The following is a 60,948-nucleotide window of genomic DNA, read 5'->3' on the forward strand; positions in this document are numbered from 1 at the left end:
AGAAGGGAAGGGAGAAATTGCCCACCTCTCAAATTTCTACTAAAGGAAGTAGTTATTAGCAGAACAGAAGCTCGTATTATATATCATCCTCTATAATAGAACTTCAGGTTTCTTCCTATCACTATCTGATAATTTGTTTTGTTACCACCAATCTGATATGGAACTGACCATTGACTAATTCAAATATTTCAAAAGGGGTCTCTTCCCTCCACCCGCCCGTGTAATATTGTTGTTAATATTATGAATAATGATGTTTTAAAAATCAAGCTGAGAAATCATCAACATGCCTTAATTTCTTTCTACCATATTGACTACTTTTAGGGAACAGCAAGGTTTTCTTTATTCAGGAATTTAGAATAAATATTTGATCTGGAATAATTAATGAATACATTGAATTGTTTGAATGTATTCTGTGTTTGTTTAACTAGGAGTAAATTGAACACATTGCAGCTATGATAGGACTTGCACTCCTTCAGGTATATCATTGCTCACTTGCAAGAAGCAGCAGAGGCCAACAGAGCTGTATCTCAAAATCCTGGACTGTACGTTAAAGGGAAAAGAAACAAGCCATTTCTAATTTATGGTAAAACATTTCTCTAAGTAAACAGCTTAAATACCAAACCGGACAAGTCTTACATACAAATGTATACAAAGACACGGCACTACGAAAAGTAGAAAGAGGAAGGATATGTGGGTCCATCGAGTGAAGAATATCATGGAGAAATGAAAATTGTGAAAAACAGAGTTCTTCCTAACGCTTTCCTACCATCGATGGAGAAATAGCTATGGACAGTTATTTTCTCTTCTGAGAAAATGTGTTGAAAGCTTATTACACTATAGACAAAAAAGGAGGTTAAGGCAAGGGATAAAAAAAACCTCCATATTTTTTTCTTGGCGTCTAACTCGTGGCTCTTTTGGAGTTCTAAGCCTTTAATCCGATAGTTAACTATCAGTTTTCTCTGGTAGCTTCCCAACTGGCATCTGTTGTGCCTCAGTTGGAGCGATCACACAAAAATCAATGTGCTGTTGAACATCTTGAGATGATGAATGTTTCCTGTAAAGTGGACAAGCAATCGTTGGTTCCAGATGACATGATTTAACAGCCAACTGCCACCAATACAGGTTCCATGCTTTTCCCTCAGTATAATTAGCATGTCCAAACTGTTATGGGAATCACTAGTTTCAGATTTTTCCTTCCTTCCTGCTATGAACACTAACCCTTTTCTGATTATGGACGAAACTCCAATTTCTGCAGAAGACAATTCACACTGGTAATTCTTATCAGTATGAACATCTGAATGAGGAAGGAGCTTGCTTTACATGGTTGTAACTTCAATTGGATTATCACTCAACTGCTATGCTCTTATTTTGCCCTCTTATCTACTTTTGTAATGGCAACATTCTCCTATTACAAAAGCCTTTCATTACAAGGGACAGCCCAATACTGGTTTATCTATTTTGCATTACAGCCATAATGCCCACCAATAACTCACAGCTGCAATAATAAATACCTATAAACATAACTATTAAATCATGTCTCCTTTGATAAGGTAACTCCAACTTGCATTCGGAGGGTAAGGAACTTTAATAAAAACCATTAATTATCCCATTCCGGTAAGCATATTCTCTCTCGGATAACGTGACCTGTGCTATTTCTGAATCACATGATCAGTTTATGCATTTGAAATACCATGTTGAGAACTTACATATTCAAGTAGCGTTTGACAGAAGAGCACACAGAGGCAATCATTTTGACCAAACATCTAGATATCCTTCCTAGCTTCCTTTATTGCTATTATGCTTATGGTCTCATTTCAATTTTTTTAAAAAAACAAAACAAAACAAAACAGAAACAAAATCATTTAACTACAGAAGAAAATAGAATGAGCATAAACATACACATATATTACATCTAGAAGGTTTTCAATACCTTAAAAAAATGTTCCCTTTCTATACCTGTGGGACAAATTTTTAAAACCATTTTCATGAATGTGCAATTTGAAAGATACAAAAAAGTCCTTCATGGCCTACATGATTACATTTAATAATTTTCCCTGCTGCTATTTAAAAATAAAGAGAGAATTATACATTTTTGCTATGTCTGGAGAACACTGGGTAGATTGACTGTCTTCATTCCAATGTTTAATTCTACTTGAACATACAGCATTTTCATTTGTAAATAACTACTCTGAAGAGAGAGAAAGAAAGGAACAGATCATGACCTGTACAGTAGAACCAGCTAAATAGACATATTTAATCTCATAACATGATGAAATCATTATAGATTACAGATCATTTGTTAAGTGAGTATGCATGCAGTCTTCTTTGATATCGTCACCAGCAGAGAAGCACTGAATATGCCTCACATTCTATCAACAGCTCTTGCTGTCCTACTTTTTTACAGCAGACTCTGGACTGTCAATCAGCTTGCCTGGCATCAATGATTCAGTCCATGTGACAGCATTTCACCTCCTGGCCTCCCATCACCATCAATACCACCCTCCCAAACCCCTAAAACTAGCTCACAACAGGAGCTGCTGCAGCCTTCTTTCAGCCGCAGGAGATCACAGTGAAACGTTTGGAGATGCATGACATGTTGTGGAGGACAATACCAAGAAGAAAAACTAGGACACAGGCCACCAGGATGACAGTGCAAACCCCTGACCAGGTGGAGCTTTTCACAATGCCTCTCTGGTCTTGCTCCTCATCTCCTGTAACCTGCGGCATCCCAGCCTGCAGTGGTTGTTGCTCGGCTGGGATTGTGACCACAGTGAGAGACTTCTGCTGGCTGCTAGGCAAGAGACGACAGCCAATGTCTCCAGGCAAGAGAGACCTCTCTTTGGAGATGGGCAAGGGCAACATGTAACACCCATTGCTAGGAAGTTTGATGAAGACTGGAGTGTGCTCTGAAGTGTGGGGTATTGCAATCACGGCAATGACCTCTGGATCATCTGGCAACTGGGAGACAGAAAACCCAGGTGGGAGTTTAGTGACACCTCGGCACCATGGACACCTCAGGTCCTTCTGGCTGGTCCTCATCTGCTGAAGGCAAACTGAGCAGCAAGTATGCTTACAGTCCAGTAACTTGGGTCTCCTCCTTGGGCTGTAGTAATTGAAACAAATCTGACACTCCAGCAGGATGTCCTGGGACAGAGTCTCCATGGTTGCCCAATTATTGAAAAGCAAAAGGTATCACGTTGACTTGCAGTCCAGTCCGAAACCCAGGGCCCAGAGCTGTTCTTGTCCTCCCACGATGGCTGCTTTGTATTCTGCTACCAAACAAATGAAGGTATGAAGTCTAGAAGGAAGCATCTGACTGGACGTCCATCAGTATCTGAGGGGGGGAAAAATAATGAGAATGAACATAAAGATCTATTGAAATACCAGAGGGAAGAAGAGATTTATGAATGCAGAAGAACAGAAACATGAGACTCCCCCTAAGCACTGTCACAACAACAGCAATCATAAAAAAGAGCAGGCTGCAGCCGAGTAAAGATCTTTAAAGAAAACCTTTCAAGCTAGTGCCTGAACCTCCATGTTTATTCAGCCAGTAAAAAAAAATACTACTTGCTTTCAGGAAAAAAGAGAGAAGAGTGATTAATTATTATGAGCTTTAAGAAGCAGCTCCATAATTTGTTAACAAAGTACTGAATGATACAAGGCAAGTAGAAGACGACACATTTAAGCAACTTCTCAATCAGTATGTTGCAAGTTATTACATGTCCTTCTCATATACTGTACGTATGCACTGTATGATCTTCTACTGCATTTTAATGGAAATCCCCAATGCACAGTACACCTTAGGTACAGTGCAAGAGCTCACTGAAATGGATTAGAACAGACTTCTCCAATCTCATTCTTTGGCATGGCTTTGCTTGCTGGATATACAAAGGTAGGCAACTTTGGCTCTTTTTATGTCTTGTGGACTTGAACTCCCAGAATTCCTGAGCCAGCCGGCTCAGGAATTCTGGGAGTTGAAGTCCACAAGACATAAAAAGAGCCAAAGTTGCCTACCCCTGTTCTTGGGATTGTATCCCAACTGGTTTAGCTAGATACTTGCTTGGATTTGGACAAGGCACCAAAACATATGTTTAATAAATACAGCAACATTTTGATTTATGCAATGTTTTAATTTATGCCGAAAGCAATCCTCGGGCAATGAAACCAGCAGTTCTATTTGTTATGATAATGGCATGAAGCTAGTCCTCTACATTATCTTCTAAAGGAGGACTTGAGTAGAACGATGCTCTGGACAGGATCGGTTTCATGATTTTTTTTCTTTCCTTTCTGATCATTGCATTCTTTTCTGTCTAGATAATGATCAAATAGAAAGAGCATCACAGTCTTGCTAATTTATTTAGCTTCTCTTTTTTAATGTTTGGGAAATGCTATGGAAGCGTATCTTGTGCACCATATAAGTCAAATAGGGAACCCCAGTGTTGGTGACAGTATGGGAAGTGGTTAAGTAATAGTAAGAGACCTAACAGCAACTTTTCCAGAACATCACAAGCTTCATGTCTGAACTGTACCACAAAAGCCCAAGCAGCTCAATTCTGTGTTTAGATTGTTGGTAAGAGTTTTTCAGCCTTATAATAATGGGAGATTTCAACCTCCTTTTTTGAGTGTGAAGAATGAAGCAGTGTGGGAGTTCATGGGCACCATGGGCCTGATCAGTGCTTTTTTTGTAAAAGAAAAAGGTGCCGGAACTCACACATGTCATACAACCCGCCTTGCCTACCCTACAAGTTTCCATCCAAAAAAGGTGCCGGAACTCCGTTCTGAGCGTTCTATGAGAAAAAAAGCCCTGGGCCTGATCCAGATTATTTATTTTTGTTAATCAAACTTATACGCTGCCCATCTCACTATTGAAGAGACTCTGGGAGATTCACAAAGAAATTATTGAAGGTCAAACAATGGTTATGAGATATACAGTGGATCTGTTTTTTGTCTTGCTGCTGTGGTGATGTGATCAGGATTTGAGGGGTGCTAACATGCGTCCCGAACTATTCTCTGATTACTGCAACCCTTGCTATGCCTTGTATTCTTTCCCTTTTCCTATTCAAATCTACGTGATGCTGTTGAGAGAGGGTTAGGGGTTGTAATGTAATGTAAACATATACGATGTATTTGTATGAATTATGTTGTATTTCTTATATTCTAATCCTTTATTAGTCTGCAGGAGTTACATTGCAAATGGATGGACATGCACATTTATATAAGAAACATATTTCTTCAAATGCAGTTACTGAAGAATAAAACATCAGTTAAAACAATAAAAACAAAAGGATGATCAAATTTGTTAGCTAACATTTTGGAAATAACTCTGAGATATTTAAGAAAAGAATTTTTCATGGAATGGGGTTGCAGGATTGCTTTGGGGCGCTACTACATTGGTAACATCCTAGAAAATAATGACATAAACGTCTGAATAGTCACTGTGAAAGCAGGAGGGATTACTAAGCTTTAATATATTATTTTTGATGTTGTTTGCATTGCCAAAGAAATATTTAGATTGCTTTGATCAGTCCACCACAATAGATCTACAATAAAACACAAAACCAAGAGATGGAGAAGGTGAGATAATTACGGTACTACTAAGCAAATGCCAAAGTGATTCCAGTTCTTTTGGTAAAGATGGTGTGAGTGTCTGCATGTATACACACACACACACACACACACACACACACACACACACAGTTGGGGAAAAAGTGATGTACAAAATAATTACAAACACTACAAAATGGAAATACAGGTTATATCTAAACAGGTAGCATAGTAAGCCAGTAGAATGGATTTCAGGCAATAAAGGTGTGTGTGTGGGGGGGAAACAGGAGAGGAGCATCTTCCTCCTAAAACAGCTTGTAGTATATTAAGTCAAAAGATTCTATAGTAATTTGGGTTTTGGTACTAGAGAAGTTTGGCGCATGGACTTGTGGGAAAAAGTAGCCATCCATCATTCGTTTATCTCTAATATATTTCTGTATAAGGCCTGTTTTAGCCTCTCCTTCTAATAGACTACTATTTTAATTTTGTTTGCTTGTCTTTCAATGGTTCGGGGAGGGCAAAACCCTGAGATATTTAAAGTAATTCAAGAATCTTAGAACAAAGATAAATAAAAACAGTTTCTGTCAAATCCCTGGTACGGTATTTTAGTGAGCTTAAATGGACTCCAGAAGATGGTAGAGGACAGGAAGGCCTGGAGGAACATTGTCCATGGGGTCGCGATGGGTCGGACACGACTTCGCAACTAACAACAACAGGATATTTTATGGTCCAGTGGCCATAAGGCATAGCAAATCTAAATTTAGCACAATTTCAGTGCCTCTACAGCCCAGCTCGCTACCCTTAGATTGCAGCAATATATACATGTAAATCCTAGGCAGCAAAAATAAATAAATATGCAAATTATCTCTGTATGTGTGTGCTTATGCACGAAAGTATGCACATTATGCGTGCATGCACACATATATAATGCTACCAAATACTATAAACCACTACCTTAATCCAGAGATACTTTAAAATGGATTGAAATTATTAATAATTTCAATAAAACACATACAGCAGAGGTTCCCACAAAGTCTTGATTCATGGTGCCCGGAGTGTCTCAGGAATGTTTTCCAGCACTCCTAGGCCAAAATTATATACTACCTCAAGCTAGTAGTTCACATGGGGTAAAATTTTAAATTCGCTGTGGCACCCACGTGAGTTTGCTGCAGCACCCTGGGGCACCACAACACACACTTTGGAAGCTGCAGGTTTAAAGTGGTTTTAAAATTCAACCTTCAATATCGTTTTGGTGCCTTTTGAAGCTTTTCTTTTGCAATGGATAAAGCAGTTTTTCTTCAGAGAAAAGAGCAGCAAGAGGACAGATTCCGAATGTCTTCAGGCTTTGCAGTATGGATTCAGAAATATAACCAGTTGTGGGGTCCTTGCTGCTCTCTTGAGCTTGGTTGTTTTCTTGCAGACATTTCTTGCCAACTAGGTAGCACCTTCAGTGCTCGTCAAGTTGTGTACTGTGGAAACCAGATAGCGAACCAAGTGACCTTTGATGATATAAAGCCTGAGTTAAAGTGATGACCTATAAAGCCCTAAATGGCTTGGGTCCGGGATATCTGAGGGAACACCTGCTGCCGGCATCAAGCTCCCTTCGTCCAGTGCGCTCCCACAGGGAGGGTCTTCTCAGGGTGCCACCGGTAAGAGATTGCCGGCGGACGACACCCAGGGGGAGGGCCTTCTCTGTGGGTGCGCCTGCCCTTTGGAACCAGCTGCCAGTGGAGCTTAGGACTGCCCCCGACCTCCGTTCATTCCGCCGGGACCTGAAGACCTGGCTCTTCGAGCTCTCTGGCCCAGGCTGAGAATTTTAATTTTAATGTTAATTTTAATTTTAACTGGGGTTTTATTTATTCAGGGACGGATATAATTTTTTTAATTTGTTTTTAACTTTTGTATTTTTGTTTTTAATCACCCTGTAAACCGCCCTGAGTCCTTCGGGAAAGGGCGGTATATAAATGTAATAAAATAAAAAATAAAAAAATAAATAAAAATAAAGTACAGATTGTACTTTTTATCTGAACCCTCCTCAGACTGAGAATACATACACACACACACGCACAAATACTCATACGTGCACTTCACAACCCCAATACTTTTCTGGTTAGTTTAGACCAGTGCTTTTTTTGTAAAAGAAAAAGGTGCCGGAACTCACACATGTCATACAACCCACCTTGTCTACCCTACAAGGTTCCATCCAAAAAAGGTGCCGGAACTCCGTTCTGAGCGTTCTGAGAAAAAAAGCCCTGGTTTAGACTGAGAAACAGCTGCTGTACAAGAGTTAAAATAGATTTGAACTGATATCCATTGCATCTTCAGTTATATACAGCGAGACGACAACTTGGTCTAGTTTTCCCAGACCTAGCACTCCCAGATGTGTTGGCATGGCAACTTCCAGAAAACCTACCACATCAGAGGTCTGAATACACCTAGAAGCACCCACTTCAGGGAGACTCGTGTAAGCCACATTCACACACAACCCAACACTCGGAAAAATCCGGGATACTCATCCCATCAATAGAGCGGTTTGTGCTTGCACAAATTTTCTCCGATCTTATATGAGGGTATAGCTGACTTCAGCAGCAGTCAAAAACACTGTTTTGTCATTAGTACTTTGGACTATCTGATGACAGCCAAGAAAATATTGCTGACTGAGACAACTGAGAAAGACAGTCAGGGATATCTTTAGAACTCTTAAAGGACGAAGAGTAGTAGGAAGAGAGAAGGGCTGGAAGGCAGTGACACTCAAGTGAGACCAAAAGACAGAGACAATCAGAATCATGATTAATATCCTTGGTTAGTGCAGATTTCATAGCAGCTGAAAGCTCTGCAGGCATGAGCTATATCTACTAGCGTTAATAAAAGCTAATGGTGTATGAAAAAACCACGGGCAAAAGTCTCCAAGGGAGAGAAAGAGGTGCATTAACAGCAGAAAGGAGTAAGGGGGGGGGGGCAAAAAAAATCACAAATTAGTTTAAGCTAATTTTCTGTAAGAAAAAAAAAAAGATTATTGAAAGTGACATTGTTCCTGAAATGTAAATGCAGTTCTTCACAGTATGCCTGCTGCTCTCGTGAAAGAGTTTGCTAGCAAAGTCCCCAATGACTCCTGAAGTTGCAAACTCTGGACAAGGGTATGCATTTACACACACAATGCTGTTCGGCAAGGTTAAGATCAAGCTTGTAACTAGGCAGCATATTACAAAGTTTCACCTTTACCAAGGAAGTTTCAGTATGCAAATTCCCCATATATATTAAGCTTCCTTAGAAACCATTACAGACTATGCATGATTTACAGTATGGCCATGTTTGCTGCCCTAAGGCCATTGTGGGCGGCGGGGGGGGGTGGTGTTTGAGGACAGAAGACAGGAAAGAGGAAAAGTTCGGGTTGCACCAGAGACATTTACTGCCAGAATGAAATGCATTAAAATATAAACAGGATTCATACGTTTTGAGTCTTCTTCACAAATCAATTTACAATTCCCACCCTTCTGCTATCAAAGTATCTTCAACACTTTCACAGACGCGTTCAGGGTTAAAATCTTGACTTCATTTATTCTGAAGCAAGGGAATTTTTGTGCTGTTTTCGGCTCTTAGAGGTTAACTGGCTGCTTTCTCAAAATATTCTTCCCCTTATTTATGAAATTTCCTGTGGCATCAATTGCCCACAGAATCTCAGCAATATACAAAGAAGAAGAAATCATTCTCCTACGTAAACGGAAACAACTAGATCCAAAACAACTACAAGAGGAACCTAGTGTAGCTATTGTCTGATAGGTCAGGCCTGTAAACCTATGCTTAGATACTAACCTGTGGAAAATCACCAAGCAAGTGTGTTATGTACACCGTTTGCTTCTCTTTAACAACTCAAACAACTTATATAGGTACACGTGAGCTTTTCAAACAAATGCATATGGACAGAGAGAGATAGGGATGAGATTCCAACTTTTGGAGCATCTTAAAAGGTTTGTCTAAAGCAGACCTGTCAAACACAAGGCCTGGGGGCCAGATCCGGCCCACAAAGTGGTTTGATGTGGCCCGCAAAGCCATCCTGGAAACAGTGAGGGAACAGCCCCCACTGCCTTGGCCCTGGCCCAGAGACCCTCCTTCTGCCAGAGACCCTCAGATCTGTCCCACTCCTGCCCAGGCCCCCATAGGCACCCTTGATGCGAACGAGGTAGAGCTGGCCATGCCCACCCAGTAGGCCATACGCACTCTAGCCACGCCCACCCAGTAGGCCATACCCACCCGGCCCCCTGAGGGCAACCGCAATGCTCAATGAAATTGAGTTTGACACCCCTGGTCTAAAGTAAATAGGCAGGCCAGTTTAGAGTTTCTAATTAGACAGCATCCGTACCATTTTGCACCTAACGTACTGTATAAAAGGCCTAAGAAGAAAATTACTATCACTTTTTTTTTAATTGCTGGCATTAATATCCCTTGTTTTCTAACTGCTGAGAAGACATTTGTCTTTTGGATGGTGTGTAAATTAAACAGCCACTACTGTTCTATAGAAAGCCCACCAGTCATTTAAGAAGGAACAAAATGAATGTGTTGCTGTACCATAAAACCACTTATAAGAGTTTATGATTAGATGGCTGGGCACAGGTGTCAACAGAATATTGGGAATTGGTATTTTTTTAATCAAATTCCACAGTAGTGAAAAACAAGAATATCACCCGCGTGGTATTCTCAGATAAGAGCTTTTCCTTCTAATAAAATATCTTCTCTTCTTTAGCTCCCAAGAAGTTGCCAGCAAATACACTCAGGGCCAGTATTACTGGTTTGTAATAATAAGTACCAAAACTCTGCAGGTATTGGCAAGTCTCTTCTCAAGAAACATCCAAGAATTCCCAATAACTACCAGCAAGGCCAAAGACATTTAGATCCCTATAGGCAGAAAGGTAAAATAGGAATAATAGAGTTCAATAAATAAATCTTGTGCATAGTCTTGAGAAAAGAGATGGTGTAGAACTGGACCGCCTCTCGGATAAATTTAATTTCAATCTGACTTCAGGTCTCATGTGAAGTCAATAATGTCTTCATCCTGATGGATGATCCATGCCTGAAGAGAGAAAGGGCTCTTGGTCTTTCTAATTTCCTTAGGTATTCAACCATTTTCAACAGAACTAAGGATAGGTCCTGTCATGATGGCACTCTGGCTTGGGAACTGTAGATACTGTACTATACTTCAACTGTTTTATCCCTACTTGAAGGTCCAAATGTTTGTCCCATGGGCTGTACTAAGCTCTGCTTCCACTTTTCGTTTGAATCTTGTGGAAATGAAATCTGATAAGATACCTGCAAATGCTATGAGAGAGAGAGAGAGAGAGAGAGAGAGGAAGGAAAATTGGTTTGGCATCAGCTTTTCTATTCTTCCAGCAACAGCCAAAAATATTTCTTTGGCTTCAGTTTTTCAGCAGGTAGTTTACCTAGTTTTTCATTTGCCTTGCTGAAGTTTGATGTGGCATTTTTAAATCATATCACTCTCCTGTTTTATTTTTTATTTTTTACTTATGCTTTATCATCTTTATTAAAGAGTGCTACAATCATTTTGGTGGCTAAACATTTCTTCATATATTTTGAAAACACTCTTTTTAATAATAATAATATTAATAATATTAATAATAATAATAATAATAATAATAATAATAATAATAATAATAATAATAATAATAATAATAATAATAATAATAATAATTTTATTTGTATACCGCCCTTCTCCCGAAGGACTCAGGGCGGTGAACAGGGCAAACATATAAAAATACAGGAATACAAAAACTAAAAAAGAATTAAACAAGATGCCCAAGTTAAAACAGTAGATTAAAATACATTTAAAATAGCAATGAAACCTAAACCCATCCCCCATCAGGCCAGGCCGGCAAGACACTTTTGATTCCCGGTATAATTCTATCCATCATTCAGTAGATATTTGATTGGTGTGATGGCTCAGCACCCATAAAAATATAGATGAGCTTGTCATATTGAAAGCTAACAGCCTGGGTTCAAGACCCAAGCGCCCCATGATGGGGGTGAACTCTCATTACGTGCCCTAGCTCTAGCCCACCTACAGTTTGAAAGCACAGTGGTAGCGCAGCGGTTAGAATGCAGTATTTGCAGGCTAACTCTGCCCAATGCCAGGAGTTCGATCCTGACTGGCTCAAGGTTGACTGCGCCTTTCATTTGCCCAAGGTCAGTAAAATGAGGACCCAGATTGTTGGGGGTAATATGCTGACTTGGTAAACTGCTTAGAGTGTGCTGTAAAAGCACTATGAAGCTCTGTATAAGTCTACATGCTATTGCTATTGCTAAATGTAAGTAGATAAAGAGGTACCACTTTGGTGAGAAGGTAACAGCATTCTGTGCGCCTCGGTGTATAGTCATGCTGACCACATGATCACAGGAATGTCTTCAGACAATGCTGGCTCTCTCAGCTAAGAAACAATGGTGAGAACCACACCCTAGACTAAGACATGACTGGACAGGGAACTTTACCTTTACCTTTTTATGGGCAAAAGGGAAAAGAAATCCTCCTTGTCTTCTCAGTCAACATCTAATTTTAGTATTCTCTTCACAGATACTCTGCCCAATGAAGCAATTTCAGTTAAAATAAATTACTTTACAAAAACTCTTCTTACCAATCTAGCGTCAGTCTTCCCAGATAGACCAGGCAAGAAACACAATCAGAAAATCTAATTCTATTTTATTGTAAGGCTTTGTTAATAGAATCTTGCAAATCTGACAGTACCAATCTCCTGCCGATTCTTTTACGGTCTGAGAAATTAGTGAGGATCGTTTCTGAGTTTCTTTCTCTGCCCATTAGGCAGCTGCAAGCTATGCCCTCTCTTATCTGATCTTTCCTTAGACAGCAACTCTTCACACACAGCACACACACACACACACACACACACACACACACACACACACACACAGATCCCCCAAGGTCATTCTCACATACCATTTCACAGAGATTACCAGATAACCAAGCTGAATTCATATAGAACCAGACTATTTTAAGCTGGCCAACTTATTACAGAAATTAATTATAGCTGATCCATGCAATGGCAAGGTGTACATTGTAAAATGCAAAGACATATAATCATAGGATGTTATTACATATTAGAGAAGCCAAAATATCCTGTTCATCTAAGGAAAAGCTCCTGCATGGGGCTTTCCGACTCTTGTAAAGTTGAACCAAGTAATTTTGCAAGTTAATTCTCTTAGCTGTTGCCCCAGGAAAAAAATTGCATCAATAATTTTGCAATATGGAGTTGTAGGCAGGAGGTTATCACTGTCTCATTTAGCCTTTACCCGCCCCAGAAACCAAGGTGCCACAACATCATAATGCTTCTCCCAGTAGTTCCTAGCTACTTTGAGGAAACATTTTGCCGCTCCCCCGAAAAACAAATCAGTGAAGTGAAGGTTGAAGACGAAAGGTATGCTTCCATCATGTTGATCATGGACAGAAGGAGATGTTCACATCATTGCAAAAACTGTGAGGTGAACTTGGGAAGAGTGATAGGACAAACTCCATGTATGGAAATGTCCAAATAACGTCATTTACTAGTCTACTACTCTTGTTAATTTTTCCATGAACAGAGTTGCTAAAGTGACTTGATTTGTTAAGGAAATAATTTGATATTATGGTTAGGGCCGAGACCAGCACATTGGAACTAGTGATTCCCAAATTAGAGAGAACTATTTTGTAAACAATCTCAGCTGCCTCACAAGACTGAAACCCAAAGGTGCAAAGTACAGGTAGTCCTCGACTTACAACAGTTCAGTTAGTGACCATTCAAAGTTACAACAACACTGAAAATAAATCACTTAGGACCGTTTTTCACTCATATGACCATTGCAGCATCCCCATGATGACATGATCAAAAATCAGATGCTTGGCAACGACACTGACCTATGACCGCTTTTCAAAGTTGTGACTTTTGCAGCATCCTTATGATCGTGTAATCAAAATTTGGATGCTTAGGAACTGGTTCATACTTGTGACGGTTGCAGTGTCCCAGGATCACGTGATCACCTTTTGCAACTTTCTGACAAGCAAAGTCAATGGGGAAGCCAGATTCACTTAACAACCGTGTTACCAACTTAACAATTTCAACGATTCACTTCCCAATAGTGTCAAGAAAAGTCGTAAAAGGGGGCAGTTAACAAAAGGATTCACTTAGCGACATAAATTTTGGGCTCAAATTTTGTGGTCTTAAGTGTATAAATGCTGTCAGCTACAGACTAACCAAAGGAACAGCGTGGACCAGTTGCCAACAGTCATTGCTGTAGAAATGGGGAAACCGATAGAAAAAGATTCTTTACTGACTACCGATTTCTTCACGAAACTGTCGTTCATGTTTCCATTAACTGAACAAAGTCTTCTGCCCATATCTTCAAATTGTACAGCAGTCAGACTGCAGTGCCAAAGAGCAACAATCTGCTTCCAATAAACTAGCACTGCTTGAACATGGCCCTGTTTATACCAATGGTATAAAACACTTCTGGCGTTTGCAGCTCAAATCCCAAGAGTCTGGCCTCAGAGAACTGGAAAAGCTGTCCAGTCCAAATTGGGAGAGGCATAACTGAGTGAGGCTCAGCTCATGAAGTCAATTGGTCTTGACTGGAGACAAATAAAAAAAATCCCCAAGCTCTCGGCTTTGAATTGCTTTTAAGAAAAGCTTTACACATAGAAAAACAAAATGGGACTTGAAACTTGCATTTATTGTATGTTTCCCAGACAAATCTATTATTAAAACCCCACCCAGTCAACCACGCAAAGAAATATATTACAGAAGCAATATAAATTGAAATGAACTGAAAAACAATCCCGAGTATTCTTGGGGCAATTCAAATATCTCTGTTGTTCGATTTACTGTACAGTAGTTTGACACAGTGGTTAAAGTGCAATATTGCAGGCAAATTCTGCCAAAAGTCTGGAGTTCGATCCTTTTGGGGCTCAAGGTTGTCTCAGTCTTTCATCCTGCTGAGGTTGGTAAAATGAGAGCCAAGATTGTTGGAGGCAATATGCAAATAATGCTTCTGTATTATAAACTGCCCAGAGAGCGTGATAAAACACTATGGGCCAGTATATAAGCCTAAATGCTATTGCTATTGTTATTTACTAGGAATCCAAATTCCATCAGCCAGAATCATTCTGAACACACAATATTATTTGAAGAACCCAGCTCACAGGCCTTACACATAGAACTCTATTGCTGCATAGTTCAGACTTACTTCATTTTACCAGTGTAATGAGAAGTGAATTGTGGTGGTGTTATTATTAAACAACTGTGAAATCTGAAGATCTGGAAAATCAATAGTCAATCAAACCTGAAACCTTGGGATCTAACGCTACATGTTGGCCTATTTGCTGCCCAATCTGGTTCCATCATTCAGTTTAAACATTTATTCCCTACGTTTGCAGTGCACCATATGTTTTGAAGTCCTTTTGTCTTACATCAAGTGGCTCCAGATGTGCAGTTGTGGCTGCATTGAAAATAAGTAAGTTTGGACAGATTTACTCTTGTGCTAAGGCTTTTGAAAAGCCTCGTTTTTGTGAAAGATCAAATTCCAGTCAAGTTTGTGGTACCTGGTGAAAAAAGACATCTTTACAACACAAAACAGGTAAACTTTAACCAACTGTAAAAGAATGCTTCAAAAAGGTTTTCTTTTGAACCAATGTACAGTAAGGAAGGATTTCAATCAGCAAGCACAAAATAAATAAAATAAACACCCGCTGCTAATAAATCAATACTGCTGTGTTAAGCATCAGTGTCAATGCATTTTTCATTCTTATTTTTAAATAGGTAAACCCTAGCCAAAACTAAAAACAGTGGCAGCAGAAAAAAGCTGTGAAAGCAAAATCTTGGTATATGTAGCGTGCGTGGAACACATGCATCAAAAAGACACCTTTGGGCTAGCAACAAAAATGAAATGCTCAACTATTTGTACTAGATAAAGAAACTGTGCATAAACCAATCCAATATTTCACAGGGTGCTTGTAAACTACACAGGATTGCAAAACAAAACTTTCACACTAATCAATGACAGCAGTGCTGCGTACAGAATTTGCAGAATTACTTAGAAAAACAAGCCAGGCCATATTCTTTAAAACTAAACCGCATAAAAATATTTCCCACACCTTCTCATAAAATTTTACTTCTTGATTAGAATAAAGCTCTTCTTTGAACTGCATCCCTGCATGTCATTTAACTAACCACTGGAAAGAGGGACAATGCAGGTAGTCCTCGACTTAACAACAGTTCATTTCGTGATCGTTCAAAATAACAACATTACTGGGGGGGAAAGGGACTTATGACCATTTTTCGCACTTAATGACCACTGCAGCATCCCCATGCTCACATGATCAAAATAATCCCCATGCTCACATGATCAAAATAAGTAAGTTTGGACAGATTTACTCTTGCGCTAAGGCAGACATGTCAAACACAAGGCCCGGGGACCGGATCCGGCCCGCAAAGTGGTTTCATGTGGCCCGCGAAGCCATCCTGGAAACAGTGTGGGAACGGCCCCCACTGCCTTGGCCCTGGCCCAGAGACCCTCCTCCTGCCAGAGACCCTGAGATCTGTCCCACTCCTGCCCAGGCCCCCATAGGCACCCTTGATGCGAACGATGTAGAGCTGGCCATGCCCACCCAGTAGGCCACACCCACTCTAGCCATGCCCACCCAGTAGGCCACGCCCACCCTGGCCATACCCACCCGGCCCCTTGAGGGCAACCGCAATGCTGATGCGGCCCTCAATGAAATTGAGTTTGACGCCCCTGCGCTAAGGCTTTTGAAAAGCCTCGTTTGTGTGAAAGATCAAATTCTGATGCTTGGCAATTGTCCCGAGGTCATGTGATCTTCTACGACCTTCTAATAAACGAAGTCAATGGGGAACCCAAATCCACTTAACGAACGTGTTACTAACTTAACAACTGCAATGATTCACTTTAACAACTGTGGCAAGAAAGGCTGTAAAATGGGGCAAAACTGACCTAGCAAATGTCTCACTTAGCAACAGAAATCTGGGACTCGATTGTGGCCATAAGTCGAGGACTTCCTGTTAAACTCTTCATTACAAATGCAGGTCAGCTTCCCTATCTTTATTTCACCTCTGCAGCAGCACACAAGTGGAATTGTCCTTGATTCCCAATTTTCAGAAGTAATTCATGGTTCAAATTGCAGCTCAGCAATTCTATATTTTAGATGAAATTGTCTCTCTCCTTAACTCATTTCAGTCTGCCTTATCTCCCAAGAGATACGTTTATTCTTTTTAGAGAATGGTCTTGACCTTGAAGTCTTTAAGGTTCCCAGACACTTCAGAGATCATGCAATATCAATATATTTCAACACGGTGCCAAATCTCTTTTGTACTCTATCTGTGCATCAAATCCCTGCTAGGAAGCGGCATGCCCAAATCTAACAATACCAGTAGACTGAAAACAAAACTCAATCAATCTCACAATTTTGCTTGCATTAGCATAAACACAATTGAATTCTTGAATAGCACGATTTAATCTACACAAATCAGATCTTATTCCTGATTAACCATTAAATCAGAGTGCCCTGCGTTGATCTTCACTCTTTAAAGTGCTGGCTATTTTTTTTTTTTAAAAAATAGAAGCAATCCCCTAATAAAATCATACTATCAATTCTATTATTAAAAAATTAAAAGAATTGAACAAGCACACATAGCGTTTTTTAAATATTAAAACACGCTGAACTTTTTAGCATTGACTAATAATAGCGTAATATCTTTTCTTCTAACTTTAGAGACAGAAAAGCGTTTTGACTGCACAGAATGAATAAGCAATTTTTTTTTCTTCAACTCCATTTCATTTGAGTAGAACAACATTACCGGCTCTTCTTGTGTATATCATGGTAAACTGAGAAATTCTCAGAGGAGAGGGGTAAAAAACCAGAATCTTCTTAAATATGATTTAGTGGCTCATAAATGTGTCAGTCTGGATTAGATTTATTTTTTCAACCACTTTAAGGCAGGTTAGCTTCCCCCTTTCGGCTAACATACAAATATGTTGAGACACTTAATCTCAAACTTGGAATTTTGGAGTTTAATCTCAAGGCATCTGGAAAGTGCTAAATCTGAGAACAATTAGGGCTCTTCACTTTTTCTAACACAGAATCAAGGTTGCCATACATTATTTAATCATATAGTTTCAGCAATTATGCTCATTGAACAGTTATAATCATTTGAAGAATAACAAATTTCAAGCAACAATTCTCAATCCATTTCATATTCCCAATTATGCCACTGAGTTTGAATTCTTCAGGGACAGAATGCCATCTTACTATTAGATAACCTGCAATAGTTGTTATAAATCAGATATGTAAACAAATACAAACTGGATTATCAAGAAAATGTGTTTCCAAACAACCAAATAAAGAAGTGTCTATATACTGTGATGTATTGTTCTCTTAATCTGCTAGTACGTGCAAGCAAAAAACATGAGTTGGACAAATTGACTTGTTAAGAAGACGTATGGAATAATAATTTTTGTGTAATTCATATGGAAGTCTGTTTTCCTCTCCAGATATAAACACCCCACAAATCTAACAGTCTAAAACAGTGACTAATTTTTGATACCTGGTTAATTAGAGCCACTATAAACCAATAGACAGTTTCATACTTCCACGGATTACCAGTACTATTGAAAGTAATACAAATCTAGGCTATGCTTTTTAAAATATCTCTAATTTTGTCTGCCTAACTTGAATTGGAATAATCTGAGGAATGGTCACAATTGGGACCAACAATTTGACATTAAGCAAAGCAGTTGCTAAGTGAAACCATGACTGTGCTTACGATTGGTCGCAGAGTCACTTTCCCACCACTTTCAAAACTGTGAACAAGCACTAAATGACACAGTCACTAAACGAGGGCTGACTATACTTGAGAATGACTGTGTGGAAATGATGAATCAGGCAAATACAACAGAAAGCAAAATCACAGGAGCAATAATAGATTGTCAATATACACAACACGTACACATGGAAAGAAGAGATGGAAAACACACAGACAGCAGACAGCATGGCTGTATCTCCACCATGTATGCAGCAGTTGTAACCCTCATCAGAAACTGCCATCAGTAATCTGTAGATTTTGAATTAGAACAGGTATCCACAGAGCATGGTCAAAAATGTCAAGATGATAGTTACTATATTACAGAGGAGGAGGAGGAAGGAAGGAAGGTGTTCTGTACCAGCCTGCTACCGGCCCTGCAGAAAAGGCAGGGACAACCCCTTTTACAAGAAGGCAAGAGGCTGGAACTAAGCCTGCCAAATTTATTGACACAAAAGCAAACAGAACAAGACACGAACCATGAAACAGGAGCTATTCAAGCAGTTGCCTTCAGCAAACCAGCCCTCCCACGCATTCCCCTTTTATACAGTTCAGGGCGTGACTTCTCTCTGCCTCCTTCCGAGGTGCCCCATTGCCTTCCTCTGTTTACTCCTGATTGACTGCCTCCTGCATCGGGCGTCCTTGAACAGGGCCAGCTGTGGGTCATCTTCATCCACACTGTCAGGCTCACACAGCTGGGTCTGCGTCGTGACCAAGTCGGAGGGGCCTGGCTGAGGGCTCTCATCAGCAAGCTCTCCAACCCCCTCAGCAACCTCTCCAACACCCCCCTCCTCCTCCTCCTCCTCCTCTGAATCGTCCGACCCAACTGCCAAACCCACAGGCTGACCCTGAATCACAACAGAAGGAAGGAAGGAAGGAAGGAAGGAAGGAAGGAAGGAAGGAAGGAAGGAAGGAAGGAAGGAAGGAAGGAAGGAAGGAAAGAAGGAAGGATATATATGTTCTCCACCTTGAGTTACTCATAAAGTAGTAAATGCAATGTCAATCATCCCATTAGCATATGCAGAAAAAGAAACTCCTGGGACATTATTTTACCAAGAGTATAACCATACTGATAGCTCCATACAGGCACAGAAGAAGTGAAGTTAGCTCTAAGGTTTTCGTGTGGAAAATCACCATAGTTAATTTCCCCTATTCCCCATGTGGACCTCCCACAAGTAATTAAAAAAAAAGGATTTGTGGTAATTTCACATTTTAATTATCTTGCAAAAAGCTGATGTGCAGACTCTAAGGAGTCCTTAAAATGCTTCATGGTTTTACATTTTACAGCTTTGCCTGGAGTATATATTGTTAGCTTGAGAACATATTAACCATATGGACTTGAAATGTACATCAAGATATTTGACATGGAACATACTATCCAAGATTAGATGACTGCAAAATTTATAACTAGAGGTCTTACACTTCAGTTCAAAGATATTTCTAGGTTATTTCCTTAGCTATTTTACATATTGCATAGACATGGGCTTTTTAAACAGAATTCTGCGGAGTCCTAAATTCTGTGAAAACTGGAGGGGGTTCCATAAGAGACTATGGGCAAATTGTAAAAATCACTCAACATAGCCAATTTTTTTTATCACTACAGTTTGATCTCTTTCTTCATGGTTTGGAAAAAGTCTGGAAAATTCCTGGTATCTGAAAACCCCATGAATCTTAATTTCTGCCTTCTTAGGACAGTATTTCCTAGGCACAGGCCAATGATCAAAAGTCTACTTGTAATACAAATTCACCTCACCATTATCAACATGGCGAAATTTTATATTATGGGTTTTATCTTTATACAGCACATGCACTTTGTCACACAGTTCCATGCCAAAGGCCATCAAAGTTTGACTTCTTCCTCTTGTAGAGTAACTTGGAACCTGAAAGTCTTCATGGCACAGGGCCACGTTATCTACAGTATGACTAGTCACTAAGGCAGGGGTGTCAAACTCAATTTCATTGAGGGCCGCATCAGCATTGCGGTTGCCATCAGGAGGCCGGGTGGGCATGGCCTGGGTGGGCATGGCTAGAGTGTATATGGCCTACTGGGTGGGCATGGCCAGCTCTACATCATTCGCATCAAGGGTGCCTATGGGGGCCTGGGCAGGAGTGGGACAGATCTGAGGGTCTCTGGCAGAAGGAGGGTCTCAGGGCCAGGGCCAAGGCAGTGGGGGCCGTTCCCTCACTGTTTCCAGGATGGCTTCACAGGCCACATTAAACCACTTCGCGGGCCAGATCTGGGCCCCGGGCCTTGTGTTTGACATGTCTGCTCTAAGGATATCTGCTACCCTGGTGCCACCAGGTCATATAATGTGGGTACACTACAGATCCCTTTCCCAGCAGCCACAGCCCCCTCAACCTTTCCCCTGAGCTTTGGCAGGCTGCTACCCTGTTAGGCTTCTGGAAAGTCTCAAAAGACAAGGCTTTTCTCATAATGTGTAGAGTGAGGGATGGAGCCCACTGGCAGCTATCTTTGCAAATGACATCAACGCCGAACAGTTTATCCCATATTGATTTATCTCAACCACGGGCCAGTAAAATAAGTTTGGATGCTCTCATTTGGTCTCTCAGCTGACCCCCAAAATTAGGGTTCATCTACAGGAGTTTAAGAACAACTACAGAAACTCTGCAGCAGTGCTGGTAGAGAATAAGACCTGCGCCAATTTATTATTGCTTTAGTTGTGAAGTGTTTTCTTTTGCAACATTTTAAAAGGTTGACTTGGTAGGCAATCCAGTTTCTCCACTGGTAGAAACTCTTGGTCATGCCCTACCTCCCAGCTTCAGAAATTTAAAATTATATAACATTCACAATTTCATAATAGAATTTGTCTCCAGAGTAACTGGAACTCACACAGCCTGGCACCTTGTAGAACAAGAAGAGAAAAATTCAGAGAAATAACACTTACCAATTTAATCCCTTTCTTTTTCTAAACTATTGATGGATCCAGGGGTAGTCTTCTAACAATCAAAAGACTGGATCAATCCTGGCTGCATTCTCCTATCTTGTCAACACAGAAACAACAAACTATGATTGCAGTGATTGTGAAAAGTATCTGGTTGCAAAAGGCCAGCTTCACAATGAATTTTAAATACAGTAAAAACAGGAGGAATGATGGCTTTGCAACAAGTAGGTACTCCCGATAGCAACTGTTCAGATTTTTCTTGCAACCAACCAGATAAATTTAGACCCAAACTGAAAGCATGAATGGGTTAGTGCTAATAATTTGTTTTCATTCCAATCTATTGTCAACTGGGGGCAAAGGATCTTATTGTTTAAGACCTTGTAATTGTTCAAAGATGAGTCACGGCTGACATTTTTCCCCACTCTCCTATTGGTCAACTGGGGGGAGTACTAAATGGTTCATAATGTTTGCTGGCTGTTTTCAATACCAGTTGGTTGAACAATTTCACTGCTATGGAAATTTGCCCAGTTCTGGCAAATCTCCCCCTAATACAATCTTAAGGCATTTTATTCTGTGTCTTATATAATCCCATATCCCATTAAACACACTAAAAAGCAGAGACATCACCCTGCCAACAAAAGTACGTATAGTCAAGGCTATGGTCTTCTCAGTTGCAATGTATGGCTGTGAAAGTTGGACCATAAGAAAGGCTGAGTGCCAAAGAATTGAAGCCTTTGAACTATGTATGCTGGAGAAGACTCCTGCGAGTTCCTTGGACTGCAAGGCGATCAAACCGGTCAGTCTGGCCAGATCCTGAAGTTGAAAATCAAATATTTTGGCCACCTAATGAGAAGGAAGAACTCACTGGAGAAGAGCCTAATGCTGGGAAAGGTTGAGGGCAAGAGAAGAAGGGGACAACAGAGAATGAGGTGGCTGGATGGAGTCACTGAAGCAGTAGGTGTGAGCCTAAATGGACTCCAGAAGATGGTAGAGGACCAGAAGGCCTGGAGGAACGTTGTCCATGGGGTCGCGATGGGTCGGACACGACTTTGCAACTAACAACAACAACAATCCCATTAAAATATAACAAAATGAGATACTATGATACTTATGTATTATATTTTTTAACATCATTTCCCCAAACTATCAGTTTGGGGAAATGATGTTAAAAATATAATACATAAGCTTTAAATTTTAAGTTTAAAAATGTTACCATTATTAAAATGGCACTTTACCACAAAATATCTGTGGTGTGCTGAACCGAGACTTCGGGAGCCCACTGTAAGGGCTGACTAAAGGTTTTAGGTTACCCAATCTTCTTTTAATGTGCCCCAACCCTGTTTCAAAGTAACATTGTTGGTTTTCATGAAATAAGTTTTAAAAAAGAGTAGAAGTGAGAAAACACGAGCCACGTGCATAAATATAGGTCCAAAAAGTTGCCCCAGAATGACAAAGCGTCACGCGCATTCTTCCAAACAGCAGAAATTTCCACACTGTGCGATGCACAAGCACAGTGTGATTGCAACAAGCAAATTAGCAAACAACACAAATAAAGGTGAAAAAGTTCCTTCATCTTTTTTATCTCTCCCATTGACCCTTCCTTCGTCTAATAAAGCCCATTCTTTTGTTCAGAAGATTCTCGAAGCAATTTTATCACTGGGTAAGAACAACACAATACAAATACAGTATGTCACAAATGGTTAGCAATAATATCACTTAACAGGCAGACAAAATATGCATGCCAAGAACTTGGGTAGTTTATTAAAAAGTCTCTGTTAATTCAAAAATAAACTTTTACCTGTGTGGCTTCTCCGGTTAACCTCTGCAGAGAAACGGTTTCCATGATTATTCTGGATAATCGTTCTTTTTGCCATGATCCTTCTGAGAAGGTAATCTCAAGCACATGCTTTGCATCAAGAAAAGTACTGGTAAAACACTGCAAGGCTAATCGCTGACAACTATAGATATACAAAACCTACCGTTCACAGAGACTTCTGGGATATTTCATCAATCTAGCTATTCTGGGATGACCAGCAATTTTCAGGAAACCAGTATTCGAAACAGAAACAGTTTGCAGTACTCAGATAAAACAGGATTGTTTCAGAGTAGGACCATTTCCTGAACATCACTTCTAGCAGCTTGGTACTTTGAGAAAACCGTTGAGGAACACAGATAGTCCTCGACTTACAACAGTTCATTTCGTGACCGTTGAAAGTTACAACAGCACTGGAAAAAGTGACGTATGACCGTTTTTCAGATATACCGAGCCTTGCAGCATCCCCCATGGTCACATCATCAAAATTCAGACATTTGGCAACTGACTCGTATTTATGACGATTGCAGGGTCCCGGGGTCATGTATGCTCCTTTCGCGAACTTTTGACAGGAAAAGTCAACAGGGCAGCAAGTTTCACTTAACAACCATGCTACCAACTTAACCAATGCAGTGGTTCACTTAACCACAGGAATGGTCATAAAATGAGGCAAAACTTACTTAATAAATGTTTCACTTAGCAACAGAAATGTTGGGCTGTAATATATCGAGGACTACCTGGAGATGGAACAGTGGGATTGGGAGGGGAGATCTGTTTTGCAGATACTGACAACAACAGTAAACTAGACATTCTCAGATCAGATGTTCTGAACAAGATCTCCCAATTACCAGAACTAACGCCAAAGAATCTTAGATAACATCAGGGAGGGAGGATTTGCTGACAAGTACATTCCTTTGCTTTCATTTTATACTGAATTTTTAAAAGACCTACACACGATAACTGAATGGAAACTGAATTTAGTAAGAATTCATTTATTGCAGAAAGCACTGGAATAAATGAATAGTTTTCATTTCATTCATTTCATTTATTTTTTGCTGCCAAAAAGGGCTGACACTTAATGAAAACTGTAGGAGAGAACTATGCAGAATTATCTTTTATTATATCTTCTTTCACTCTTGCAGCAATCATAATAATGGTCAGAGCAGGTCTGTGCTGCACTTTTTTTACAATGAGCCAAAGGGTAATAATAATGTTTAAAAGTTACACTAGTATATAAGCCTAATTCATATAGGTAAATTTGTAATCACTGAATTGCTTGTAAAGAAGTGTTAACCCTCTTGCAAACATATAGCTATAGTACTTGATCATATAAAGTCTGTCGATAAGAATTAGTAAGGTAAAGGTTCCCCCGCACGTGCATGCTAGTCGTTTCTGACTCTAGGGGCCGGTGCTCATCTCCGTTTCAAAGCCGAAGAGCCAGCACTTGTCCAAGGATGTCTCCGTGGTCATGTGGTTGGCATGACTAGATGCCAAAGGCGCACGGAATGATGTTACCTTCCCACCATAGTGGTCCTTATTTTTCTACTTGCATTTTTACGTGCTTTCGAACTGCTAGGTTGGCAGAAGCTGGGACGAGTAACAGGCGCTCACTCTGTTACGCAGCACCCGGGATTCGACCCGCCAAACTGCCGACCTTCTGATTGACAAGCTCAGCGTCCTAACCCACTGAGCCACCGCGTCCCTATGTTGATAAGAATTATTAGGCTACCCAAAAAAATTAACTAGCACAATGATCACTCTTTCTTTTAGTCTTTTATGATATGTCTGTGCTCTAAAGATGTTTGTAGATGAGAAGTTTAACCTGCTCCCAGATCACCTCTATATTCCTCTAGTCTAGTGTCATACTTTTTTACTCTTTGGCAGCTGAGACAATGCTCTGCTGAAGAATTAATTTTCAGTTGCAAAGGCTGAAAAAATCTGCAAATCTTGGGGCAAGCTTTCCCCAATGGAGCTATGAAGGGATTTTTGCCTCACTCCTCCTGGTTCCTCAGCTTTGGCCATTCTAATAGATCTTCTAAGAAGAATGCTGGCTTCATCCTTTCACATCAACCTCTTGGTTGTCAGGTGGAGCAAAAGAGTGAAAGTGACAGAATTCTTCGTTTTTCCCCAATTTTCCATGGGGTACCTGCTGCTTATCTTCCCTTCCTTGCCTCTTTTGTATCAGCTAGGGTTGAGAATTTTGTTGTTGAAGAAACTATGGTCGCTTCAGGTTCTCAGCATTTTTAAGTCAGCAAATGTGAAGATGGTCGAGAGTTAATTTTAAACCTGTTTCAGAGAGATTTGACATTAAAAATAGCATGTAAGAAATATAAAAGCAATTCTTCCCAATTTTTGGAAGACAGCATGAAACCAAATGAAACGATGGGCAACATGTTGTAATCTATCATACTTTATATTCCGCCTTCAGTAAGATAGAAAGACTGAAGCTTCCTCAACCAAAACAAGGTTAATCTTATTTCAAGTATTAGTGGGAACACATACTTCTGCACATGTATTTTAGACATCTAAATTACATATAGGGATTTTAAAAAGCATATGCTCTTTGCTGAAGCATTGAGTCACAATTACCGTTAGCAGGGTAAGAAGGGAAAGGACATAAGTACACAAGTTTTTTTCCCTATAGAAGTGCAATGAAATTCTCAAAACTGAGTGATGCCTCTCAAGTCAGATATCCATAGCTCCATTGCCTCAGATTGTTTGTCTATATGGGTTTATCCATAAGTTAGAGAACATACACATTATATTGCAAGTCATTCTTCTTTCCCTTATCCTCTGGAGTATAACTTTAATCAACTTTAAACCACTTTGATTCAAGAATCTAATTGTGGCTGACAATGTCTGGATCAGTTTTGTTTTGAAGTTCAGCCATAAACTAGTGTGCAAGCAAAATAGGTTTTCCTACTGTTACTGTAAGCAATTATATAAATGCTGGGAAAAGATTCGCCTACACTATCAACTGAAATGACCTAACTTAAATTACAAGAATTCTTTCTTCTTCAGCATAATTGCTTTATCTAGCTCTATTCACATTAAAATTGTTTCTTATTCTTTGATAATAAACTATTATTACTACACTATGCCTTAAGAACTGCTAACCAAGCTAAGAACATCATATGTATTCTAAAACAAATTTCTAAAAAGTAGAGCATTGGGATCCTTAAAATAAAATAAAAATGTCAAATGGTTAGAAAGCTACATCAAGGAACTTAATAACCTAAGAAAAACTGCATTCAGAAAATAATTTCCACCAACCTGCAGATGGAACAAAAATAGTTTCTGAAAAAGTTTACAGAGTGGCAAGGCAAGTCATTGGATGACGATTGGGTATCTGTATCACTGTTAGCTGTAGGAAATGGTTATAGAGGGACTTTGCTTTCTATTCTAAAAAAAACCTTTTTTAGTTTTAGTTTTAACTCTAAAAAATCTTTTTTAAAAAATGAGCCATTTAATCCATCTTCTGCTTGCAAAGAAAAATATTCCTTTACCCATTTTTACAAGTTGGGAGATTAAAACCAAATAGGATTTTCCAATCTAAGAGCAGATGGAAAGAAAATTAGATTTAACAGAGCAGGTTCCCAAGGAATTCAATCTGGAATGATGCTAAGCAACTCTATCTCCTATAATGTGAACAAGAAAGCAATAGAATATTTTATCCAATTCAGATCCCTCTTTCCCCAAAAATGAGGGAAGATTATTAGGTTTTATGCACGTTCTTTCATGTTTTCATATTTAGACAGCTGGATCTTAGAAAAGACAGGATCAAGACTGAAGGAAAAATATCACCCTTAATTTTAATAGAGGACTAACACAACCCTGTGACACACTGGGTCAGGGGTAGGCAACCTTGGCTCTTTGATGACTCGTGGACTTCAACTCCCAGAATTCCTGAGCCAGCCTGGCTCAGCATGGAAACCTCTCCCTTTTCCCTCAGCGTGGCTGGCTCAGGAATTCTGGGAGTTGAAGTCCACGAGTCATAAAAGAGCCAAGGTTGCCTACTGGGTCATCCTTTGACAAGAAAGTAGTGCAGTCTGATGTGATCAGAATGAATATTAAATTTTAGATTTTTTTTATTTAATCCCATTTATATCCCGCCCTTCTCCGAAGACTCAGGGCGGCTTACAATCTAAAGCACAAATCAATGTGCTTAGCAATAGCCTTCATTCTATGTATATGCCTGCTTATTAGGGCTTTCGGGGCCCCCAAGCGGCATTATTACAAAGTCAGCTTATTGCCCCCAACAATCTGGGTCCTCATTTTACCTACCTCGGAAGGATGGAAGGCTGAGTCAATCTTGAGCCTGATGGGACGCGAACCTGCACTAATTGCAGGCAGCTGGTGTTACTTAAGGAGGCATTAGCCCACTGCTCCACCAGTTATGGGTCCCAGATTTTTTTACACATTCTTTAAAGTTAGCGGATTTTAGGTACCTTAAGTCAAAAACCGTTGCAGTATAATGCATCATTTAGGCTATCTTGAGATTAAAAACAGATAAATACAATGAGAGTCTGAGTAAATTATAGACAGATGATATTGATTCCCATCCCAGAGAGATATGTATCTGTACTTTCTTCTATTTGATGAGCAGGGTCACAAAATAAAATGAGTTCAAATTTTAAAATCTACTGGATTGCCAATTTTCCCTGAACTTTTATACTTTTCTCATCGGTCAGCTTTGAAAGCATATTAATACAATGGCTGATCCCTTCTATTCCCATGGAGTTAGACTGTCTGAAGTTCTTTACCAAAGTCATTCAAAATCCCTGAAAGTAACAAGGTAAAAGGTAAAGGTAAAGGTTCCCCCGCACATGCGTGCTAGTCATTTCCTACTCTAGGGGCCGGTGCTCATCTCCATTTCAAAGCCGAAGAGCCAGCGCTTGTCCACGTCTACCTTCCCATCGTAGTGTCCCTATTTTTCTACTTGCATTTTTACGTGCTTTCGAACTGCTAGGTTGGCAGAAGCTGGGACAAGTAACAGGCGCTCACTCTGTTACGTGGCACTCGGGATTTGACCCACCAAACTGCCGACCTTCTGATCGACAAGCTCAGCGTCCTAACCCACTGAGCCACCGCGTCCCTGAAAGTAACAAAGAAAGTATTAAAATCTCAACTTCATAAGTTTGTTTTGCAAAACTAATGACGTGCATAGGAATATGGTATATAAACCCAATGCCTATTATATAGAAATGTGACCATCAATATCGGATTCCAGAAAAATACTGCAACTTGTTCCTCCTGTTTTTTCCAAATCACTGTTTTATCTGAGCAAAACCTCAAATTCCAAAATATCACCACTACAGTTCATAAACTGCATTTCAAGAAAGTTATGTAACAGTAGTATGTTTTTACACATCGTAATTTGATTAGGATAAATACATACAAATCTTTACATTAAATAAATTCACATGGAACTGTATTTTTCAGGCAAAATCTTAACACTTGTTTATCCAGAAGTAAGTAACTGAATTCAATTGGTTAACACAGAGGTGTCAAACTGCTGGCCCACGGCCGGATGTGTCACACGAAAGCTGTGCCCACCTCAGCTCCGACAAGGGGGGAAAGTCACGATACGTTGTGATACATCATGTGACGCGGCAAGTTTGACACCCCTGGGTTAACACATGTTGAGAAATAGAGTACTTTAAACACGGTTCATATGACTAAACCAAAAACAACTCACACTCAGACCTACAGAGTTGTTTTTGGACAACTCCTGATTTGTTTTCTTGTTTTTTTTAGCCCCGCCTCTGTGAAATGTTTAAAAACCTAGATGGGACAGAAAAACAAATGAAGAATGAACCAAACCCCACAAATAAAGCATGTGTAATAATTCAGACATAATCCTAAACTGCATTTGCAATCAAATAACCAGAAAATAATGTTGGATATAAACTCTTGTTCAGAGATCTAAAGCAAATCTTGTTTAGAGATCTAAAGTAAATCTAAAGCAAGTCATGACTCCTACTGCATATGATAGCAAGCCAAAATAAAGGAGCTATTGTTGTGTTGTGGTACAGCAATTTTCTCTCTGGAAATTATGCATATTTATTCAAGATTGAAATCAATAAACCAAAAAAAGATGAAATGTAGGTGGAATATAAGCATGATTAACTTTCTTTAGTCCGGAATATGTGTTTTATTATACTCTTCTTAAATGACATGTATATTATTTTGCATATTCTGAAGTGTTTGTAGTGTTTCAACTTGTAGAATGAAAACCAGTTGAACTAGATCAATGAACATTTTTGTTTAATCTGAAGAAACCAAATCTTAATAGATTACATTCTAACATTATTTTAGGTCTGATGGAGAGTTTATAAAACAACCCTAGTAACACTAAAGAGAGATCTTTTTGTTGCACTGCAAATTCAAACTTCATGCAGAAAGGCAGCTACAGATGTGTTTTAGTAATATGCAAATACATTTATATTTAATTACCTAATTTATCACTGATTAACCAACCAGAATGAGGCAGATTAGTCATTAATTAAGATTTGTAGCAGCCTAGTCCCAAATAGTCCAAACTCTGGGGAAAAAATAGCCTGCCTAACAGATTCAACATTGGAAGTTAGTGACCATTCAAAGTTACAATGGCACTGGAAAAAGTGACTTATGACCATTTTTCACACTTATGACCGTTGCCGCATCCCCATGGTCATGTGTTCAAAATTTAGATGTTTGGCAACTGACTCATATTTATGACGGATGCAGTGTCCCAGGATCATGTAATCATCTTTTGCGACCTTGGGACGAGCAAAGTCAATGGGGAGGCCAGATTCACTTAACAACCACATTACTAACTTAACTGCAATGATTCACTTAACAACTGTGACAAGTTAGGTCATAAAATGGGGCAAAACACACTTAACAAACGTCTCACTTAGCCACAGAAATTTGGGGCTCCATTGTAGTTGTACGTTGAGGACTACTTGTAGTTCAACAACCGCAAACCTCTAAGATTACGCCCACATCTGTGAGAAACACAACCTGACCTTCGCCAAATGTCAGGTTAGAAGTAGCTGCATTTCCAATCACAGAACTTGACTTGCAGGCAGCCTTACAGACCAGAGTGGTAGCCTATCATTATTCTCTCTAATATGATTGCAGGTAGTCCTCGACTTGTCACAGTTCATTTAGTGACCTTTCAAAGTTGCAAAGGTGCAGACTTTTGACCCTTTTCCAAAGTGGCAACTTTTGCGGCATCCCCATAATCATGTGATCAAAATTTGAATGCTTGGGAATTGGTTCGTATTTATGACCGTTGCTGTGTCCCAAGGTCATGCGATCCCCTTTTGCGACCTTCTGACAAGCAAACTCAAAGGGGAAGCCAGATTCACTTAACAACCGTGTTACTAACTTCATGACGGCAGTGATTCACTTAACAGCTGTGGCAAGAAAAGCCGTAAAATGAGGCAAAACTCACTTAACAACTGTCTTGCTCAGAAATGGAAATTTTTGGACTCAATTATGATCATAAGAGGAGGACTACCTATACCACTGTATGTCTCTCCTAGAGTCCAAGCAGTACAGGTAGTCCTCCATTTACAACCAGTTTTAAAATCCACTGTATTTTCTCAGAGCAAGAGATAGGCCTTTAAAGATACAGATGAATATTAAGGAAGGCCTAAGAAGGTTTGTTTTCTGTTCTCTCATCTGCATCTTTAAAAACCTACTTCTTACTCTGAAATTGAAGTCCACAAGTCAGAAAAGAGCCAAGGTTCCCCACCCCTGGACTATTTTTTGGTGACAAGATGGAAGTGGTTTGCCATCCAAGCTAGGTGTGTATATCTGTTTGTTTGTATGGACCAGGGGTCAGCAACCTGAAACAGTGAAAGAGCCACTCGGAACCAGTTCCCTCACAAAAGGAAAAACTGGGAGCCACAAAAAATGTGTGCACATGCACGTACATGCGCGCATGCGCAGAACAGGGTTTGACTGAAGAGTGGAGCCAAGGCGAGATATGCACCTATCATGCATATTTGAATTGATTGGTTGAACTTTTTTGGTCCTACTTTTTTTTTTTGGACTGCACATGGCAGAGGACTGGGAGCCGCAGGAGATGGCTGAAAGAGCCACATGCGGCTCCGGAGCCGCGGGTTGCAGACCTGTGGTATAGACTCTAGCACAGCTCCTCTGAGGGGCTGTATTATCCAAGAACTAACCAAACTTGATCCTACTTGTTTTTTACATCAGCCAAGGTCAGCAACTATAGCTACCTGTTGAGGAAAACTTTAAACACCTGTGAGCCAAATGACTATGATTAACATTGTAGAGAAACTGAAGTTATACTATCTATATATCTACATGATCCCCAAAAAGGAAATGTTTATTTTCCTATTCCAGAAATAAAGGAAGTGCACTCTCATTGGTGTAAAAACCTATTATTGGAAAAAAATGCATATTATTTGGTAAGCTACAGATGGCAGTACAAGCAGTTTTTTTCCTGAAAGAAAACCAAACGTTTGCAAAAAAAAGCAAGCACCTCTCAAGGTATTATCTCAAGCGCCTCTCAAAATTCATTAACATGAATTTTGAATTATATTCCTACAGACAACAGAACTTCCTTTTGCTTAAAATGAATGCCTCAGGAACTTTTTCCATTTTTACTTAACTCTAGCTTTACACCTTCAGGTAAGATTTCCTTTGGATCAAACTAGATTACTGGTGACTTCATAAAAATGTCTATGAAGGGTTTTTTGCAATTGTTTATAAGTAGTTTGCCATTTCCCCTTAGCATCTTAAATTTGCTAAGGTTGAGAAACACTGTTGAGGAGAAATACAGCTTCTTGTTTATTCTAGCCTTACTCATGTAGTTTAAACTTTTCTTTAAAATGAATTTCCAAGATTTTCTACAATCTTCCTTACACTTGAAAATTGATTATCTCCTTATAATTACACCCAAAAAATATGCATTATGGAACTAATAGAAATGATTTGGAAGAAAGGCAACACCAGGAAAAAGGCAAATCAGGCAATTGGAAGTATACTATTTTAAATAAGTTAAAGTGAAATAATATATTATATACAATACTCAGAAATAAATGCCTGGGTGCAAAACATAGTTCTGCCTTGAAACAGTGAGGGGGGGGGGGGAAAGAGAAAATAGACGTTTGTACTTCCCGAATTTACTCAAAGTTAAAATAAATACATAAAATAGTATAAGTCTTAACCCAGGAAGAATTGGTTGGCAGTGCTTACAGGAAGTAGGTGTGGTAAATGTGGTGCATGTTAAGCCATCCAGAAGCGGAAGCTGAGCAAAACAGGTTTCCTTGACCAAAAGAATAAGCTCTCCAACAGTGCTCAGCTGCAGCATTAGCTAAAAGATCATGCCAGATTTATATACAAGCATCTTTGACTGTATAAGGAAGGAAAGTGGCACTAGCATTTATTCATTTACTTAAGCAATAAGTAAATGCCCCTAAACCAGGAGTGGGGAATGGAATGGAATGGAATGGAATGGAATGGAATGGAATGGAATGGAACAGAATACTTTAATTGCCAAGCGTGATTGGAGACACAAGAAATTTGTCTCCGATGCATAAGCTCTCAGTGTACATACAAACAACAATATAATATAATCAGTGTACATACAAACAACAAGGTAACATAATCTTAAAATACCAATAGGAGAAGGTAGTAGAAAAGATGAGAAGGATAATAATACAGCCATACTACATGGGTAGTATCCTTAGACATAAGATAGTACTGTGGTAATACTAGTAGTACTGTGGGAACCAAATGTTTTCAGAATTACTTCAGCCCTAGCCAGTATACCCCAGAAATAACATCTATAAAATTATAACAAATGAAATAGTATAAACCAGCTTCTGCTGAACAGACTAATAATGATTTAACTTTGGATAGTAGAATGGGGTACACTCAAAATTCCTATTTTGTTCCACCTAAAATGATTCCACCTCTTTATAAGCAATTCAGTGCAGGAAGAACTGATGCTGCAAGTTGCGTGCACTAATGTTTTACACTGCAAACATTATAATGCATATGCATTGTACATACACATAAAAACACATAAATATGTAAGTTTAAAGCAGATTTGCTGCTTTAATGAAGTACTCATTAGCATCAAGTCCAACAAACTAAAAATATTTCAAACTTTAAGTTACAAAACATTTACACATTTTGACTAATTTTTTGAATTAATTTTCATTAATCATTTCTCAGCTTTTCAAAGTAAATTAATTGATGGGCCAAGGGATTTTGGAAAGTTGTCAATAGGAGCATTTATGCAAATGTGCTGCTTCTCCTAAGGTGGATGAAATCAACTCAGTTTTTAGATCTTAGGGACAGGAGGTAACAGCACTGAGGCATTTTGCATACTGGCTTAATTGTACTGTATGTGACATTTTTGTGATGCTGTTTGCCTATGTTCAAACCATTTCAACTACTATTAGTGTAACTGCCATTAATAATGTGCGATATATTTGAAAAATGAAGAAGATGGGATTCTATACCAGGGGTCTTCAAACATGGCCCTTTTATGACTTGTGGACTTCAGCTCCCAGAATTCCTCAGCCAGGCAAGTTTGAAGATGCCTGTTCTATACAGACCAAAAAGGCACAGTTTGTATCAGGTGAACTTACACAGCATGTGAATGACTTCAAAGAAGGCACAACAAAGTATGTGAAGACATAGTTTTTTCCCAACGAAGAATGGCTCCACAAACATCAGAGAACACAGTGAGGCAACAATTGTCTATAAAACAGTACCAGGAGGTATGAGAATGACTGCCAAGACGATTCAAGCCATATATTGATTGGTATGCATATAAATATATGGAAAGTGTAGTCAACCACACAGAACAATGGTATATGCATAGAGGGTCTTTCAAACATAACCTGGCCATCCAGACTTTAAGAGAGTAGTTATGCATATATACCTGAATGAGAGGTGCTTTTGTTCCAAGAGTGAACAATTAAGATTGTAATTGCATTTGTTTGGCCAGAACTGAAGAAGCTTCAGTTGAGGAGATGAGAAGTGAAAAATCCAGTTGCCTTTTGCCTTTTGAACAAGCATCTTTGGGACAACCATGACCTGGATGACTGAGAATCTCCATAGACACAAGATATGGGGGTGATCTCCAACTTGAATGGCTTGTATAAATTCATTTGGACAAGTCTATCAAAGACCATTAATACCGAAGAATCATTGTTACTTCCATGCTTCCAAATACCAGTTGCAAAGCAACCATAGGGAGAGAGGAGTAAGCCTCCATCTCCTGCTTGGGAGCCCTCCCGAGGCAATTTGTTGGCCATTGTAATAATTCTGTTAAAACAAGAGGTATGGGAAAACTACATCTGTCCAGATACTACTGAACTATTACTTCCCATTTCCACTACTATGCTCGACCTACCCAGACCCGCAACCTTTTGGGCACCAAGGACCGGTTCCGTGGAGAAAGATTTTTCCATGGACCAGAAAGGGCATGGTTTCATGTGCTGCCGGCATCCAGCAGATGGGGTTTCACTTGTTTGCGTGGCCCAGTTATTAGTATTCCACGGACCGGTGCCAGTCCACGGACTGGAGGTTGGGGACCCCTGCTGTAGTCTGTAACCAGGTTTTACAATTGGTGAAAGAAGTCACCAATCGCGGTCCAACCAATACAGAAAGAAAAAAAAATTGTTTTTAATGTAGATTTTAAAGCTCAGTTGTTGTGCTCTGACCAAAATATTCCACAGTCTTCTGCGGAGTACTTATACATGCAACAGCTTCAGAATCTAACACTAGCCCACACCCTAAAAAGTGGGCATCATAGAAAACATTTTTCTGTCTTCCCATTTTACATCAGAATCACTCCAACCATCTGAAAAAATAACTATTTAATTTAAAAGAGCTTCCCTCCTTGAACTCAACAGGCATGCCTCTCATAACTAGCCATTGCCAATACTTTCCTTCTCAAAGCCTGCTTCCATTTTTTCCCCTCATTTCCAAACAAGTTTTCCATTCTCCTAGTCAGTATTCATTACTCTCTATGTACCTAGTCTTCAATGGATTGTTTTATCTACACCCACCCACTCCTGCTGGTACCTCTGTCTTTGTCAGGACCCACCCCAAACCACGTCTTAGGAAGACAAAAACTCTTGGAGTCAGGATTTTAGTCCAAAAGAAATCTTTACTATGACGTGCTCGGTTGTAGGAAATGAGACAGGGCTTAATATTTCCACGATGTAAACCCTTATAAAGAGTTCCCGGTTTAACCCCCCTTAATCCCCATTTGGTCAGTCCCCCCCCATCCTTCCTCTCGTATCATCCATCTCGTGGGAAAGAGGAAGTTAGGACCCTTTTGTTTATTGCTGACAAAAACCCAGATGCTAACCCCCCCTTTTGTTTTCCCAGTTCAAAAGGCTTCTCCTTTCCTTTGAAATGCCTATTGCCGGTTCAATACACATCTATCCTCTTCTCTTCGGGAGATGACAGAATCCATGGGATATGTTTGAAACATTCCATTTATGAATATGATATAAATGGATTCTGACAGTCCGCTCTCCTTAGAAGAAAGGTGTGTCCATCTGTAGGGGGAGAAAAGAAAAGAGAAGAAAAAATAACATGTGTAAATGTTAACTCGGTTTGTTTGGATATTCTGTATGAAATCTCTTAAGCAGCTTTGGTGCTTTAACGTGGTGTTTGCTGACCCATTCATTTTCTGAGGAGGGGAGGTGTTTCCAAGCCACTAGATATTGAGTTGTTCCATGATGTCTCCTGGAATCCAGAATTTCCTTCACCTCGAAATGTTGTTCTCCTTCCACCATGATGGGAGGTGGTGGTGGTGGAATTTTTGTTCGTAGGGGAGATTGTTGTTCTCTCTTTATTAGACTGCAGTGAAAGATTGGGTGTATTCGTCTAAGATTTTTAGGTAGTTCTAATTCAACTGTTACTGGGTTTATGATTCTTTTAATTGGAAAAGGTCCAATGTATTTTGGTCCTAGTTTTTTACAGGGTTGGAGAGACTTAAGGTATTTTGTAGACAGATATACCATCTCTCCCACCTTGAACGGTGTGGGATCAGATCTTTTCTTGTCTGCCTGTGTCTTGTGTGCTAATCTAGCCTCTGTTAATGCTTTTCTGACAATAGGCCAGGTGTATTGTAACTGAGCAATCCATTCCTTTAGTTCTGGAATTACCGGTTCTTTTGGGGTTAGGTCAGGTATGGGGTTGAAGCTCTGGCCTGTGGCTACTTGAAAAGGAGTGTAACCTGTGCTGGAGTGAATTGCGTTGTTATATGCCACTTCTGCGAAAGGCAGCAGGTCTGTCCAATTGTTCTGCTGAAAATGTACATAACATCTTAAATATTGTTCAAGTACAGAGTTAGCCCTTTCAGATTGACCATTACCCTGAGGGTGATGACTAGATGTCAGTCCTTGGGTGGTTCCTAACAGAGATAAAAATTCCTTCCAGAATGCTGAGGTAAATTGCACCCCCCTGTCAGATATGATGCGTTGTGGTGCTCCATGCAATCTGTAAATATGTTGTACAAAAAGTTTTGCTAATGTTTTTGCAGTAGGAATTTTTGGGCAAGGTATGAAATGGACTTGCTTAGAGAACAGATCAGTAACAGTCCAGATAACGGTGTTTCCGTTGCTTTCTGGTAGTTCCACAATAAAATCCATGGCTATTTCTTTCCATGGGGCTGAGGGATTCGCCACTGGTTGTAACAGTCCTGGCGATTTCCCTTGTAACCTCTTGGCCATTGCGCAAATTTGACAGCTACCCACATAGCTTTCTATGTCCTTTTTCATAGATGGCCACCAAAATTGCCTTTTAGTTAAGTGTAAGGTTTTTACAAAGCCAAAGTGTCCTGCTGATTTTGTATCATGGCACAGTTGCATGAAATTGATTCTCTGTGTGGCAGGTATATATAGCTTCTCCCCCACCCACGGCAGTCCATCTTTAATTGTGCACACATGTTTATTTTTCTGGAACCATTCATCACTTTCCAAAGATTTCCTGAATTCTATTCCAGTTTGGCTATCTACCTTCGGTTTCATTTTTTCTTCTGCCCTGGTGGTGACTGGTGCTGCCAGTTGTTGTTCCGGTACAAGTGGTTTAAAGTCAGTAACTCTTGTGCTGTTATATTGGGGCATGCGGGATAATGCATCTGCCAGGAAGTTCTTTCCCCCCGGTAAGTGTTTGAGAGTGAAATTGAATCGGTGAAAGTGTTGGGACCAGCGGGCTTGCTTAGGAGTGAGCTTCCTGGGCGTTTTTAGTGCTTCTAAATTTTTGTGGTCAGTCCAGACTTGGAAAGGTATTTTATTTCCTTCCAAAAATTGACGCCAAGTTAATAATGACCACCTTAATGAGAATGCTTCCTTCTCCCATATTGGCCATCGTTGTTCAGTTTCTGTAAGTTTCCTGGATGTATATGCGCAAGGTTGCAACGCCCCCTCATCATTTTCTTGTAGTAATACGGCTCCGACTGCTACGTCGCTCGCATCTGCCTGTATTACAAAAGGTTTGTTGGGATCTGGGTGTTTAAGTACAGGTTCCGCAGAAAAGAGTCTCTTTAGCCTCTCAAATGCTGCTTGACATTCCATTGACCATTTCAGAGGCTGGCTGGGCTTCACGGGTGACCCCCCCTTCGTTTTCAACAAATTTGTGAGGGGCATGGCTATTTGGCCAAATGCAGGGATGAATTGGCGGTAGAAATTTGCAAACCCCAGGAAACTTTGCAATTGCTTCCGTGTGCGGGGGGGTGCCCACTCTAGTACTGCCCTGACCTTCTCTGGGTCCATTTCGATGCCCTCTGGGGATATGCGATATCCCAGGTAGTCGATTCTTTCCTTATGAAATTCACACTTCGATAATTTAGCATATAAATGGGCAGCTCGCAATTTCTTCAGGACTGCTCTGACTAGTTTGATATGTTCCTCTTTGGTTTCTGTGAAGATAAGGATGTCATCGAGGTAAACCAGGACCCCCTTATATAGGTGCTCTCTCAGTACGTCATTAATTAATTGCATAAAGACTGCGGGGGCCCCTTGCAGTCCAAATGGCAGTACTTTGAATTGATAGCACCCCATTGGGCAGTTGAATGCAGTTTTCCATTCGTCTCCTTCCTTAATCCTAATACGGTAGTATGCTTCCCTCAGGTCTAGTTTGGTAAAAATCTTTCCTTTCGATAGGTGGGATAGCATATCCTTCATTAGGGGAAGGGGGTATAGATTACATTCACTAATTGTATTTAGGTTCCGGTAATCTACAACCAAACGAAAGGAACCATCCTTCTTCTCCCTGAACAGAACCGGGGCGGCTACTTTGGGTTTGGCGGGCTCAATAAATCCTCTTTCTAAGTTTTTCTTTATGAATCTTTCCATTTCTGCCATTTCCCTTGGGCTCATGGCATACATCCTGGGTTTTGGGAGTTTTGCCCCAGGTTTGAATTCTATGGTGCAGTCTGTGGGGCAGTGGGGGGGGAGCTCATCTGCTCTTTCCTCACTGAAAACCTCAGCCAGGTCCCTGTATTCCTCCGGTATCTCTGTTAGCCCCTTCTCTTCCCCCACTGCTGCTTTTTCCTCCCTCTGGGTTGGGGGGGTGTTTGGGGGTTTTACGTTTTCCTGTTCCCCTTTTGGGAAGTTGAGTTCTGCAGTCCTCCAGTTTATCCCGGGGTTCCATTTCTTCAGCCATTCCAGTCCTAAAATCATTGGGCATGCCATGCCTGGGGCCACTATAAATGTTATGTCTTCCTCATGGGACCCCAGGGACATGTGGAGTGGTAGAGTGGCTAGGGTAGCTGGTCCCCCCCTGCTATAGACCCGTCTAATTGACTGAAGGAGATTGGTTGTTTTAGCCTCCTCACTGGGATGCTCAGTTCCTCCACCAGTGTTGGGCTGATGAGGCAGCGGATGCAGCCAGAGTCTATCAAAGCTTTTATTTCATTGGCTTTTGGTGCAGAGGAAGCTAATATAGTTACTGTCTTAAGTATGGGTGGAAGAGGTCCACTTACCAAAGGTTCTCCCTCTGAGCTGTCTTCCGAGGTGTCCACCGCCCCTGCAGTGTAGGCCGGAGTCCAATCCCAGGTTTTGGCAGAAATTGTGGACTCTACAGCCTCTGTCCCCTTCATGGAAGATTCTTTTGGGTTGCCTTGAGACTTCCCCAGCTTTTTGGAAGATGGTGCCTCTGTTTTGCGTGGAGGGGCTTTCGAACGACATTCTGCAGCACGGTGGCCCTCTCTCCCGCAATTGAAACATCCCTTTGATTTTTTAGCCGTGGCCGGTGGGTTTTCCCCCTCACGTGTTTGCTCGAGTGGCGGGCGACCCCATGGTTTTCCTCTGCGTTGTCTTTTCAATAGGTCTATTTCCACTTCCTCTGCCAGGACATACCAGTCATCGAGATGGTAGGGGTCTCCCCGAGGCAGGCAAGCGTCATACAGGTCGTAGTTTAGACCGTCTTTGAAATGGCTGAGGAGGATGTCTTCTGGCCAGTTCAGCTTGCTGGCGATGGCTCGGAATTCTTGGGTATATTCGGCCACTGTTCTCCTGCCCTGCCTCACCGTCTTGATTCTCTCCCGGGCCTTCCGGTCAGCCAAAGGGTCCTCAAATCGTCGCCTCAAGGATGACATGAATCGGTTGAAGTCGTTGAGTTCTGGGGCGTTGGAGTCATGCAGGTTCACCACCCAGTCTGCGGCCGTCCCGTCCAGGGCAGATTGCACAATTCGGATGCGTGTTTTGTCACTGGGGATGTCCCGTCCGTACTCTTCCATGTAGCTGAGGACTTGGGTTAGGAAAAATCCCAGTCGTGATGGCTCCCCCTTGAATTTTGCTTCCAGGGGTGGGAATCTTTGGCTGGATCGTTGTCTGCGCCGCGGAGTGTATCGCTCCTCATCTCGATCCCCATCTGTGGGTCTGGGGGGGGTGGGTACCGCTGAGTCAGCGGCTCCTGTTCCATTGGACAGCCCTGGGGTTTCAGGTGTTGGGTCCCTTCCGTTACCCCTCCAGTTGCGACCCCAGGTGTTGTGGTTTCCAGCTCTCTCCTCCCTTAGTGAGCTCAGGGTTGTTTTCATCAAGTCAATAGCTTTTTCCAGAATCCGCTCTTCCTCACTGGCGTGCAGGGAGTTCTCCATCTCTTGTTTCCATTCCGGTTGGTGGTCGCTCCGTCTCAGGGTCACTTCTCTCGAAGCCTTTTTCCACTCACTTTTCCTTCCAACGCCCATCGACCACCGGGGTTTTTGTTCGTGCTGCTCCGCCGTTTCTTCCCAGGAGGAATATGATGCCTCAGTTTCCCAATGTTTCTGGGAGTTCGGCTGGGGGGAAGGCTCCTTCTCCGTGGGGCTTTCTTCCCTTCTTGCTTCATCGTCAGACATCATATTTATTTGCAAAGTCCCCCGGTAAGGTTCTTCTTCCCAGGTTGACTTTCGTTGCAAGCCCTGTCTAATGTCAGGACCCACCCCAAACCACGTCTTAGGAAGACAAAAACTCTTGGAGTCAGGATTTTAGTCCAAAAGAAATCTTTACTATGACGTGCTCGGTTGTAGGAAATGAGACAGGGCTTAATATTTCCACGATGTAAACCCTTATAAAGAGTTCCCGGTTTAACCCCCCTTAATCCCCATTTGGTCAGTCCCCCCCCATCCTTCCTCTCGTATCATCCATCTCGTGGGAAAGAGGAAGTTAGGACCCTTTTGTTTATTGCTGACAAAAACCCAGATGCTAACCCCCCCTTTTGTTTTCCCAGTTCAAAAGGCTTCTCCTTTCCTTTGAAATGCCTATTGCCGGTTCAATACACATCTATCCTCTTCTCTTCGGGAGATGACAGAATCCATGGGATATGTTTGAAACATTCCATTTATGAATATGATATAAATGGATTCTGACAGTCTTGTTCATGAATTGTGCCTTTTCTGATATACAGTAAACAAGGGCACACGTCTCCAAATATTGAAAATTTAAACAAAGTTATTTACATTTTACTTGCAGTAAAAAGAGCTTACTGTAAAAAAAACTGTGACCAAAAATAAATGAAAATATTTCCCACTAAGTTGTCCCTAGCTTGTTTCCATTTCATTCAAACCCTTTGAATTTTTATCTTAGTACATTCCTGACAGAATGGAGATTATCTGGAGATTGCAGCAAAAGGTGATTGATCACGTGACCCCAGAATGCTATACTTTCCCGTTGCCAATTTTGAATCACATGTCCACAGTTGCTGCAACAGTCATAAGTGGAAAAACAGTCATGTCACTGTTTTCAGTGCTATTGTAACTTTGAACAGTCACTAAACAAATGGCTGTAAGTAGAGGACTACATGTAGAATCATCACCAGCCAATCATTGTTATCTCGCTCGATCTTTCTGCCCCCTTAGCTCTGCAGGTTTCGGAGGAACAAAAATCCCCTCATCCTCCACTTCATGCAAAAAAAAAAAAGGTCAAATGGAAGCACCCCCTTCCTCATCCACATTTTTGGGGTACATTGTACAAATCTGCTTAGCAGCTTGCAAAAAAAATAAAAACCCTGTACAGTTGCTGTAAAGTAGTAGCTACCAAAATACCAAGTCATCATTCCTCTGTTCCACTGAAAAAATGTTCCCTTACGTGATAGGATAGCATGCTAATAATTTTGTAAGCGTGCTTTTTTTTCTGAAAGCTGCAATCAGCTAAGAAAACCAGCAGAGGGAAAGAGATGGTCAGCAGCAAAAAAAAAAAAAAAAAAGCAAAAAAACCCACACCAATCAACCCTCTAATGCAGGGGTGTCAAACTCAATTTCATTGAGGGCCGCATCAGCATTGCGGTTGCCTTCAGGGGGCCGGGTGGGTGTGGCCAGCTCTACACCGTTCGCATCAAGGGTGCCTATGGGGGCCTGGGCAGGAGTGGGACAGATCTGAGGGTCCCTGGCAGGAGGAGGGTCTCTGGGCCAGGGCCAAGGCAGTGGGGGCCGTTCCCTCACTGTTTCCAGGATGGCTTCGTGGGCCACATGAAATCACTTCGCGGGCCAGATCCAGCCCCCGGGCCTTGTGTTTGACATGTCTGCTCTAATGTTTCTCCACAAGGTGTTGATCCCTACACATCTGAAGAAGAAACGAACAGGGCCCTTGTACTTTCTTTAGTCTATGGTACTAGGCAACTGCAATCAGTCAAAGTGGCCAAGATCAATCCATCAGGCATTTTAAGGTGGTCTTCACAAAATGATGAATTCAGTCATATTACACAAATTCAGGGCAAACACTATGAGCTGTTGTGTCTCCTTTCTCCTTTAAGGACCTGTAACCAACATGAAGCAGAGGGCTGGAGCCCAGAAGCCAGAAGGCGAGCTGAGACAACAATTCCTGCCAATCAGAAAAGAGATTTCCCCAAAGTCCTGCAAGGCTTCAGTATTAAATGTCTGTTTTCCAATTTAGCTTACACTACAGCTGAGCTAGAAAGAAAACAGCTCAGACGCACCATGCCATAAGAACCCAGGGGACTGGAGTATTTTTCTCCAGGGATGCAAAGACCTTGGAGCTGCTTTAAATCAAATTTTAGCTCCAATGATTCTTCACCCAGCAAAAAGCAGCATTTCACTCCAGTGCTGTTCTGCAGCCTAATACAAACCTATGTAAAATAATGGAGTGCAGACACTGTTCCAAAGATATGATTGAAATTGACTTGCTTTAAAATCTGCACAACTAGCAGGTTTGGACTCTTCAAACTGGCCAAGCGTGCCACAGAAATGTCATATAGCAATTGCTTTTTTTTTACCATTACTGTAATTTTATCCCTTCCTTCAGAGACATCAGGGGGCAGCAGCAACTGCTCCCTTGACCCATATAAGGAATGGTTTGCAACAATGCTTATCAAAGACTAAGGACTCCCAGTTTGCATTTGAAGAGGCTGTTCCCAAACCTCCTCTTTGTTTCTCTGATTTCTTACTGTTGTTTATTCCTGGCTTGGAGTGAACCATGATGAAGACTTTTCCTTCAACATGTGCTTGGTGGTTGCTGCATCAAACCACTGGGACCGCATCTCTACTTTAGAAGTATGTCAGTCAGACAGCTCCTCAAAATTCCTAAACAGATATTGGTTGTTGTGAAATTCTGTCCAGTTCCTATACGTTCATTCCTCCACATTTATTAATGTTCCATAAAATGTCATCCTGACTTCGGACCTGGAGATGGTTGGCACTCCAAAAAATTATTGCACTGTCTACCCAGTTCAACATCAAGAGAGATTATTTGAAAGAAAGCAGTTCTGCAGTAAAGCCTTAGCATCTAATACTTGGACAACATCATTCATCCCTTAAAATCATGTTTACATAATTCAGAGTCTTTTATCAGGAAACTCTGAGCATTCTGCTTTACACTGTAACTCTTGGGCATAAAATTCTCAGAGTGAACAAAATTCCCACCCACCCAATCATATTCATAGAAAATTAATATCAATGCAGCACTTCCAATGCTGGAACAAAAGGAGCTCAGACTGGAAAGGGTTTTTTGCAGACCGAAGAGATGCATCTGCACTAAACTAACAAACTAACAAAAAGCTCCAAGCTCACATCTAGCTTTTCAGTAATTGAAATAGCCTAAGGTAGACTTTTACACAGAAACTAAACTAATTTAACTCCAGAGCAATGGCTAAATTAAGTGTGGTAGGTTTTAGAGCACAAGCAGCCATAGGTGTGACAAAACTGGTCAAAATTGTAGCCTGGATGTCTTCCAAGTTATTTTATGTCTGAATCCCTTGCAAGCACATTACTTTATTTCAACAGCTAGAGTATCATGCTCCTCTTAAGTGAGGAAGGTTGAGAAATTGCTGGAAGGATACTAGTATGTCATCACAGAAATACCAAAGCACAAAGCTCAGTACATTTTGGGCTGGTGATTTTAATTCTTTAAAATCACAATATTCTAAAGTACAGTAAAATCCAAGACAGAGAAATATGCTGGCAGAAAACAACATTACAGAAAACAACAAATGCTTAACAAGCAAAGTCCTAATAGAATAAAAATAAGTCAGTGAATGAAAGCTAGACATAACAGCTTTCTTTGATGTTCTTACAGGGCAAAGTTCTAGAATGCTGAGGCAGACACTGAAAGGGCCTTTTCTCGTTATAGACTACTTACTTTTATTTATAAGATGCCTCAATCTGTAGGATTCTGGGCAGTGGACCACAATTATAATATACAATAAGCTGAAAAAGTCAAAAGAAATAATAAACCATCTGCGAAAGCCACCCAAATTAAAGTACTATAAGAGCTGATTTAACTTACTTTGAAAAACTGAAGAAAGTTGGTTGAAACTTACGGAACCAATGTTAATAAATGTCTCAGATGTTTTCTGACAATTAGCAACTTTGTCTTGTAAGAATTTAATTCATAGTCCCTATGCACTGATTCAGAACTTCCACAACATTTCAGGTCTGGCTTAGGTGGCTATGTATAACCTCATCCAAACAAAGCAATGATCTCCTCCAGCCATTTCATATAGATGTTCAATAACAGGAAAAAGTACCACGCTGTGGGGAACACCACACTAAAGTCCCCAAGAGTTCAATCACTCCTCTCCAACCACCACTAGATCAGAGGTCCCCAACCTTTTGGGCACCAGGACCGGTTCCGTGGAGAGAGGTTTTTCCGCAGACCGGAGGGTGCATGGTTTTGTTTGCTGCTTGCATCCCGCAGATGGGATTTTGATTGCTTGTGCAGACCAGTTGCTGGCATGCCGCGGCCCGGTACTGGTCCACGGACCAGAGGTTGGGGACCCAAGCTAGATCAACTGCTCTGGTAGGAACAAGACCATCACCTAATAGTGACCCCAATTTCCAACCATTTTCAGCCATCCAGAAAAACACTATGGAAAATGATATTAAATGCTGCCAAGAGGTCTAAACAAATCAAGAGGAACATATTCTCAACATACCAGAACCAAAGCTGTTTCCATCTGATTGGGTCTGAATTCTAACTGAAACAGAAGCAACATAGCCATTAAAATGAAGAACATGCAAAACTAAACAAATCACTGGCTACATTTATTCCGTCAGAACCTGTCAGGCTCGAGGCAAAATTCAATGTGTTTCCATCTACTCCATGAGGCATTATGTAAATATGGTAGTGGGACAAGTTAAAGAAAATAACTGATGGCTTTTCCACTAGTTTCACCACGAACTGCACTCCCTAATGAGGAGTTGCTCTGTGGATGGTGAGGGGAATGTTTTGACTGGCAAGTTTACCAATCTGTTAAAATCAAATCCATGGAGTAGGTGGAGGTTTTCCACCTTTCCTATGGGTGAGTGAGAGACTCTCCGGGGATCAAGTACTACTGTCCCGCCCAACATTTCACTCTCTCTCTTATGTTATCACTTATGACCTTTGCTTGGTCTTTCCTGTTCACTCATCTCTTTCTCTCTCACTCACTTATGTTTCTTTCCTTCACTCACTCATCAATTTTTGCTTTATTGACTGATCAATTGCTCTCTTAGCCCATCACCTGACCATTGATATCACTTGCTCTATTGACCAGTCCATTACCCACCACACACTCCTACTCTACTCTATTGTTCAACACTCCTGTCCCATTTTCCTCGCCTTGTCTCTCTTGCATACGTGCTCCATCACTTTTGCTTGGTGGCCTTTCACTCGCCCTTTTTTCTCCCACTCATCCCCTTCAACAGATTGTACTTGAAAGAATATGGTCAACAGAAACATAATTTGCCTCTAGCAAAGTTTAAAACCACCTGAAGAGTTGCATTAGAGCAGACATGTCAAACTCGCAACATCACGTGATGTCATGCAACATATCGGGACGGTTTTGCCATTGCCGGCAATGGGGCGGGCGCGGCTTCCGGATGACGCGTCCGGCCCACGGGCTGGCAGTTTGACACCCTTGCATTACAGCCTTCTGCTTGCCCAGTGGCCAACAAGACACTTCTATCCAGAAGCAGGATATGAATGGGAAAGCTACCTGCTTTGTCTTCCAGCATGCTTTTTCATACAATGAACATACTGATTTATGTATTTATTTCTATACGGCCTTTATTATTTTTACAAATATTAAATCATTATGTGCTAGTAAGAATAGACAAATTCATGAAGGAGTCAGCTCAGTGCCATTTCAAAATTGATTGTCTTGAAGTAATGAAACTATTACTTTCTGTCTGTCATAAGTTACCAGTTTGTTATCAGTGACTTTCATTGGATAACCCTAGGGCAGTGGAATTATGAGAGAGGAAGAAACGTATTTCTATCCAATTTCTCTACAACACGAACAATGATTATGTCTTCCATTAATCATCTTTCCTATAAACCTAAAAGCCCCAAATGCTGAAACCATTCCTCTAAGGGAAGTTTATTATTTTAACTATTGCTTTCTGAACATGTTCTGTATCTTTTTCTGAAACAGAGCAATGTCTGAACTCAATTCAGTATTCCCAGTGTGGTTGCATATACACACACAGATTCCTAACACAAAGCCTGTTTATTCTTATATGAATTTTTATTCTTATTATGATATACTAATGCAGTCTGTCATAATATCAGCATCTAGACAGACTATAAATTTCAGTTTAAGTTGGCTTGTTTTCACAAACTGTGAGATGCAGTTTCATTTTAAATAACTTATATGTCATTTAGGGTTACACGTCTTAATTGCTTTCTGGCCACAAAAAGAGAAGGAAAAGAATGGTAAGGACGCCCATATGAAACTAAGCCATGGTTTAGCATTATATGCAAAATTTCGTAATTTAACGTACGAAAAGGTGTCCTCACTAAATCTTGCACATATTACTGTATATCTTTATTTCTCAAAGACAACTCCTGAAAAAAAGTTTGTCACTGTTTTTTTCCAGGCATTGACGACAACATAATCTGTATTAGCTTTAGTGATTTTGCTAAGTTATTTCAATATCCTTTAGTCCTATTAAGGTTCATTTTATTAACTTGAAATGGAAGAACTACACAAGACTTAAAGACAAAACATAGATCAGGTATTAACTTCATCAGAATCAGCAAGCCGCTTACACGAATACATTTCATGAAAGAGTACGGTGGGCAGGTTCCAAAGAAAGAAGTGTCCAGAAACCCAGATACAACAAATCTAAATCAAATTGTTGACTTTTTGTACATTTAAAAAATTTTCTGCAAACATTCAAAACATTCTAAAATTGCATGAACAAAGTGATTATTTTTCGAAATATGGGGCTTGACCGCTAATGTCTCGCCCTCTATTTTTATGAGTACATGGCAAGTAATCTCTGTAATTTTCTCCCAGCATTACCCAAATAAATTCCCATTTTAAGTCACTTTCCAATGAACCACAAGGATTTTTTGGGTGAGCCTTATGCATTTTCATGCTAGCTGGGTAGGAGCAAGGGTTGTCCGATTGTACCCAAAGTTTCCTCTCTCCTGCCTTTCCTTGTCAGCTGTAGAAATGTCACCTTGGAAAACCAGCAGCTGTTACAAATTATCCACTTAGCTGAGCAATCCCCTGAGTTTTTTAAAAAAATGTAAATGAGGAGAGGAGGTTCTCCCCCCTCCCAGTGGCGTAGCGTGTGGGGTGCAGGGGGGGCCGGCCGCACCGGGCGCAACATCTGGGGGGGTGCATTAGATGCATTTTACTTTAATTACATCAGTATTTTCATAACAAACAATACATGTGCTTAGGGGGTAAGGGTTTCTTTAACTAATCTAGTGGAAGAGACTCGAGTGCTAAAATCAACGGGTTAGGGGGCGCAAATTACTTGCCTTGCCCCGGGTGCTGACAACCCACGCTACGCCACTGCCCCCTCCCCCCTCTTTTTGGTTGCTCTTTTGTTTCATACAAATCCTGGCTCTAGAGTTAAGAATAATAAGTCTTATAAACAAGTTTCAAAACATTCTCTTCCTAGAAAAAGGTTCTCATTGCAGAACAACAATTGAAGAAACCAAAACAGAGTCACCCTATGCAGTGCTTTTTTTTGTAAAAGGAAAAGGTGCCGGAACTCACACACATCATACAGCCCGCCTTGCCTACCCTACAAGGTTCCATCCAAAAAAAGGTGCCGGAACTCCGTTCTGAGCGTTCTATGACAAAAAAAGCCCTGACCCTATGTATATCCTCAATGACGAGCTCAACCTTTAAATGAAATCACTGAAAGGTTTGATCATAATCCCACCAAGTAGTACGGTATGTTATTTTTTGTTCTCTCAAGGTTCTTCGGGCAAGCCTATTGCCTCAGCCTGAGTATAAAGACTGGAAGAAATCGCGGGGGGCGGGGAGGAAAAAAAAGACTAGCACGTAGTTGAGACATTTGAAGAAGAAGAAAAAAAAGCAAAGTTCGTGGAATACCCTTTTTGTTTAATGACCCAAATTCTGTCACACAGAAGTGTCACTTTGAAAGAGTACCAAGACAAAATAAAAGACCATGGTTTGCAGATTCAATGGTAACAGAAACCTGTGAGTGGAAAAAACACTTAAAAGACAATGAAAAGACTATTTATATCTGTATTTATCCTCTGCCACAAATTAATCAAACACACCCCTCATGTTCTCCACCTTCACAATCTCGGCAACTGTAAAGCACTGCATTCAGATTTATATTTTTTTTACCAGTTTTCAAAGATTTTCCAAATGGTGAATAGCTTCCAAAGTCACTGAATTGCTTATGGGATCTAAATATTGCAGCTATTGTGAACACTTGACATTTAATTCCTACTTGTTTTCCTAATAATCTGGTTTTTTTAAAAACCAGTCTCTTTTCCCCCAAGCATTAACCAACCAAAACTGTTTACCATGAACAGATGAATCGTAGTACAAAAGATGCTTTTTCTCAGTTATTGTCCCCAAATTATTTTCAAAATAATTTCAAAAATTATTCTTCAAAACGTTTCCTTAAAAATGAACAGCAGTCCACATGGTTCTTCGAATGATCGATCATCTTCCTCCTCTGGCAGGGATTTAAAAAGAACCACCAACCAGCTTCTACTTCCAGTTTCATTTGCTTTGGTATCTGTGTGTAAACCAACTCCAGGGCTCAGCACCTCTCACTTAAAAAACAAAACAAAACAAAACAGCGATGCAACCAGAGTGAGAAAACAGAGTTCAACAAAGTGGCCATGCAGAGACAATGCTCCAGCAACAGCAGCTTTAGCACAGCAACAGATATCAAACGTATTTTGGGTGGCATTACCTGAATCTCTCATTGTGTCTTATCCATCCCTTTCTGCCTGATGATATGGAGCGGGAAACATTCAGCTGCTTGCAGGCAGGAGGCGACAAGCATGAAGCACAGTTGTGACAGAGCTTTGTTCTGCCTGCAGTGTATTACAGGAAGCCAGGGTTAGACGATAGCAGCAGCAACCAGCAAATTAGGCAATCTGAGGGGCCTCTTCAACCAGGATATGCCCATATTTGGGAGCCAGAGGGGCACAGGAACAGGGGGGGGGACTATTCTTCGACTTGCTTACAAGGATACCCCAGTCTCCCTCACCAGCAGCCACAGGAACAGGCAAGCTACGGTTATTACAGATTATGTGGCCAGACTATAGTTGCTTGTCTACATGCATGCATATATATATATATATATATATATATATATATATATATATATATATATATATATATATATATATATATATATATATATATATATATATATATATATATATATATAAAAATATATAAATAAATACAGCCATGGGCCAACTTGCATAATCAGATGTTCTGCAATCATCACCACCACTCTCTAGCAACCTAACCTACGTTTTCCTTTAAAAAAAGATGCAAAGGGGGGATTTGAGGTTTCTGAAACAAAAGCCTTGTCCCTCCCAAGCATAAGGGACAAACACACAATGCCCCCCCCCTCTGGGGGGTTGACCCGCAATGCTCAGCCACCCCAGGCTCCCTGTTCTTTTTGCCTTGCCCTTGCAGGGATCATTTCAGCCTGTCAAGCAGGATCGACCAAATGAAAAGACCTAGACATCTGTCTCTTCTCTTCCTATCTCCTCCTCCAGAAGAAGGGGGTGGGGGGGGGAGGATTGTGGCTGGAGATAGAGAAGAGAAACAGACAGCCTCCCCATTTCTCTCCCCCCACCCCCACCCCCAAGCTGCAGCTGGGTCTTTTATAGGCAGCTTGCTTGCTTGCTTTCCTTTCCTTAAAAAAAAAAACAAAAAACAGCGAAAGGTTTTTCAAAAGGGGGAGAGATGCTCAGCGTCTTCCCTGCCTGCTAAGAGACTTAAGTGAAGGGAAAGGTTATCTATTCACAGCTCCCCGGCTGCAACCAAGGCTTACGCAGAAAATACCAAGCTTTTCTCCGCACCGACTCCTTTCCCCGAGACCCCGCCAAACAAACACGCTTGGTAGTAGCATTCAGACCCTCCTGCCCACCCGAGTTTATAGACTCCTGCAAGCTTTTTAAGCATCCCTTTCATTTAATCGGCTGCATTTTAGCTTTTTGTTTTTCCCGAGCCCCTCCTCCCTCCCTCCCTCCCTCCCACCTATGAAACGTTCAACAAAAACCGAACTACACAAATGAGGTTGAGTTTCTCTCCCTCTCTTAAAATGATGATGAGGAGGAGGAGGAGGAGGAGGAGGAGGAAGAGGAGGACGACCAATTCCCCTACGCATATTACAAATCCTCCGCGGCGTTCATTCTCTTATCAGAAGTGAGTCCTTTTTAAACTTCAGACCTTCCGAGCCGCTTCCTTGACGCGCGTGCAACAGTTTGAATGCAGAGGCGAACGGGTTAAACCGGGGCGGGGGGGGGGAAGGGTGCCGAAAAGAGTTCAAGACGCCACACACTCCTGTCCCAAACGTTACAGTATTATTAGCACATACACGCGACTCAAACGCGTGTGCGCAGACAGACGGCTACCCGCGTGCGCCGGTCTGTCTGTGTGGAAATTATTCCATCTCGGGTTCATAACGCCCCTCTGCTATCCGGCAACCTAAGAGCCGAAAACCCAGCTCGGTGGGGAGAAGCGGCTTGCGCTCTTTTCTTGATTTCCTTCTTTCTTTATTGTTCTTAAGAAAATAAATAGATAGATAAATAAATTAGCTACTGCTAAGCTTGTAAGCCGCCCTGAGTCTTCGGAGAAGGGCGGGATATAAATGGAATTTAAAAAAAAAATAAAATACAAAAGCAAGCCCCGCACATTTCGCTTACATCGCTCCTCCCCATCCTCGCAGCCCGCAGCCTTGCGCGCCCTGCCAGCTCCACCGTCGGCGGCTAATTGAAGCCCAAGCGGTGGGTGGCGGGGTAGCAGGCGGGGGAGGAGAAGGAGCTTGAAATGGCTACCAAGGGTCGGCAACCTCGGCTCTTTTATGACTCGTGGACTTCAACTCCCAGAATTCCTGAGCCAGCTATGCTGGCTCAGGAATTCTGGGAGTTGAAGTCCACGAGTCATAAAAGAGCCGAGGTTGCCGACCCCTGGGCTAGACAAGCCGCCGGAGGCGGGGCGGAAAAGCTCCGCCCCTCGGTCTCCAGCTCCGCCCCCTCGAGGAGAGCCGGGAGGGGGGGGCTTTGTGTTGTTGCGCCTCTCGCGCTTGGGCTCCTTCTCCTTCTTCTTCCTCTTCCTCTCCAAATCCCCTTTTGCGATTTTTGCGGCTCGATGCGTTTGCAAAAGCGAGACCCAAGACGCGATCGCTGCAAAGTTAAACGCCGGTATTCAACGGAGCCGGGCCGGGCAGGCGGAAATGTCAAAGCGTCTCGGGTGGTGGCGGCTTCAGACGACCCCCAATTTACGCTTCGTGGTTTTAGCGTTCTTGAGATAACGTGGGGGTTATTCGGGGTTATTCTCAGCGCGCGCGCGCCCGCGTAAGGTGGGAGGGGTGAGACTGCTACAGGAAAAACACCAAGCTTTGATACTAACAACAACAACAACAAACTCTTGTATTTTTCCAAGGAATGCATTAGATTCGATCCAGGAGTAAGAGCAGACCCCCGTGAGAACCACGGGAAATTAATGTCACGATTCAGTTGGATTCCATCTCCCAAATGCATAAACTGGGTTGCTGGGATTTGTTGTTGTTGGTTTTTTTTTTTTTGGTCTGGTTTCACATGCCTTTTATTGCTCGCCTGACAGATAGAAATTCAACAGGTGATGCTTCTTTACTGCAGAAGTAGAATGTAAAGCTGCATACAGTGCTGGAATAGGGGGAAAAATAAAATAATGAAAGATACTACCCACTGTGCTTCCTGTGTATTTGTCTTGAGTATTTTTCAGCGTTGGCTGAGCTGCAATGCTGTTTATGGTATTGCCAGTGTCCTTGCTCACCCTTCATGGAGTTCTCCTGGGGAAGTCACATATTTCTGTTTTCCAGCTGGTTCTTGGCTTGAACTGCTTTCTTGCAATTTACCTTTTAATCCCTAATTAGCTGTATTTGAAACAATGCAACAAGAGCCATTGATCTTCATTATCTCCATTCTAAAAAAAAGCAGCTTTCTTTTGAATTTCAGGGAGCTTCGCACCATCACAGTATATAAAGGATTTCTTTGGCCCTGCCAGAACCATTTCAGCAGCCTGGAAATTCTCAGTAATTGGCACATCATTTAATTTTAAACATTATAACTAGGTCCCTGAAAACCTCCACTATTATATCTTTGCTTTAAATTAAGCAAAGCACAATGCTTAATATCCAGAAAAAAATGCATCCATTATTTAATTGTTTCAAATAACTTATTACTGTTTCAAAGTGTATTAAAAATTATGATTGTTAAACATGCAAATTGTTTCTGATGCTAGCAGAAGATGCTGTGCACATCTGTGTGGGAAGTAAGGCTCACTATTTTCAATGGGACTTATTCTGTGTATATAGGTTCAGAGGGAGAGAGACCAAGCAGACATAGTAGGGAACATAAAACCACAGTGAAATTATCCTGGATTTGTTTATGTGAATGATAAAAAAGTAGAACATCTGGAAAGATAACAGTTGCATCAACATAAGTTGCATCAACATACCATACGAAAGAGGCAACAGATATTAACATGTATGGACTGGCAATTAAAAAAGGTACAGAGTTTGAAACAATTGCATAGGTGCCCTGATACTACCCACACTCTGTAAATAAATTTGTTAAAAAGTACATCTATTTCAGAAAACAATTTGAGATATGGTTCACTTGACATAATGGGTACTGCTTGCATCAGTCCATACTGATGTGATGCGTGCTTGCAGTGACTTCAATGGGCCTGTTTGAGTCATTTATCATAGTTCACTCTGAACTCATATCTGATTTGTGTACTTGTCTAATCCACGTGATAAATTGCCTTTAAGTTTATAACCCCCTTCTTGCTGTACAGCAGAGTTTCCAGAAAATTTCATGTACAGGCCATAGTATAAAAAAATAACCTTGGATTATATTTGCCATTTTCTTCATAAAGATAAGAACAGGCAATTTTTTTATTTCCCAAGATTAACATGGGATCGGGATGGGGTGCTTAATTAGTACGTGACAAGGTGTGAACAACCTCAAGGTTAAGTCCCTTATATAGCTTTACAACCTTTCACAAACTTACATAGACAACCATCAGGGATCATAATGTAAACTACTGATTAAGTTATTTCAGAGACTCTTCTTCCTTCAACTTTACAAGTCTCTTACTATCGTTCTTCTCCATGGATAGTGTGATTAACCTACCACCAGCCTTATCTTTGAATATTACAACTATTGAGTCAGAGTAGCAAGTATAGTGTCAAGCTGCTTTTTCTCTGTAGATATTGATTAACTTTAAAAAAAATTGAAGAATTAATTTAATCTGAAGCAGTGTTTCTCAACCTCAGCAGCTTTAAGATGTATGGACTTCAACACCCAGAATTCCCCAGCCAGCGATGCTGGGAGTTGCAATCCACATATCTTAAAGCTGCTGAGGTTGAGAAACGCTAGTCTAAAGCTTGGGTGTTTCTTAGGGATTCAGGAACCCAGGATCTCATCTCAACAATATTCCCCAAATTCCAGATATGATGAACTACAGTTCACTGAGCTAAAGTCTGATACCTCTGAAAGATACTGGGTTGAGTCTGTGGGCTTATAAACTAAGAAATGGTAGCAGCTTTCCTGGATTGCTTTCTCAAGCGAGAATAAGAGTTAATCAGAGACCAAATTTGTATTTGTTTTCACATTTCAGACCAAAGTACTGCAGATAAATATTAGATGAGTGATTTGTGCCGGATTTTTATTTCAGAAAGATAAGGAAACATTTTTGATACAATATTTGATTAACACCTCCTCCACCCCCCACCCCAATCTTCAACTAAAATAATTCCTCTGACTGGCACCAGAGAGCAGATATTACTGAAAATACCATATATGTCTTTGGGTGGTACAAAAATCCTTCTGAGGTTATTGGATGTGAGATGAGTTATTTAAATACTGTATCTGAAATCCATTAATGTAGGCAAATAGTGAGAAACAAGTATTTGTGAATCTACTTTGCATTATAGTAAAATTATATGCCTAAATAACAGCTACTATACATATTTTTTCTTAGAATGGTGTGATTTTGTTCACCTGTTTGATGCTATTTTCTGAAAGGAGGGTGTAATGCTATATTGTAAGATTTATTCATTAATTATTAACAATTCAGGACCCTCTGATATATTATTTTGTATAACCCATTAATTAGAACAATTAACCAGTGGAACAACCTGCCTCCATAAGCAGTGAATGCACCAACACTGGAAGTTTTTAGGAAGAGACTGGACAGCCATTTGTCTGAAATGGTATAGGGCACAGGTCGGCAACCCGCAGCTCCGGAGCCGCATGCGGCTCTTTAAGCCATCTCCTGCGGCTCCCAGTTGCCCGGTGCGCGCACACCTCTCCGAACGGGCAGTGGTGCGCGCGCACCTCTCCGAACGGGCAGTGGTGCGTGCACACCTCTCCAAACGGGCAGTGGCGCCGCCCATTCAGAGAGGTGTGCGCGCACCTCTCCAAACGGGTGTAAGGTGCGCGCACACCTCTCCAAACGGGCAGTGGCACTGCCCTTTTGGAAAGCTGCCGTGGCCCATTTTCAGAACTGCCGTCTTCCTCCGAAGGCAGCAGGTCTGCAAACTGGCCGCGGCAGCTTTCCAAACCGGTGGCAGCAGGTCTGCAAATGGGTGGCGCCACCGCCGGTTCGGGCAGAGGTGCGCACGCACCTCTCCAAAGATTTGGAGAGCTGCACGTGCACCTCTTGGAACAGGCGGTGGCGCCACTCTTTTGGAAAGCTGCCGCGGCCCGTTTGCAAAGCTGCCGTCTTCCTCCGAAGGCGGCAGGTCTGCAAACTGGCCGCGGCAGCTTTCCAAACCGGTGGCAGCAGGTCTGCAAATGGGTGGCGCCGCCGACCGTTCGGGCGGAGGTGCGCACACACCTCTCCAAAGGTTTGGAGAGCTGCGTGCACACCTCTCGGAACGGGCGGTGGCACCTCTTGGAACGGGCGGTAGCACCGCCCTTTTGGAAAGCTGCTGCAGCCCGTTTTGGAAAGCTGCGGCAGGTCTGCAAACTGGCCGCGGCAGCTTTCCAAACCAGCAGCGGCAGGTTTACAAATGGGTGGCGGTGCACGTGCACTTCTCCAAAGGTTTGGAGAGCTGCGCGCGCACCTCTCCGAACGGGCGGCACTGCCGCCCGTTTGGAAAGCTGCCGCGGCCTGTTTGCAGCAACTCTGAAGGCGGCAACTCTGCAAACGGACTATGGCAGCTTGCAGACCTACCGCCGCCCAAACGGGTGGTGGCAGGTCTGCAAACAGGTGGCGACGCTGCCCGTTTGGAGAGTGGGAAGGTTTGGAGAGCAGCGCGTGCACCTCCCCCGAACGGGCAGCAGTTTGGAGGTCCCGGGGGTGGCTCCGGCGGCGCCCAGGCTGAAGGCGCCCGTCGCCAGGGAGACCCGTCGCCACGCAGGTGCCTCCCATTTTGCACATGCGCAAAACATTTTGTTTTTTGCGCATGCACGTGCATGGACGCATGCGCACGCACTTTTTGCGGCTCCCACTTTTTGGTGTGTGTGATGGAACCGGTTCCAAGTGGCTCTTTTGCTTTTTCAGGTTGCCGACCCCTGGTATAGGGTTTCCTGCCTTAGCAGGGGGTTGGACTAGATGACCTCTAAGGTCCCTTCCAACATTATTATTATTATTATTATTATTATTATTATTATTATCATTATCATTATCATTATCATTATCATTATCATTATCATTATCATTATCATTATTTAACTTAGACTATTGATTATTAGACTTCAGATAACTTACACTACTGACTATTGATAACTTAGAAATGATAATCAAGCAATGAATCAGAGAACACCTAGGTGGTACCTTGCTCAATAATAGTAACTATGAGAGGGATCTTGGAGACCTAGTGAAAAATCACTTAAATATGAGCTAGCATTGTGCTGCAGCTGCCAAAAAAACCCAACACAGTGCTAGGCTGCATTAACAGAGGGATAGAATCAAGTTCACAAGTGTAAATACCACTTTATAACGCCTTCTTAAGGCCACACTTGGAATACTGCATCCAGTTTTGGTCACCACGATGTAAAAAAGATGTTGAGACTCTAGAAAGAGTACAAAGAAGAGCAACAAAGATGATTAGGGGACTGGAAGCTAAAACATAAAGGTTGCTGGAATTGGGTATGTCTAGTTTAATGAAGAGAAGGACTAGGGGTGACATGATAGCAGTGTTCCAATATCTGGGGGGGGGGTTGTCACAAAGAAGAAGGAATCAAGCTACTCTCCAAAGCACCTGAAAGCAGGACAAGCAACGGATGGAAACTAATCAAGGAGAGAAGCAACCTAGAACTAAGGAGAATTTTTCTGACAGATAGAACAATTAATCAGTGGAACAACCTGCCTCCAGAAGCGGTAAAGGCTTCAAGTCTAGACGTTTTTAAGAGACTGGACAACCATTTGTCTGAAATGATATAGGGCACGGGTGTCAAACTCGCCACATCATGTGATGTGTCGCAGCATATCATGACTTTTTTGGCATTACGGAGCTAGGGTGGGCAAGGCCTCTGCATGATGCAATTGGCCTGCAGTTTGACATCCCTGGTATAGGGTTCCCTACCTGAGCAGGGGGTTGGACTAAAAGACCTCCAAGGTCCCTTCCAATTCTATTATTATTATTATTATTGAGGATTTTAAAATAGAGTTATTGTATCAATGTTAATTACAGTTTAGGATGTCAGTGTTAATGACTGTTAAACTATTTGGGGGTTTTTTCATGCAGAATTGAATATATCTAAAAGCATGTGGATTCTATCAAAGTATGTGTTGTGTTATAGGGAACGGTTGCTGGAAATGGGTATGTGTAGTTTAACGAAGAGAAGAGTGAGGGGTGACATGATAGCAGTGTTCCAATATCTCAGGGGCTACCACAAAGAAGAGGGAATCAAGCTATTCTCCAAAGCACCTGAAAGCAGGACAAGAAGCAACGGATGGAAACTAGTCAAGGAGAGAAGCAACCTAGAACTAAGGAGAAACTTCCTGACAGTTAGAACAACTAACCAGTGGAACAACCTGCCTCCAGAGGTGGTGAATGCTCCAACACTGGAGGTTTTTAAGAAGAGACTGGACAGCCATTTGCCTGAAATGGTATAAGGTTTCCTGCCTGAGCAGGGGGTTGGACTAGATGACCTCCAAGGTCCCTTCCAACTTATTATTATTATTATTATTATTATTATTATTATTATTATTATTATTATTATTACAATAAAGGTTTTGTCTTCAGCCAATTAATGTTAAGGTATCCATTGTATTATTAATGTTATATGTACATGTCAAAAAAGGAAAAATAGATTGAAAAAGCAAATTTAACAATTAAAAATTAGAAATGATTAAAGAAAGGATAAAAACAATTAGGTTTCTAATTTTTCAGTTTTTGTGCAACTGCTAATTTACAATGTTTATAAATTTTGAGCTCCCTTAGAAACCTATGATTATATTTGCCGTGATTAGAAATTATTATATTTGATTATACATTTATCAATATGATTAGAAATTATTATATTTCATATCATGATAATAAGTGATTAGATTTGATATTAATCACGATTATGATTAAATATCAATCATGATTACAACTTATATTTGCCATGCTCCACGACGTACTGTATATATGGAAAACATTCTTGCTTAAATTTAGTTACACTTCTGTTATGAATATGCAGTATACTGTTGAGAAAATAATCAGTGGAAACTGTGCTTGTGTTTTTAATAATATTGTTGAAAATACTTGATCAAATGACAATGGCGCCAGGATTTTATTTTTATACTTGATGTGAGAAAAGTATCAGAAAGAGAGACTATAGTTTTAAAGAGGCACATATGTTAGCATATAAGGAAAAAAAGAACATATAAATCCTATATTTTTACAAGTCTAGAAGTGCCAACTTCTTTCGCTTTTTCTTAATTTTCTAAAAAAATATTATTGGTCCTAACAATTTGTCATCACATTTCATACCTCAATATGCTTCTCATTAAAATTAAGTCTTTTAGCTTTCAGAGCTTGGAATGAGGGAGTAACAATCCAGAAGTCATGGGCAACAGCCTAATGATCTTTGGAACAGACAGACACATAAAGATAGTGGCTTTTCTTTCAAAAGATACCAGTTTCTGATTTGCATTGGTTGCACTGGTCAGATATGATTGCAGGCCATAAAATCTGCTGAAGAAATCAACATGAATTATAGACTTACTGGCAACGTCAGCAAAATGTTGTGATCTCTTTTTGCTTTTTTCCCCTGTCAATCAGCAGTCTGAGCTCAAGTTGGATGTAAACCTATGGGGAAAGGGAAGTATTGTCTCTCACAGGTTTCCCACAGGTTGAGAAATAATTGGAGCTTTCTAGTTAGAAGTCCCCTTACTTAATAGATACCAACTGCTATATGCCTGATTTCTTAAGTACAATGACGCCTCCCCATGATAGCCTATTGGCTGACAGTGGATCTACAAACAGCTACACATACAGTAGTACAGGTAGTCCTCGACTTACAACCATTTGTTCAGTGGCCATCCAAAGTTTCAACAACACTAAGTGCCTTATGACCATTTTTCACACTTACAACCATTGGAGCCTCCCCATGGTCATGTAATCAAAATTAGGATGCTTGGCAACTGGTTTATATTTATGAGGGTTACAGTGTCCTGGGGGTCATGTGATCATCTTTTGATTGAGACCTTCTAACGAGCAAAGACAACGGGAAACCAGATTTGCTTTACAGCCATGTTATTAACTTAACAGTGATTCACTTAACAACTGTGGCAAGAAAGATCATAAAATGGAGCAAAAGTCACTTTACAACTGTTTCAGTGGAAATTTTGGGCTCAATTGTTCTAGGTCAAGGACTACCAGTAACATGAATCCTTCCACCAAGGAAGATGCTTATGATCCAACGATGCTTCTATCCCAAATAAAGTACAAGGCAGCCTAATACTGCACGGTACCAGTATGTCATAAAAATCCTTTGTTGCTTCCAGGTTGGTGTCTCGGGGCAAGAAAAGTAAAATGGAGGTCTGTGGCTGGTTACTATCACCAACATGCAAATGCCACATGCATTTCTATCCTTGGTTGCTGCTTATATCCGCATCCCCGCCAGCTGCTTGAGATTGAAGGTCAGTTCAAGTAATTTGCTCTTACAAATTAATTTTATTCAGGTGGAGCGGCAAATGGACTTTACTTCATGATCAAGGAGCCTAGCAGCCAAGGCGAAACCCTTAGAGATCACCTTCCTTGCAGATGATTCAGGCAGCTCCTGTTCCCCAGGAACATTATTTTCAAGCTTCTACAAATTCCACAAGGGTGAATCAAAAACACATACATAACTGTGTCTTAAGCAAACTTAAGAGACCATATTTGGGGATCATAGCCGTGCTTAGCACAACGGCAAGCATTTGCTAAGCTTTCATCAGGGGAAAGCCTGAGTCCCAAGAACATTCACAACAGTAAGAAAGCAAGAGAACTCTCCCGGCCCTGACTTGTATTAAGAGTCATCTCAGAGCTGCCCAATATACATTATTTCCACACCACATTTCAGCATTTTAAATAGGAGACTGACTGCCTGGGTAATGATCTCAGGCAGTTTCCAAAGTTTTAAAAGGCTAGGCACCACATCACAGCCTGACAGGGAGAATAAACATTTTAAGATAGTGAGGAAACATGCGAAGAATGTTCCTCGGGGGCCATTTCCTTGACTTGTTTATGTTGCATATTCAAGGCCCTGAACAGTATGGGATGGCAATGTGTTGTGCTATGCTATACAAAACAATCCTATATGTGAAAAGTCCAGAACTAGAAGGGAAGCAGGAGCCTTAAAGGCATTTCAGTTGTTTTTCCTCCAAACTAATCTTCAAAGATATGGAGGGTGAGGGAGAAGAATGTAGCAGTAAACAACATCCCCTCACACCAACACTCCACCCCAATAAGTCATGCAATTCCCCAAGCTGCTGTTAGTTCCAGGGAAGATGGGGGGAAGCTTCTGTCGGTACTTACAGAATTTCCCTTTCAAGGAGTCTCAGGAAGCATTTCTAATTAGCAGGGGAGAAAACAATAAGATCATTTCTAATTTGATGCTCTCTCTGCAAGTTGATAAAAAGAGAAGGAAAAAACAGCAGATGAGCCATTAGATAACCAGTTTTAGTAAAAGAGGACTAGGTAGCCATTTTTGCCTGCAAAAAATAGAAGGGGGAAAAGGAATTTTCCAGAAGACTTGGGTAGTCCTTAATAGAAGAAGATCATAAACCTAAGGAAAATGGAGAATCGTCTCTAGACTTCTTGCTTGTTTTGACTCCTGGCACAGTCTTCTCTTCCTTTTGTATTAGTTTATTTTTTATGTTCCAGAAACAGCTGCCCTTGCAAGTTGCTGCTTGCTAGAGACCAATATTTCTCAGGCCTGTTCAGCCATACCAATCACCAAAAAGATTGTTGAGGGTA

The 60,948-nt window shown here is 41.1% G+C and overlaps 1 protein-coding gene across 6 annotated transcripts; it reads right to left on the reverse strand.

Moving 5' to 3' along the window:
* Window positions 1–1,830: 1,830 nt before the first annotated feature.
* Window positions 1,831–58,756, reverse strand: RNF152 (ring finger protein 152). 6 transcript variants are annotated; one of them, XM_083361174.1, is made up of 4 exons: window positions 51,209–51,270; window positions 49,234–49,357; window positions 48,836–49,090; window positions 1,831–3,334 (listed from the first exon to the last, which is right to left on the reverse strand). In XM_083361174.1, exon 4 carries the CDS (start codon window positions 3,160–3,162, stop codon window positions 2,551–2,553), a length of 612 nt encoding a protein of 203 aa, XP_083217300.1. In that variant the 5' UTR covers window positions 3,163–3,334; window positions 48,836–49,090; window positions 49,234–49,357; window positions 51,209–51,270; the 3' UTR covers window positions 1,831–2,550. The 6 variants fall into 6 exon arrangements, with proteins under 6 accessions (XP_083217300.1, XP_083217298.1, XP_083217301.1 ...); XM_083361172.1 differs by lacking the exon at window positions 48,836–49,090; XM_083361175.1 differs by lacking the exon at window positions 49,234–49,357 and having other exon boundaries at window positions 51,209–51,262.
* Between the last annotated feature and the right edge of the window lie 2,192 nt (window positions 58,757–60,948).

This window comes from Vipera ursinii, assembly GCF_947247035.1.
Source record: "Vipera ursinii genome assembly, chromosome: 3".
Lineage (NCBI taxonomy): Eukaryota > Metazoa > Chordata > Lepidosauria > Squamata > Viperidae > Vipera > Vipera ursinii.

What these genes read in the sequence shown, in the direction of transcription:
- RNF152 (XM_083361177.1), bottom strand. Translation starts at nt 3,162, where the DNA reads ATGGAGACTCTGTCCCAGGACATCCTGCTGGAGTGTCAGATTTGTTTC.